General features: G+C 41.9%; 14 non-coding genes and 2 pseudogenes across 14 annotated transcripts; 6 read left to right on the forward strand and 10 right to left on the reverse strand.

The window, feature by feature from the left end:
- Positions 1–39,140: 39,140 nt before the first annotated feature.
- On the reverse strand, positions 39,141–39,282 carry LOC134988389 (U1 spliceosomal RNA; annotated as a pseudogene).
- Positions 39,283–39,434: 152 nt separating this feature from the next.
- LOC134988404 (U1 spliceosomal RNA) lies at positions 39,435–39,598 on the reverse strand. The gene has a single exon (XR_010193880.1). It is a non-coding gene; the product is annotated as a U1 spliceosomal RNA (small nuclear RNA).
- A 615-nt stretch (positions 39,599–40,213) lies between these two features.
- Positions 40,214–40,376, reverse strand: LOC134988386 (U1 spliceosomal RNA). The gene has a single exon (XR_010193868.1). It is a non-coding gene; the product is annotated as a U1 spliceosomal RNA (small nuclear RNA).
- Positions 40,377–40,528: 152 nt separating this feature from the next.
- Positions 40,529–40,692, reverse strand: LOC134988376 (U1 spliceosomal RNA). The gene has a single exon (XR_010193858.1). It is a non-coding gene; the product is annotated as a U1 spliceosomal RNA (small nuclear RNA).
- A 671-nt stretch (positions 40,693–41,363) lies between these two features.
- LOC134988394 (U1 spliceosomal RNA) lies at positions 41,364–41,526 on the reverse strand. The gene has a single exon (XR_010193872.1). It is a non-coding gene; the product is annotated as a U1 spliceosomal RNA (small nuclear RNA).
- A 152-nt stretch (positions 41,527–41,678) lies between these two features.
- On the reverse strand, positions 41,679–41,842 carry LOC134988372 (U1 spliceosomal RNA). Its single transcript, XR_010193853.1, has one exon. It is a non-coding gene; the product is annotated as a U1 spliceosomal RNA (small nuclear RNA).
- A 671-nt stretch (positions 41,843–42,513) lies between these two features.
- Positions 42,514–42,676, reverse strand: LOC134988382 (U1 spliceosomal RNA). The gene has a single exon (XR_010193863.1). It is a non-coding gene; the product is annotated as a U1 spliceosomal RNA (small nuclear RNA).
- Positions 42,677–42,829: 153 nt separating this feature from the next.
- LOC134988369 (U1 spliceosomal RNA) lies at positions 42,830–42,993 on the reverse strand. Its single transcript, XR_010193850.1, has one exon. It is a non-coding gene; the product is annotated as a U1 spliceosomal RNA (small nuclear RNA).
- A 671-nt stretch (positions 42,994–43,664) lies between these two features.
- Positions 43,665–43,827, reverse strand: LOC134988388 (U1 spliceosomal RNA). Its single transcript, XR_010193870.1, has one exon. It is a non-coding gene; the product is annotated as a U1 spliceosomal RNA (small nuclear RNA).
- Positions 43,828–43,971: 144 nt separating this feature from the next.
- Positions 43,972–44,087, forward strand: LOC134988400 (U5 spliceosomal RNA). The gene has a single exon (XR_010193877.1). It is a non-coding gene; the product is annotated as a U5 spliceosomal RNA (small nuclear RNA).
- A 270-nt stretch (positions 44,088–44,357) lies between these two features.
- LOC134988399 (U5 spliceosomal RNA) lies at positions 44,358–44,473 on the forward strand. The gene has a single exon (XR_010193876.1). It is a non-coding gene; the product is annotated as a U5 spliceosomal RNA (small nuclear RNA).
- Positions 44,474–44,759: 286 nt separating this feature from the next.
- LOC134988403 (U5 spliceosomal RNA) lies at positions 44,760–44,875 on the forward strand. Its single transcript, XR_010193879.1, has one exon. It is a non-coding gene; the product is annotated as a U5 spliceosomal RNA (small nuclear RNA).
- Positions 44,876–45,149: 274 nt separating this feature from the next.
- Positions 45,150–45,265, forward strand: LOC134988407 (U5 spliceosomal RNA). Its single transcript, XR_010193884.1, has one exon. It is a non-coding gene; the product is annotated as a U5 spliceosomal RNA (small nuclear RNA).
- Positions 45,266–45,540: 275 nt separating this feature from the next.
- Positions 45,541–45,656, forward strand: LOC134988410 (U5 spliceosomal RNA). Its single transcript, XR_010193887.1, has one exon. It is a non-coding gene; the product is annotated as a U5 spliceosomal RNA (small nuclear RNA).
- A 5,360-nt stretch (positions 45,657–51,016) lies between these two features.
- On the reverse strand, positions 51,017–51,090 carry TRNAN-AUU (transfer RNA asparagine (anticodon AUU)). The gene has a single exon. It is a non-coding gene; the product is annotated as a tRNA-Asn (tRNA).
- Positions 51,091–59,302: 8,212 nt separating this feature from the next.
- LOC134988398 (U1 spliceosomal RNA) lies at positions 59,303–59,481 on the forward strand (annotated as a pseudogene).
- The last annotated feature ends 4,476 nt before the right edge of the window (positions 59,482–63,957 follow it).

Below are 63,957 nucleotides of genomic sequence, written 5' to 3' on the forward strand. Positions count from 1 at the left end.
TTGGGAGAAAAATGCAAAGGTACAAGACAGCTTTTACTTGCCAATATCTCTCTTTTGCAAAGAGCTACGGATTAAAAAATTCAGGGCTATGTCGTGTCGATGATGGCCTAACAGGAGGCTTTAAAATTTTCTTTCTAGTGTCCTTCGTTTCGGAGAAAAATGCAAAGGTACAAGACAGCTTTTCCTTGCCAATATCTCTCTTTTGCAAAGAGCTACGCATTGGAAAATTCAGGGCTATGTCGTGTAGATGATGGCCTAACAGGAGGCTTTAAAATTTTCTTTCTAGTGTCCTTCGTTTGGGAGAAAAATGCAAAGGTACAAGACAGCTTTTCCTTGCCAATATCTCTCTTTTGCAAAGAGCTGCGCATTGGAAAATTCAGGGCTATGTCGTGTAGATGATGGCCTAACAGGAGGCTTTAAAATGTTCTTTCTAGTGTCCTTCGTTTGGGAGAAAAATGCAATGGTACAAGACAGCTTTTCCTTGCCAATATCTCTCTTTTGCAAAGAGCTGCGCATTGGAAAATTCAGCGCTATGTCGTGTAGATGATGGCCTAACAGGAGGCTTTAAAATTTTCTTTCTAGTGTCCTTCGTTTGGGAGAAAAATGCAATGGTACAAGACAGCTTTTCCTTGCCAATATCTCTCTTTTGCAAAGAGCTGCGCATTGGAAAATTCAGGGCTATGTCGTGTAGATTATGGCCTAACAGGAGGCTTTAAAATTTTCTTTCTAGTGACCTTCGTTTGGGAGAAAAATGCAAAGGTACAAGACAGCTTTTCCTTGCCAATATCTCTCTTTTGCAAAGAGCTGCGCATTGGAAAATTCAGGGCTATGTCGTGTAGATGATGGCCTAACAGGAGGCTTTAAAATTTTCATTCTAGTGTCTTTCGTTTGGGAGAAAAATGCAAAAGTACAATGCTGCTTTTCCTTGCCGATATCTCTCTTTTGCAAAGAGATAGGCATTGGAAAATGCAGGGCTATAACGTGTAGATGAAGCACTAACAGGAGGCTTTAAAATTTTCATTCTAGTGTCTTTCGTTTGGGAGAAAAATGCAAAGGTACAATACAGCTTTTCCTTGCCGATATCTCTCTTTTGCAAAGAGATAGGCATTGGAAAATTCAGGGCTATAACGTGTAGATGAAGCACTAACAGGAGGCTTTAAAATTTTCATTCTAGTGTCCTTCGTTTGGGAGAAAAATGCAAAGGTACAATACAGCTTTTCCTTGCCAATATATCTCTTTTGCAAAGAGATAGGCATTGGAAAATTCAGGGCTATAACGTGTAGATGAAGCACTAACAGGAGGCTTTAAAATTTTCATTCTAGTGTCTTTCGTTTGGGAGAAAAATGCAAAGGTACAATACAGCTTTTCCTTGCCAATATCTCTCTTTTGCAAAGAGCTACGGATTGGAAAATTCAGGGCTATGTCGTGTAGATGATGGCCTAACAGGAGGCTTTAAAATTTTCTTTCTAGTGTCCTTCGTTTGGGAGAAAAATGCAAAGGTACAAGACAGCTTTTCCTTGCCAATATCTCTCTTTTGCAAAGAGCTACGCATTGGAAAATTCAGGGCTATGTCGTGTAGATGATGGCCTAACAGGAGGCTTTAAAATTTTCTTTCTAGTGTCCTTCGTTTGGGAGAAAAATGCAATGGTACAAGACAGCTTTTCCTTGCCAATATCTCTCTTTTGCAAAGAGCTGCGCATTGGAAAATTCAGGGCTATGTCGTGTAGATGATGGCCTTACAGGAGGCTTTAAAATTTTCTTTCTAGTGTCCTTCGTTTGGGAGAAAAATGCAAAGGTACAAGACAGCTTTTCCTTGCCAATATCTCTCTTTTGCAAAGAGCTACGCATTGGAAAATTTAGGGCTATGTCGTGTAGATGATGGCCTAACAGGAGGCTTTAAAATTTTCTTTCTAGTGTCCTTCGTTTGGGAGAAAAATGCAAAGGTACAAGACAGCTTTTCCTTGCCAATATCTCTCTTTTGCAAAGAGCTACGCATTGGAAAATTCAGGGCTATGTCGTGTAGATGATGGCCTAACAGGAGGCTTTTAAATTTTCTTTCTAGTGTCCTTCGTTTGGGAGAAAAATGCAAAGGTACAAGACAGCTTTTCCTTGCCAATATCTCTATTTTGCAAAGAGCTACGCATTGGAAAATTCAGGGCTATGTCGTGTAGATGATGGCCTAACAGGAGGCTTTAAAATTTTCTTTCTAGTGACCTTCGTTTGGGAGAAAAATGCAAAGGTACAAGACAGCTTTTCCTTGCCAATATCTCTCTTTTGCAAAGAGCTGCGCATTGGAAAATTCAGGGCTATGTCGTGTAGATGATGGCCTAACAGGAGGCTTTAAAATGTTCTTTCTAGTGTCCTTCGTTTGGGAGAAAAATGCAATGGTACAAGACAGCTTTTCCTTGCCAATATCTCTCTTTTGCAAAGAGCTGCGCATTGGAAAATTCAGGGCTATGTCGTGTAGATGATGGCCTAACAGGAGGCTTTAAAATTTTCTTTCTAGTGTCCTTCGTTTGGGAGAAAAATGCAAAGGTACAAGACAGCTTTTCCTTGCCAATATCTCTCTTTTGCAAAGAGCTACGCATTGGAAAATTCAGGGCTATGTCGTGTAGATGATGGCCTAACAGGAGGCTTTAAAATTTTCTTTCTAGTGTCCTTCGTTTGGGAGAAAAATGCAATGGTACAAGACAGCTTTTCCTTGCCAATATATCTCTTTTGCAAAGAGCTGCGCATTGGAAAATTCAGGGCTATGTCGTGTAGATGATGGCCTAACAGGAGGCTTTAAAATTTTCTTTCTAGTGTCCTTCGTTTGGGAGAAAAATGCAAAGGTACAAGACAGCTTTTACTTGCCAATATCTCTCTTTTGCAAAGAGCTACGGATTGGAAAATTCAGGGCTATGTCGTGTAGATGATGGCCTAACAGGAGGCTTTAAAATTTTCTTTCTAGTGTCCTTCGTTTGGGAGAAAAATGCAATGGTACAAGACAGCTTTTCCTTGCCAATATCTCTCTTTTGCAAAGAGCTGCGCATTGGAAAATTCAGGGCTATGTCGTGTAGATGATGGCCTAACAGGAGGCTTTAAAATTTTCTTTCTAGTGTCCTTCGTTTGGGAGAAAAATGCAAAGGTACAAGACAGCTTTTCCTTGCCAATATCTCTCTTTTGCAAAGAGCTGTGCATTGGAAAATTCAGGGCTATGTCGTGTAGATGATGGCCTAACAGGAGGCTTTAAAATGTTCTTTCTAGTGTCCTTCGTTTGGGAGAAAAATGCAATGGTACAAGACAGCTTTTCCTTGCCAATATCTCTCTTTTGCAAAGAGCTGCGCATTGGAAAATTCAGGGCTATGTCGTGTAGATGATGGCCTAACAGGAGGCTTTAAAATTTTCTTTCTAGTGTCCTTCGTTTGGGAGAAAAATGCAAAGGTACAAGACAGCTTTTCCTTGCCAATATCTCTCTTTTGCAAAGAGCTACGCATTGGAAAATTCAGGGCTATGTCGTGTAGATGATGGCCTAACAGGAGGCTTTAAAATTTTCTTTCTAGTGTCCTTCGTTTGGGAGAAAAATGCAATGGTACAAGACAGCTTTTCCTTGCCAATATATCTCTTTTGCAAAGAGCTGCGCATTGGAAAATTCAGGGCTATGTCGTGTAGATGATGGCCTAACAGGAGGCTTTAAAATTTTCTTTCTAGTGTCCTTCGTTTGGGAGAAAAATGCAAAGGTACAAGACAGCTTTTACTTGCCAATATCTCTCTTTTGCAAAGAGCTACGGATTGGAAAATTCAGGGCTATGTCGTGTAGATGATGGCCTAACAGGAGGCTTTAAAATTTTCTTTCTAGTGTCCTTCGTTTGGGAGAAAAATGCAAAGGTACAAGACAGCTTTTCCTTGCCAATATCTCTCTTTTGCAAAGAGCTACGCATTGGAAAATTCAGGGCTATGTCGTGTAGATGATGGCCTAACAGGAGGCTTTAAAATTTTCTTTCTAGTGACCTTCGTTTGGGAGAAAAATGCAAAGGTACAAGACAGCTTTTCCTTGCCAATATCTCTCTTTTGCAAAGAGCTGCGCATTGGAAAATTCAGGGCTATGTCGTGTAGATGATGGCCTAACAGGAGGCTTTAAAATGTTCTTTCTAGTGTCCTTCGTTTGGGAGAAAAATGCAATGGTACAAGACAGCTTTTCCTTGCCAATATCTCTCTTTTGCAAAGAGCTGCGCATTGGAAAATTCAGGGCTATGTCGTGTAGATGATGGCCTAACAGGAGGCTTTAAAATTTTCTTTCTAGTGTCCTTCGTTTGGGAGAAAAATGCAAAGGTACAAGACAGCTTTTCCTTGCCAATATCTCTCTTTTGCAAAGAGCTACGCATTGGAAAATTCAGGGCTATGTCGTGTAGATGATGGCCTAACAGGAGGCTTTAAAATTTTCTTTCTAGTGTCCTTCGTTTGGGAGAAAAATGCAATGGTACAAGACAGCTTTTCCTTGCCAATATATCTCTTTTGCAAAGAGCTGCGCATTGGAAAATTCAGGGCTATGTCGTGTAGATGATGGCCTAACAGGAGGCTTTAAAATTTTCTTTCTAGTGTCCTTCGTTTGGGAGAAAAATGCAAAGGTACAAGACAGCTTTTACTTGCCAATATCTCTCTTTTGCAAAGAGCTACGGATTGGAAAATTCAGGGCTATGTCGTGTAGATGATGGCCTAACAGGAGGCTTTAAAATGTTCTTTCTAGTGTCCTTCGTTTGGGAGAAAAATGCAATGGTACAAGACAGCTTTTCCTTGCCAATATCTCTCTTTTGCAAAGAGCTGCGCATTGGAAAATTCAGGGCTATGTCGTGTAGATGATGGCCTAACAGGAGGCTTTAAAATTTTCTTTCTAGTGTCCTTCGTTTGGGAGAAAAATGCAAAGGTACAAGACAGCTTTTCCTTGCCAATATCTCTCTTTTGCAAAGAGCTACGCATTGGAAAATTCAGGGCTATGTCGTGTAGATGATGGCCTAACAGGAGGCTTTAAAATTTTCTTTCTAGTGTCCTTCGTTTGGGAGAAAAATGCAATGGTACAAGACAGCTTTTCCTTGCCAATATATCTCTTTTGCAAAGAGCTGCGCATTGGAAAATTCAGGGCTATGTCGTGTAGATGATGGCCTAACAGGAGGCTTTAAAATTTTCTTTCTAGTGTCCTTCGTTTGGGAGAAAAATGCAAAGGTACAAGACAGCTTTTACTTGCCAATATCTCTCTTTTGCAAAGAGCTACGGATTGGAAAATTCAGGGCTATGTCGTGTAGATGATGGCCTAACAGGAGGCTTTAAAATTTTCTTTCTAGTGTCCTTCGTTTGGGAGAAAAATGCAAAGGTACAAGACAGCTTTTCCTTGCCAATATCTCTCTTTTGCAAAGAGCTACGCATTGGAAAATTCAGGGCTATGTCGTGTAGATGATGGCCTAACAGGAGGCTTTAAAATTTTCTTTCTAGTGTCCTTCGTTTGGGAGAAAAATGCAATGGTACAAGACAGCTTTTCCTTGCCAATATCTCTCTTTTGCAAAGAGCTGCGCATTGGAAAATTCAGGGCTATGTCGTGTAGATGATGGCCTAACAGGAGGCTTTAAAATTTTCTTTCTAGTGTCCTTCGTTTGGGAGAAAAATGCAAAGGTACAAGACAGCTTTTCCTTGCCAATATCTCTCTTTTGCAAAGAGCTGTGCATTGGAAAATTCAGGGCTATGTCGTGTAGATGATGGCCTAACAGGAGGCTTTAAAATGTTCTTTCTAGTGTCCTTCGTTTGGGAGAAAAATGCAATGGTACAAGACAGCTTTTCCTTGCCAATATCTCTCTTTTGCAAAGAGCTGCGCATTGGAAAATTCAGGGCTATGTCGTGTAGATGATGGCCTAACAGGAGGCTTTAAAATTTTCTTTCTAGTGTCCTTCGTTTGGGAGAAAAATGCAAAGGTACAAGACAGCTTTTCCTTGCCAATATCTCTCTTTTGCAAAGAGCTACGCATTGGAAAATTCAGGGCTATGTCGTGTAGATGATGGCCTAACATGAGGCTTTAAAATTTTCTTTCTAGTGTCCTTCGTTTGGGAGAAAAATGCAATGGTACAAGACAGCTTTTCCTTGCCAATATCTCTCTTTTGCAAAGAGCTGCGCATTGGAAAATTCAGGGCTATGTCGTGTAGATGATGGCCTAACAGGAGGCTTTAAAATTTTCTTTCTAGTGTCCTTCGTTTGGGAGAAAAATGCAAAGGTACAAGACAGCTTTTCCTTGCCAATATCTCTCTTTTGCAAAGAGCTGCGCATTGGAAAATTCAGGGCTATGTCGTGTAGATGATGGCCTAACAGGAGGCTTTAAAATGTTCTTTCTAGTGTCCTTCGTTTGGGAGAAAACTGCAATGGTACAAGACAGCTTTTCCTTGCCAATATCTCTCTTTTGCAAAGAGCTGCGCATTGGAAAATTCAGGGCTATGTCGTGTAGATGATGGCCTAACAGGAGGCTTTAAAATTTTCTTTCTAGTGTCCTTCGTTTGGGAGAAAAATGCAAAGGTACAAGACAGCTTTTCCTTGCCAATATCTCTCTTTTGCAAAGAGCTACTCATTGGAAAATTCAGGGCTATGTCGTGTAGATGATGGCCTAACAGGAGGCTTTAAAATTTTCTTTCTAGTGACCTTCGTTTGGGAGAAAAATGCAAAGGTACAAGACAGCTTTTCCTTGCCAATATCTCTCTTTTGCAAAGAGCTGCGCATTGGAAAATTCAGGGCTATGTCGTGTAGATGATGGCCTAACAGGAGGCTTTAAAATTTTCATTCTAGTGTCTTTCGTTTGGGAGAAAAATGCAAAAGTACAATGCTGCTTTTCCTTGCCGATATCTCTCTTTTGCAAAGAGATAGGCATTGGAAAATGCAGGGCTATAACGTGTAGATGAAGCACTAACAGGAGGCTTTAAAATTTTCATTCTAGTGTCTTTCGTTTGGGAGAAAAATGCAAAGGTACAATACAGCTTTTCCTTGCCGATATCTCTCTTTTGCAAAGAGATAGGCATTGGAAAATTCAGGGCTATAACGTGTAGATGAAGCACTAACAGGAGGCTTTAAAATTTTCATTCTAGTGTCCTTCGTTTGGGAGAAAAATGCAAAGGTACAATACAGCTTTTCCTTGCCAATATATCTCTTTTGCAAAGAGATAGGCATTGGAAAATTCAGGGCTATAACGTGTAGATGAAGCACTAACAGGAGGCTTTAAAATTTTCATTCTAGTGTCTTTCGTTTGGGAGAAAAATGCAAAGGTACAATACAGCTTTTCCTTGCCAATATCTCTCTTTTGCAAAGAGCTACGGATTGGAAAATTCAGGGCTATGTCGTGTAGATGATGGCCTAACAGGAGGCTTTAACATTTTCTTTCTAGTGTCCTTCGTTTGGGAGAAAAATGCAAAGGTACAAGACAGCTTTTCCTTGCCAATATCTCTCTTTTGCAAAGAGCTACGCATTGGAAAATTCAGGGCTATGTCGTGTAGATGATGGCCTAACAGGAGGCTTTAAAATTTTCTTTCTAGTGTCCTTCGTTTGGGAGAAAAATGCAATGGTACAAGACAGCTTTTCCTTGCCAATATCTCTCTTTTGCAAAGAGCTGCGCATTGGAAAATTCAGGGCTATGTCGTGTAGATGATGGCCTTACAGGAGGCTTTAAAATTTTCTTTCTAGTGTCCTTCGTTTGGGAGAAAAATGCAAAGGTACAAGACAGCTTTTCCTTGCCAATATCTCTCTTTTGCAAAGAGCTACGCATTGGAAAATTTAGGGCTATGTCGTGTAGATGATGGCCTAACAGGAGGCTTTAAAATTTTCTTTCTAGTGTCCTTCGTTTGGGAGAAAAATGCAAAGGTACAAGACAGCTTTTCCTTGCCAATATCTCTCTTTTGCAAAGAGCTACGCATTGGAAAATTCAGGGCTATGTCGTGTAGATGATGGCCTAACAGGAGGCTTTTAAATTTTCTTTCTAGTGTCCTTCGTTTGGGAGAAAAATGCAAAGGTACAAGACAGCTTTTCCTTGCCAATATCTCTATTTTGCAAAGAGCTACGCATTGGAAAATTCAGGGCTATGTCGTGTAGATGATGGCCTAACAGGAGGCTTTAAAATTTTCTTTCTAGTGACCTTCGTTTGGGAGAAAAATGCAAAGGTACAAGACAGCTTTTCCTTGCCAATATCTCTCTTTTGCAAAGAGCTGCGCATTGGAAAATTCAGGGCTATGTCGTGTAGATGATGGCCTAACAGGAGGCTTTAAAATGTTCTTTCTAGTGTCCTTCGTTTGGGAGAAAAATGCAATGGTACAAGACAGCTTTTCCTTGCCAATATCTCTCTTTTGCAAAGAGCTGCGCATTGGAAAATTCAGGGCTATGTCGTGTAGATGATGGCCTAACAGGAGGCTTTAAAATTTTCTTTCTAGTGTCCTTCGTTTGGGAGAAAAATGCAAAGGTACAAGACAGCTTTTCCTTGCCAATATCTCTCTTTTGCAAAGAGCTACGCATTGGAAAATTCAGGGCTATGTCGTGTAGATGATGGCCTAACAGGAGGCTTTAAAATTTTCTTTCTAGTGTCCTTCGTTTGGGAGAAAAATGCAATGGTACAAGACAGCTTTTCCTTGCCAATATATCTCTTTTGCAAAGAGCTGCGCATTGGAAAATTCAGGGCTATGTCGTGTAGATGATGGCCTAACAGGAGGCTTTAAAATTTTCTTTCTAGTGTCCTTCGTTTGGGAGAAAAATGCAAAGGTACAAGACAGCTTTTCCTTGCCAATATCTCTCTTTTGCAAAGAGCTGTGCATTGGAAAATTCAGGGCTATGTCGTGTAGATGATGGCCTAACAGGAGGCTTTAAAATGTTCTTTCTAGTGTCCTTCGTTTGGGAGAAAAATGCAATGGTACAAGACAGCTTTTCCTTGCCAATATCTCTCTTTTGCAAAGAGCTGCGCATTGGAAAATTCAGGGCTATGTCGTGTAGATGATGGCCTAACAGGAGGCTTTAAAATTTTCTTTCTAGTGTCCTTCGTTTGGGAGAAAAATGCAAAGGTACAAGACAGCTTTTCCTTGCCAATATCTCTCTTTTGCAAAGAGCTACGCATTGGAAAATTCAGGGCTATGTCGTGTAGATGATGGCCTAACAGGAGGCTTTAAAATTTTCTTTCTAGTGTCCTTCGTTTGGGAGAAAAATGCAATGGTACAAGACAGCTTTTCCTTGCCAATATATCTCTTTTGCAAAGAGCTGCGCATTGGAAAATTCAGGGCTATGTCGTGTAGATGATGGCCTAACAGGAGGCTTTAAAATTTTCTTTCTAGTGTCCTTCGTTTGGGAGAAAAATGCAAAGGTACAAGACAGCTTTTACTTGCCAATATCTCTCTTTTGCAAAGAGCTACGGATTGGAAAATTCAGGGCTATGTCGTGTAGATGATGGCCTAACAGGAGGCTTTAAAATTTTCTTTCTAGTGTCCTTCGTTTGGGAGAAAAATGCAAAGGTACAAGACAGCTTTTCCTTGCCAATATCTCTCTTTTGCAAAGAGCTACGCATTGGAAAATTCAGGGCTATGTCGTGTAGATGATGGCCTAACAGGAGGCTTTAAAATTTTCTTTCTAGTGTCCTTCGTTTGGGAGAAAAATGCAATGGTACAAGACAGCTTTTCCTTGCCAATATCTCTCTTTTGCAAAGAGCTGCGCATTGGAAAATTCAGGGCTATGTCGTGTAGATGATGGCCTAACAGGAGGCTTTAAAATTTTCTTTCTAGTGTCCTTCGTTTGGGAGAAAAATGCAAAGGTACAAGACAGCTTTTCCTTGCCAATATCTCTCTTTTGCAAAGAGCTGTGCATTGGAAAATTCAGGGCTATGTCGTGTAGATGATGGCCTAACAGGAGGCTTTAAAATGTTCTTTCTAGTGTCCTTCGTTTGGGAGAAAAATGCAATGGTACAAGACAGCTTTTCCTTGCCAATATCTCTCTTTTGCAAAGAGCTGCGCATTGGAAAATTCAGGGCTATGTCGTGTAGATGATGGCCTAACAGGAGGCTTTAAAATTTTCTTTCTAGTGTCCTTCGTTTGGGAGAAAAATGCAAAGGTACAAGACAGCTTTTCCTTGCCAATATCTCTCTTTTGCAAAGAGCTACGCATTGGAAAATTCAGGGCTATGTCGTGTAGATGATGGCCTAACATGAGGCTTTAAAATTTTCTTTCTAGTGTCCTTCGTTTGGGAGAAAAATGCAATGGTACAAGACAGCTTTTCCTTGCCAATATCTCTCTTTTGCAAAGAGCTGCGCATTGGAAAATTCAGGGCTATGTCGTGTAGATGATGGCCTAACAGGAGGCTTTAAAATTTTCTTTCTAGTGTCCTTCGTTTGGGAGAAAAATGCAAAGGTACAAGACAGCTTTTCCTTGCCAATATCTCTCTTTTGCAAAGAGCTGCGCATTGGAAAATTCAGGGCTATGTCGTGTAGATGATGGCCTAACAGGAGGCTTTAAAATGTTCTTTCTAGTGTCCTTCGTTTGGGAGAAAACTGCAATGGTACAAGACAGCTTTTCCTTGCCAATATCTCTCTTTTGCAAAGAGCTGCGCATTGGAAAATTCAGGGCTATGTCGTGTAGATGATGGCCTAACAGGAGGCTTTAAAATTTTCTTTCTAGTGTCCTTCGTTTGGGAGAAAAATGCAAAGGTACAAGACAGCTTTTCCTTGCCAATATCTCTCTTTTGCAAAGAGCTACTCATTGGAAAATTCAGGGCTATGTCGTGTAGATGATGGCCTAACAGGAGGCTTTAAAATTTTCTTTCTAGTGACCTTCGTTTGGGAGAAAAATGCAAAGGTACAAGACAGCTTTTCCTTGCCAATATCTCTCTTTTGCAAAGAGCTGCGCATTGGAAAATTCAGGGCTATGTCGTGTAGATGATGGCCTAACAGGAGGCTTTAAAATTTTCTTTCTAGTGTCCTTCGTTTGGGAGAAAAATGCAATGGTACAAGACAGCTTTTCCTTGCCAATATCTCTCTTTTGCAAAGAGCTGCGCATTGGAAAATTCAGGGCTATGTCGTGTAGATGATGGCCTAACAGGAGGCTTTACAATTTTCTTTCTAGTGACCTTCGTTTGGGAGAAAAATGCAAAGGTACAAGACAGCTTTTCCTTGCCAATATCTCTCTTTTGCAAAGAGCTGCGCATTGGAAAATTCAGGGCTATGTCGTGTAGATGATGGCCTAACAGGAGGCTTTAAAATTTTCTTTCTAGTGTCCTTCGTTTGGGAGAAAAATGCAATGGTGCAAGATAGCTTTTCCTTGCCAATATCTCTCTTTTGCAAAGAGCTGCGCATTGGAAAATTCAGGGCTATGTCGTGTAGATGATGGCCTAACAGGAGGCTTTAAAATTTTCTTTCTAGTGTCCTTCGTTTGGGAGAAAAATGCAAAGGTACAAGACAGCTTTTCCTTGCCAATATCTCTCTTTTGCAAAGAGCTGTGCATTGGAAAATTCAGGGCTATGTCGTGTAGATGATGGCCTAACAGGAGGCTTTAAAATGTTCTTTCTAGTGTCCTTCGTTTGGGAGAAAAATGCAATGGTACAAGACAGCTTTTCCTTGCCAATATCTCTCTTTTGCAAAGAGCTGCGCATTGGAAAATTCAGGGCTATGTCGTGTAGATGATGGCCTAACAGGAGGCTTTAAAATTTTCTTTCTAGTGTCCTTCGTTTGGGAGAAAAATGCAAAGGTACAAGACAGCTTTTCCTTGCCAATATCTCTCTTTTGCAAAGAGCTACGCATTGGAAAATTCAGGGCTATGTCGTGTAGATGATGGCCTAACAGGAGGCTTTAAAATTTTCTTTCTAGTGTCCTTCGTTTGGGAGAAAAATGCAATGGTACAAGACAGCTTTTCCTTGCCAATATCTCTCTTTTGCAAAGAGCTGCGCATTGGAAAATTCAGGGCTATGTCGTGTAGATGATGGCCTAACAGGAGGCTTTAAAATTTTCTTTCTAGTGTCCTTCGTTTGGGAGAAAAATGCAAAGGTACAAGACAGCTTTTCCTTGCCAATATCTCTCTTTTGCAAAGAGCTGTGCATTGGAAAATTCAGGGCTATGTCGTGTAGATGATGGCCTAACAGGAGGCTTTAAAATGTTCTTTCTAGTGTCCTTCGTTTGGGAGAAAAATGCAATGGTACAAGACAGCTTTTCCTTGCCAATATCTCTCTTTTGCAAAGAGCTGCGCATTGGAAAATTCAGGGCTATGTCGTGTAGATGATGGCCTAACAGGAGGCTTTAAAATTTTCTTTCTAGTGTCCTTCGTTTGGGAGAAAAATGCAAAGGTACAAGACAGCTTTTCCTTGCCAATATCTCTCTTTTGCAAAGAGCTACGCATTGGAAAATTCAGGGCTATGTCGTGTAGATGATGGCCTAACATGAGGCTTTAAAATTTTCTTTCTAGTGTCCTTCGTTTGGGAGAAAAATGCAATGGTACAAGACAGCTTTTCCTTGCCAATATCTCTCTTTTGCAAAGAGCTGCGCATTGGAAAATTCAGGGCTATGTCGTGTAGATGATGGCCTAACAGGAGGCTTTAAAATTTTCTTTCTAGTGTCCTTCGTTTGGGAGAAAAATGCAAAGGTACAAGACAGCTTTTCCTTGCCAATATCTCTCTTTTGCAAAGAGCTGCGCATTGGAAAATTCAGGGCTATGTCGTGTAGATGATGGCCTAACAGGAGGCTTTAAAATGTTCTTTCTAGTGTCCTTCGTTTGGGAGAAAACTGCAATGGTACAAGACAGCTTTTCCTTGCCAATATCTCTCTTTTGCAAAGAGCTGCGCATTGGAAAATTCAGGGCTATGTCGTGTAGATGATGGCCTAACAGGAGGCTTTAAAATTTTCTTTCTAGTGTCCTTCGTTTGGGAGAAAAATGCAAAGGTACAAGACAGCTTTTCCTTGCCAATATCTCTCTTTTGCAAAGAGCTACTCATTGGAAAATTCAGGGCTATGTCGTGTAGATGATGGCCTAACAGGAGGCTTTAAAATTTTCTTTCTAGTGACCTTCGTTTGGGAGAAAAATGCAAAGGTACAAGACAGCTTTTCCTTGCCAATATCTCTCTTTTGCAAAGAGCTGCGCATTGGAAAATTCAGGGCTATGTCGTGTAGATGATGGCCTAACAGGAGGCTTTAAAATTTTCTTTCTAGTGTCCTTCGTTTGGGAGAAAAATGCAATGGTACAAGACAGCTTTTCCTTGCCAATATCTCTCTTTTGCAAAGAGCTGCGCATTGGAAAATTCAGGGCTATGTCGTGTAGATGATGGCCTAACAGGAGGCTTTACAATTTTCTTTCTAGTGACCTTCGTTTGGGAGAAAAATGCAAAGGTACAAGACAGCTTTTCCTTGCCAATATCTCTCTTTTGCAAAGAGCTGCGCATTGGAAAATTCAGGGCTATGTCGTGTAGATGATGGCCTAACAGGAGGCTTTAAAATTTTCTTTCTAGTGTCCTTCGTTTGGGAGAAAAATGCAATGGTGCAAGATAGCTTTTCCTTGCCAATATCTCTCTTTTGCAAAGAGCTGCGCATTGGAAAATTCAGGGCTATGTCGTGTAGATGATGGCCTAACAGGAGGCTTTAAAATTTTCTTTCTAGTGTCCTTCGTTTGGGAGAAAAATGCAAAGGTACAAGACAGCTTTTCCTTGCCAATATCTCTCTTTTGCAAAGAGCTGTGCATTGGAAAATTCAGGGCTATGTCGTGTAGATGATGGCCTAACAGGAGGCTTTAAAATGTTCTTTCTAGTGTCCTTCGTTTGGGAGAAAAATGCAATGGTACAAGACAGCTTTTCCTTGCCAATATCTCTCTTTTGCAAAGAGCTGCGCATTGGAAAATTCAGGGCTATGTCGTGTAGATGATGGCCTAACAGGAGGCTTTAAAATTTTCTTTCTAGTGTCCTTCGTTTGGGAGAAAAATGCAAAGGTACAAGACAGCTTTTCCTTGCCAATATCTCTCTTTTGCAAAGAGCTACGCATTGGAAAATTCAGGGCTATGTCGTGTAGATGATGGCCTAACAGGAGGCTTTAAAATTTTCTTTCTAGTGTCCTTCGTTTGGGAGAAAAATGCAATGGTACAAGACAGCTTTTCCTTGCCAATATCTCTCTTTTGCAAAGAGCTGCGCATTGGAAAATTCAGGGCTATGTCGTGTAGATGATGGCCTAACAGGAGGCTTTAAAATTTTCTTTCTAGTGTCCTTCGTTTGGGAGAAAAATGCAAAGGTACAAGACAGCTTTTCCTTGCCAATATCTCTCTTTTGCAAAGAGCTGCGCATTGGAAAATTCAGGGCTATGTCGTGTAGATGATGGCCTAACAGGAGGCTTTAAAATGTTCTTTCTAGTGTCCTTCGTTTGGAAGAAAACTGCAATGGTACAAGACAGCTTTTCCTTGCCAATATCTCTCTTTTGCAAAGAGCTGCGCATTGGAAAATTCAGGGCTATGTCGTGTAGATGATGGCCTAACAGGAGGCTTTAAAATTTTCTTTCTAGTGTCCTTCGTTTGGGAGAAAAATGCAAAGGTACAAGACAGCTTTTCCTTGCCAATATCTCTCTTTTGCAAAGAGCTACTCATTGGAAAATTCAGGGCTATGTCGTGTAGATGATGGCCTAACAGGAGGCTTTAAAATTTTCTTTCTAGTGACCTTCGTTTGGGAGAAAAATGCAAAGGTACAAGACAGCTTTTCCTTGCCAATATCTCTCTTTTGCAAAGAGCTGCGCATTGGAAAATTCAGGGCTATGTCGTGTAGATGATGGCCTAACAGGAGGCTTTAAAATTTTCTTTCTAGTGTCCTTCGTTTGGGAGAAAAATGCAATGGTACAAGACAGCTTTTCCTTGCCAATATCTCTCTTTTGCAAAGAGCTGCGCATTGGAAAATTCAGGGCTATGTCGTGTAGATGATGGCCTAACAGGAGGCTTTACAATTTTCTTTCTAGTGACCTTCGTTTGGGAGAAAAATGCAAAGGTACAAGACAGCTTTTCCTTGCCAATATCTCTCTTTTGCAAAGAGCTGCGCATTGGAAAATTCAGGGCTATGTCGTGTAGATGATGGCCTAACAGGAGGCTTTAAAATTTTCTTTCTAGTGTCCTTCGTTTGGGAGAAAAATGCAATGGTACAAGACAGCTTTTCCTTGCCAATATCTCTCTTTTGCAAAGAGCTGCGCATTGGAAAATTCAGGGCTATGTCGTGTAGATGATGGCCTAACAGGAGGCTTTAAAATGTTCTTTCTAGTGTCCTTCGTTTGGGAGAAAAATGCAATGGTACAAGACAGCTTTTCCTTGCCAATATCTCTCTTTTGCAAAGAGCTGCGCATTGGAAAATTCAGGGCTATGTCGTGTAGATGATGGCCTAACAGGAGGCTTTAAAATTTTCTTTCTAGTGTCCTTCGTTTGGGAGAAAAATGCAAAGGTACAAGACAGCTTTTCCTTGCCAATATCTCTCTTTTGCAAAGAGCTGCGCATTGGAAAATTCAGGGCTATGTCGTGTAGATGATGGCCTAACAGGAGGCTTTAAAATGTTCTTTCTAGTGACCTTCGTTTGGGAGAAAAATGCAAAGGTACAAGACAGCTTTTCCTTGCCAATATCTCTCTTTTGCAAAGAGCTGCGCATTGGAAAATTCAGGGCTATGTCGTGTAGATGATGGCCTAACAGGAGGCTTTAAAATTTTCATTCTAGTGTCTTTCGTTTGGGAGAAAAATGCAAAAGTACAATGCTGCTTTTCCTTGCCGATATCTCTCTTTTGCAAAGAGATTGGCATTGGAAAATGCAGGGCTATAACGTGTAGATGAAGCACTAACAGGAGGCTTAAAAATTTTCATTCTAGTGTCCTTCGTTTGGGAGAAAAATGCAAAGGTACAATACAGCTTTTAATTGCCAATATCTCTCTTTTGCAAAGAGATAGGCATTGGAAAATTCAGGGCTATAACGTGTAGATGAAGCACTAACAGGAGGCTTTAAAATTTTCATTCTAGTGTCTTTCGTTTGGGAGAAAAATGCAAAGGTACAATACAGCTTTTCCTTGCCAATATCTCTCTTTTGCAAAGAGCTAGGCATTGGAAAATTCAGGGCTATACCGTGTAGATGAAGCACTAACAGGAGGCTTTTAAATTTTCATTCTAGTGTCCTTCGTTTGGTAGAAAAATGCAAAGGTACAATACAGCTTTTCCTTGCCGATATCTCTCTTTTGCAAAGAGATAGGCATTGGAAAATTCAGGGCTATGTCGTGTAGATGATGGCCTAACAGGAGGCTTTAAAATGTTCTTTCTAGTGTCCTTCGTTTGGGAGAAAAATGCAATGGTACAAGACAGCTTTTCCTTGCCAATATCTCTCTTTTGCAAAGAGCTGCGCATTGGAAAATTCAGGGCTATGTCGTGTAGATGATGGCCTAACAGGAGGCTTTAAAATTTTCTTTCTAGTGTCCTTCGTTTGGGAGAAAAATGCAAAGGTACAAGACAGCTTTTCCTTGCCAATATCTCTCTTTTGCAAAGAGCTACTCATTGGAAAATTCAGGGCTATGTCGTGTAGATGATGGCCTAACAGGAGGCTTTAAAATTTTCTTTCTAGTGACCTTCGTTTGGGAGAAAAATGCAAAGGTACAAGACAGCTTTTCCTTGCCAATATCTCTCTTTTGCAAAGAGCTGCGCATTGGAAAATTCAGGGCTATGTCGTGTAGATGATGGCCTAACAGGAGGCTTTAAAATTTTCTTTCTAGTGTCCTTCGTTTGGGAGAAAAATGCAATGGTACAAGACAGCTTTTCCTTGCCAATATCTCTCTTTTGCAAAGAGCTGCGCATTGGAAAATTCAGGGCTATGTCGTGTAGATGATGGCCTAACAGGAGGCTTTACAATTTTCTTTCTAGTGACCTTCGTTTGGGAGAAAAATGCAAAGGTACAAGACAGCTTTTCCTTGCCAATATCTCTCTTTTGCAAAGAGCTGCGCATTGGAAAATTCAGGGCTATGTCGTGTAGATGATGGCCTAACAGGAGGCTTTAAAATTTTCTTTCTAGTGTCCTTCGTTTGGGAGAAAAATGCAATGGTGCAAGATAGCTTTTCCTTGCCAATATCTCTCTTTTGCAAAGAGCTGCGCATTGGAAAATTCAGGGCTATGTCGTGTAGATGATGGCCTAACAGGAGGCTTTAAAATTTTCTTTCTAGTGTCCTTCGTTTGGGAGAAAAATGCAAAGGTACAAGACAGCTTTTCCTTGCCAATATCTCTCTTTTGCAAAGAGCTGTGCATTGGAAAATTCAGGGCTATGTCGTGTAGATGATGGCCTAACAGGAGGCTTTAAAATGTTCTTTCTAGTGTCCTTCGTTTGGGAGAAAAATGCAATGGTACAAGACAGCTTTTCCTTGCCAATATCTCTCTTTTGCAAAGAGCTGCGCATTGGAAAATTCAGGGCTATGTCGTGTAGATGATGGCCTAACAGGAGGCTTTAAAATTTTCTTTCTAGTGTCCTTCGTTTGGGAGAAAAATGCAAAGGTACAAGACAGCTTTTCCTTGCCAATATCTCTCTTTTGCAAAGAGCTACGCATTGGAAAATTCAGGGCTATGTCGTGTAGATGATGGCCTAACAGGAGGCTTTAAAATTTTCTTTCTAGTGTCCTTCGTTTGGGAGAAAAATGCAATGGTACAAGACAGCTTTTCCTTGCCAATATCTCTCTTTTGCAAAGAGCTGCGCATTGGAAAATTCAGGGCTATGTCGTGTAGATGATGGCCTAACAGGAGGCTTTAAAATTTTCTTTCTAGTGTCCTTCGTTTGGGAGAAAAATGCAAAGGTACAAGACAGCTTTTCCTTGCCAATATCTCTCTTTTGCAAAGAGCTGCGCATTGGAAAATTCAGGGCTATGTCGTGTAGATGATGGCCTAACAGGAGGCTTTAAAATGTTCTTTCTAGTGTCCTTCGTTTGGAAGAAAACTGCAATGGTACAAGACAGCTTTTCCTTGCCAATATCTCTCTTTTGCAAAGAGCTGCGCATTGGAAAATTCAGGGCTATGTCGTGTAGATGATGGCCTAACAGGAGGCTTTAAAATTTTCTTTCTAGTGTCCTTCGTTTGGGAGAAAAATGCAAAGGTACAAGACAGCTTTTCCTTGCCAATATCTCTCTTTTGCAAAGAGCTACTCATTGGAAAATTCAGGGCTATGTCGTGTAGATGATGGCCTAACAGGAGGCTTTAAAATTTTCTTTCTAGTGACCTTCGTTTGGGAGAAAAATGCAAAGGTACAAGTCAGCTTTTCCTTGCCAATATCTCTCTTTTGCAAAGAGCTGCGCATTGGAAAATTCAGGGCTATGTCGTGTAGATGATGGCCTAACAGGAGGCTTTAAAATTTTCTTTCTAGTGTCCTTCGTTTGGGAGAAAAATGCAATGGTACAAGACAGCTTTTCCTTGCCAATATCTCTCTTTTGCAAAGAGCTGCGCATTGGAAAATTCAGGGCTATGTCGTGTAGATGATGGCCTAACAGGAGGCTTTACAATTTTCTTTCTAGTGACCTTCGTTTGGGAGAAAAATGCAAAGGTACAAGACAGCTTTTCCTTGCCAATATCTCTCTTTTGCAAAGAGCTGCGCATTGGAAAATTCAGGGCTATGTCGTGTAGATGATGGCCTAACAGGAGGCTTTAAAATTTTCTTTCTAGTGTCCTTCGTTTGGGAGAAAAATGCAATGGTACAAGACAGCTTTTCCTTGCCAATATCTCTCTTTTGCAAAGAGCTGCGCATTGGAAAATTCAGGGCTATGTCGTGTAGATGATGGCCTAACAGGAGGCTTTAAAATGTTCTTTCTAGTGTCCTTCGTTTGGGAGAAAAATGCAATGGTACAAGACAGCTTTTCCTTGCCAATATCTCTCTTTTGCAAAGAGCTGCGCATTGGAAAATTCAGGGCTATGTCGTGTAGATGATGGCCTAACAGGAGGCTTTAAAATTTTCTTTCTAGTGTCCTTCGTTTGGGAGAAAAATGCAAAGGTACAAGACAGCTTTTCCTTGCCAATATCTCTCTTTTGCAAAGAGCTGCGCATTGGAAAATTCAGGGCTATGTCGTGTAGATGATGGCCTAACAGGAGGCTTTAAAATGTTCTTTCTAGTGACCTTCGTTTGGGAGAAAAATGCAAAGGTACAAGACAGCTTTTCCTTGCCAATATCTCTCTTTTGCAAAGAGCTGCGCATTGGAAAATTCAGGGCTATGTCGTGTAGATGATGGCCTAACAGGAGGCTTTAAAATTTTCATTCTAGTGTCTTTCGTTTGGGAGAAAAATGCAAAAGTACAATGCTGCTTTTCCTTGCCGATATCTCTCTTTTGCAAAGAGATTGGCATTGGAAAATGCAGGGCTATAACGTGTAGATGAAGCACTAACAGGAGGCTTAAAAATTTTCATTCTAGTGTCCTTCGTTTGGGAGAAAAATGCAAAGGTACAATACAGCTTTTAATTGCCAATATCTCTCTTTTGCAAAGAGATAGGCATTGGAAAATTCAGGGCTATAACGTGTAGATGAAGCACTAACAGGAGGCTTTAAAATTTTCATTCTAGTGTCTTTCGTTTGGGAGAAAAATGCAAAGGTACAATACAGCTTTTCCTTGCCAATATCTCTCTTTTGCAAAGAGCTAGGCATTGGAAAATTCAGGGCTATACCGTGTAGATGAAGCACTAACAGGAGGCTTTTAAATTTTCATTCTAGTGTCCTTCGTTTGGTAGAAAAATGCAAAGGTACAATACAGCTTTTCCTTGCCGATATCTCTCTTTTGCAAAGAGATAGGCATTGGAAAATTCAGGGCTATGTCGTGTAGATGATGGCCTAACAGGAGGCTTTAAAATGTTCTTTCTAGTGTCCTTCGTTTGGGAGAAAAATGCAATGGTACAAGACAGCTTTTCCTTGCCAATATCTCTCTTTTGCAAAGAGCTGCGCATTGGAAAATTCAGGGCTATGTCGTGTAGATGATGGCCTAACAGGAGGCTTTAAAATTTTCTTTCTAGTGTCCTTCGTTTGGGAGAAAAATGCAAAGGTACAAGACAGCTTTTCCTTGCCAATATCTCTCTTTTGCAAAGAGCTACGCATTGGAAAATTCAGGGCTATGTCGTGTAGATGATGGCCTAACAGGAGGCTTTAAAATTTTCTTTCTAGTGTCCTTCGTTTGGGAGAAAAATGCAATGGTACAAGACAGCTTTTCCTTGCCAATATCTCTCTTTTGCAAAGAGCTGCGCATTGGAAAATTCAGGGCTATGTCGTGTAGATGATGGCCTAACAGGAGGCTTTACAATTTTCTTTCTAGTGACCTTCGTTTGGGAGAAAAATGCAAAGGTACAAGACAGCTTTTCCTTGCCAATATCTCTCTTTTGCAAAGAGCTGCGCATTGGAAAATTCAGGGCTATGTCGTGTAGATGATGGCCTAACAGGAGGCTTTAAAATTTTCTTTCTAGTGTCCTTCGTTTGGGAGAAAAATGCAATGGTACAAGACAGCTTTTCCTTGCCAATATCTCTCTTTTGCAAAGAGCTGCGCATTGGAAAATTCAGGGCTATGTCGTGTAGATGATGGCCTAACAGGAGGCTTTAAAATGTTCTTTCTAGTGTCCTTCGTTTGGGAGAAAAATGCAATGGTACAAGACAGCTTTTCCTTGCCAATATCTCTCTTTTGCAAAGAGCTGCGCATTGGAAAATTCAGGGCTATGTCGTGTAGATGATGGCCTAACAGGAGGCTTTAAAATTTTCTTTCTAGTGTCCTTCGTTTGGGAGAAAAATGCAAAGGTACAAGACAGCTTTTCCTTGCCAATATCTCTCTTTTGCAAAGAGCTGCGCATTGGAAAATTCAGGGCTATGTCGTGTAGATGATGGCCTAACAGGAGGCTTTAAAATGTTCTTTCTAGTGACCTTCGTTTGGGAGAAAAATGCAAAGGTACAAGACAGCTTTTCCTTGCCAATATCTCTCTTTTGCAAAGAGCTGCGCATTGGAAAATTCAGGGCTATGTCGTGTAGATGATGGCCTAACAGGAGGCTTTAAAATTTTCATTCTAGTGTCTTTCGTTTGGGAGAAAAATGCAAAAGTACAATGCTGCTTTTCCTTGCCGATATCTCTCTTTTGCAAAGAGATTGGCATTGGAAAATGCAGGGCTATAACGTGTAGATGAAGCACTAACAGGAGGCTTAAAAATTTTCATTCTAGTGTCCTTCGTTTGGGAGAAAAATGCAAAGGTACAATACAGCTTTTAATTGCCAATATCTCTCTTTTGCAAAGAGATAGGCATTGGAAAATTCAGGGCTATAACGTGTAGATGAAGCACTAACAGGAGGCTTTAAAATTTTCATTCTAGTGTCTTTCGTTTGGGAGAAAAATGCAAAGGTACAATACAGCTTTTCCTTGCCAATATCTCTCTTTTGCAAAGAGCTAGGCATTGGAAAATTCAGGGCTATACCGTGTAGATGAAGCACTAACAGGAGGCTTTTAAATTTTCATTCTAGTGTCCTTCGTTTGGTAGAAAAATGCAAAGGTACAATACAGCTTTTCCTTGCCGATATCTCTCTTTTGCAAAGAGATAGGCATTGGAAAATTCAGGGCTATGTCGTGTAGATGATGGCCTAACAGGAGGCTTTAAAATGTTCTTTCTAGTGTCCTTCGTTTGGGAGAAAAATGCAATGGTACAAGACAGCTTTTCCTTGCCAATATCTCTCTTTTGCAAAGAGCTGCGCATTGGAAAATTCAGGGCTATGTCGTGTAGATGATGGCCTAACAGGAGGCTTTAAAATTTTCTTTCTAGTGTCCTTCGTTTGGGAGAAAAATGCAAAGGTACAAGACAGCTTTTCCTTGCCAATATCTCTCTTTTGCAAAGAGCTACGCATTGGAAAATTCAGGGCTATGTCGTGTAGATGATGGCCTAACAGGAGGCTTTAAAATTTTCTTTCTAGTGTCCTTCGTTTGGGAGAAAAATGCAATGGTACAAGACAGCTTTTCCTTGCCAATATCTCTCTTTTGCAAAGAGCTGCGCATTGGAAAATTCAGGGCTATGTCGTGTAGATGATGGCCTAACAGGAGGCTTTAAAATTTTCTTTCTAGTGTCCTTCGTTTGGGAGAAAAATGCAAAGGTACAAGACAGCTTTTCCTTGCCAATATCTCTCTTTTGCAAAGAGCTGCGCATTGGAAAATTCAGGGCTATGTCGTGTAGATGATGGCCTAACAGGAGGCTTTAAAATGTTCTTTCTAGTGTCCTTCGTTTGGGAGAAAACTGCAATGGTACAAGACAGCTTTTCCTTGCCAATATCTCTCTTTTGCAAAGAGCTGCGCATTGGAAAATTCAGGGCTATGTCGTGTAGATGATGGCCTAACAGGAGGCTTTAAAATTTTCTTTCTAGTGTCCTTCGTTTGGGAGAAAAATGCAAAGGTACAAGACAGCTTTTCCTTGCCAATATCTCTCTTTTGCAAAGAGCTACTCATTGGAAAATTCAGGGCTATGTCGTGTAGATGATGGCCTAACAGGAGGCTTTAAAATTTTCTTTCTAGTGACCTTCGTTTGGGAGAAAAATGCAAAGGTACAAGACAGCTTTTCCTTGCCAATATCTCTCTTTTGCAAAGAGCTGCGCATTGGAAAATTCAGGGCTATGTCGTGTAGATGATGGCCTAACAGGAGGCTTTAAAATTTTCTTTCTAGTGTCCTTCGTTTGGGAGAAAAATGCAATGGTACAAGACAGCTTTTCCTTGCCAATATCTCTCTTTTGCAAAGAGCTGCGCATTGGAAAATTCAGGGCTATGTCGTGTAGATGATGGCCTAACAGGAGGCTTTACAATTTTCTTTCTAGTGACCTTCGTTTGGGAGAAAAATGCAAAGGTACAAGACAGCTTTTCCTTGCCAATATCTCTCTTTTGCAAAGAGCTGCGCATTGGAAAATTCAGGGCTATGTCGTGTAGATGATGGCCTAACAGGAGGCTTTAAAATTTTCTTTCTAGTGTCCTTCGTTTGGGAGAAAAATGCAATGGTACAAGACAGCTTTTCCTTGCCAATATCTCTCTTTTGCAAAGAGCTGCGCATTGGAAAATTCAGGGCTATGTCGTGTAGATGATGGCCTAACAGGAGGCTTTAAAATGTTCTTTCTAGTGTCCTTCGTTTGGGAGAAAAATGCAATGGTACAAGACAGCTTTTCCTTGCCAATATCTCTCTTTTGCAAAGAGCTGCGCATTGGAAAATTCAGGGCTATGTCGTGTAGATGATGGCCTAACAGGAGGCTTTAAAATTTTCTTTCTAGTGTCCTTCGTTTGGGAGAAAAATGCAAAGGTACAAGACAGCTTTTCCTTGCCAATATCTCTCTTTTGCAAAGAGCTGCGCATTGGAAAATTCAGGGCTATGTCGTGTAGATGATGGCCTAACAGGAGGCTTTAAAATGTTCTTTCTAGTGACCTTCGTTTGGGAGAAAAATGCAAAGGTACAAGACAGCTTTTCCTTGCCAATATCTCTCTTTTGCAAAGAGCTGCGCATTGGAAAATTCAGGGCTATGTCGTGTAGATGATGGCCTAACAGGAGGCTTTAAAATTTTCATTCTAGTGTCTTTCGTTTGGGAGAAAAATGCAAAAGTACAATGCTGCTTTTCCTTGCCGATATCTCTCTTTTGCAAAGAGATTGGCATTGGAAAATGCAGGGCTATAACGTGTAGATGAAGCACTAACAGGAGGCTTAAAAATTTTCATTCTAGTGTCCTTCGTTTGGGAGAAAAATGCAAAGGTACAATACAGCTTTTAATTGCCAATATCTCTCTTTTGCAAAGAGATAGGCATTGGAAAATTCAGGGCTATAACGTGTAGATGAAGCACTAACAGGAGGCTTTAAAATTTTCATTCTAGTGTCTTTCGTTTGGGAGAAAAATGCAAAGGTACAATACAGCTTTTCCTTGCCAATATCTCTCTTTTGCAAAGAGCTAGGCATTGGAAAATTCAGGGCTATACCGTGTAGATGAAGCACTAACAGGAGGCTTTTAAATTTTCATTCTAGTGTCCTTCGTTTGGTAGAAAAATGCAAAGGTACAATACAGCTTTTCCTTGCCGATATCTCTCTTTTGCAAAGAGATAGGCATTGGAAAATTCAGGGCTATAACGTGTAGATGAAGCACTAACAGGAGGCTTTAAAATTTTCATTCTAGTGTCCTTCGTTTGGGAGAAAAATGCAAAGGTACAAGACAGCATTTCCTTGCCAATATCTCTCTTTTGCAAAGAGCTGCGCATTGGAAAATTCAGGGATATGTCGTGTAGATGATGGCCTAACAGGAGGCTTTAAAATTTTCTTTCTAGTGTCCTTCGTTTGGGAGAAAAATGCAAAGGTACAAGACAGCTTTTCCTTGCCAATATCTCTCTATTGCAAAGAGCTACGCATTGGAAAATTCAGGGCTATGTCGTGTAGATGATGGCCTAACAGGAGGCTTTAAAATTTTCTTTCTAGTGTCCTTCGTTTGGGAGAAAAATGCAAAGGTACAAGACAGCTTTTCCTTGCCAATATCTCTCTTTTGCAAAGAGCTGCGCATTGGAAAATTCAGGGCTATGTCGTGTAGATGATGGCCTAACAGGAGGCTTTAAAATTTTCTTTCTAGTGTCCTTCGTTTGGGAGAAAAATGCAAAGGTACAAGACAGCTTTTCCTTGCCAATATCTCTATTTTGCAAAGAGCTACGCATTGGAAAATTCAGGGCTATGTCATGTAGATGATGGCCTAACAGGAGGCTTTAAAATTTTCTTTCTAGTGACCTTCGTTTGGGAGAAAAATGCAAAGGTACAAGACAGCTTTTCCTTGCCAATATCTCTCTTTTGCAAAAGAGCTGCGCATTCGAAAATTCAGGGCTATGTCGTGTAGATGATGGCCTAACAGGAGGCTTTAAAATGTTCTTTCTAGTGTCCTTCGTTTGGGAGAAAAATGCAATGGTACAAGACAGCTTTTCCTTGCCAATATCTCTCTTTTGCAGAGAGCTGCGCATTGGAAAATTCAGGGCTATGTCGTGTAGATGATGGCCTAACAGGAGGCTTTAAAATTTTCTTTCTAGTGTCCTTCGTTTGGGAGAAAAATGCAAAGGTACAAGACAGCTTTTCCTTGCCAATATCTCTCTTTTGCAAAGAGCTACGCATTGGAAAATTCAGGGCTATGTCGTGTAGATGATGGCCTAACAGGTGGCTTTAAAATTTTCTTTCTAGTGTCCTTCGTTTGGGAGAAAAATGCAAAGGTACAAGACAGCTTTTCCTTGCCAATATCTCTCTTTTGCAAAGAGCTACGCATTGGAAAATTCAGGGCTATGTCGTGTAGATGATGGCCTAACAGGAGGCTTTAAAATTTTCTTTCTAGTGTCCTTCGTTTGGGAGAAAAATGCAAAGGTACAAGACAGCTTTTCCTTGCCAATATCTCTCTTTTGCAAAGAGCTGCGCATTGGAAAATTCAGGGCTATGTCGTGTAGATGATGGCCTAACAGGAGGCTTTAAAATGTTCTTTCTAGTGTCCTTCGTTTGGGAGAAAAATGCAATGGTACAAGACAGCTTTTCCTTGCCAATATCTCTCTTTTGCAAAGAGCTGCGCATTGGAAAATTCAGGACTATGTCGTGTAGATGATGGCCTAACAGGAGGCTTTAAAATTTTCTTTCTAGTGTCCTTCGTTTGGGAGAAAAATGCAAAGGTACAAGACAGCTTTTCCTTGCCAATATCTCTATTTTGCAAAGAGCTACTCATTGGAAAATTCAGGGCTATGTCGTGTAGATGATGGCCTAACAGGAGGCTTTAAAATTTTCTTTCTAGTGACCTTCGTTTGGGAGAAAAATGCAAAGGTACAAGACAGCTTTTCCTTGCCAATATCTCTCTTTTGCAAAGAGCTGCGCATTCGAAAATTCAGGGCTATGTCCTGTAGATGATGGCCTAACAGGAGGCTTTAAAATGTTCTTTCTAGTGTCCTTCGTTTGGGAGAAAAATGCAATGGTACAAGACAGCTTTTCCTTGCCAATATCTCTCTTTTGCAAAGAGCTGCGCATTGGAAAATTCAGGGCTATGTCGTGTAGATGATGGCCTAACAGGTGGCTTTAAAATTTTCTTTCTAGTGTCCTTCGTTTGGGAGAAAAATGCAATGGTACAAGACAGCTTTTCCTTGCCAATATATCTCTTTTGCAAAGAGCTGCGCATTGGAAAATTCAGGGCTATGTCGTGTAGATGATGGCCTAACAGGAGGCTTTAAAATGTTCTTTCTAGTGTCCTTCGTTTGGGAGAAAACTGCAATGGTACAAGACAGCTTTTCCTTGCCAATATCTCTCTTTTGCAAAGAGCTGCGCATTGGAAAATTCAGGGCTATGTCGTGTAGATGATGGCCTAACAGGAGGCTTTAAAATTTTCATTCTAGTGTCCTTCGTTTGGGAGAAAAATGCAAAGGTACAATACAGCTTTTCCTTGCCAATATCTCTCTTTTGCAAAGAGCTAGGCATTGGAAAATTCAGGGCTATACCGTGTAGATGAAGCACTAAACAGGAGGCTTTTAAATTTTCATTCTAGTGTCCTTCGTTTGGGAGAAAAATGCAAAGGTACAATACAGCTTTTCCTTGCCGATATCTCTCTTTTGCAAAGAGATAGGCATTGGAAAATTCAGGGCTATAACGTGTAGATGAAGCACTAACAGGAGGCTTTAAAATTTTAATTCTAGTTTCTTTCGTTTGGGAGAAAAATGCAAAGGTACAATACAGTTTTTCCTTGCCGATATCTCTCTTTTGCAAAGAGATAGGCATTGGAAAATTCAGGGCTATAACGTGTAGATGAAGCACTAACAGGAGGCTTTAAAATTTTCATTCTAGTGTCTTTCGTTTGGGAGAAAACTGCAAAGGTACAATACAGCTTTTCCTTGCCGATATCTCTCTTTTGCAAAGAGATAGGCATTGGAAAATTCAGGGCTATAACGTGTAGATGAAGCACTAATAGGAGGCTTTAAAATTTTCATTCTAGTGTCCTTCGTTTGGGAGAAAAATGCAAAGGTACAATACAGCTTTTCCTTGCCGATATCTCTCTTTTGCAAAGAGATAGGCATTGGAAAATTCAGGGCTATAACGTGTAGATGAAGCACTAACAGGAGGCTTTAAAATTTTCATTCTAGTGTATTTCGTTTGGGAGAAAAATGCAAAGGTACAATACCGCTTTTCCTTGCCGATATCTCTCTTTTGCAAAGAGCTAGGCATTGGAAAATTCAGGGCTATAACGTGTAGATGTAGCACTAATAGGAGGCTTCAAAATTTTCAATCTAGTGTCCTTCGTTTGGGAGAAAAATGCAAAGGTACAATACAGCTTTTCGTTGCCAATATATTTCTTTTGCAAAGAGCTAGGCATTGGAAAATTCAGGGCTATAACGTGTAGATGAAGCACTAACAAGAGGCTTTAAAATTTTCATTCTAGTGTCTTTCGTTTGGGAGAAAAATGCAAAAGTACAATGCTGCTTTTCCTTGCCGATATCTCTCTTTTGCAAAGAGATAAGCATTGGAAAATTCAGGGCTATAACGTGTAGATGAAGCACTAACAGGAGGCTTTAAAATTTTCATTCTAGTGTCTTTCGTTTGGGAGAAAAATGCAAAGGTACAATACAGCTTTTCCTTGCCGATATCTCTCTTTTGCAAAGAGCTAGGCATTGGAAAATTCAGGGCTATAACGTGTAGATGAAGCACTAACAGGAGGCTTTAAAATTTTCATTCTAGTGTCTTTCGTTTGGGAGAAAAATGCAAAGGTACAATACAGTTTTTCCTTGCCGATATCTCTCTTTTGCAAAGAGATAGGCATTGGAAAATTCAGGGCTATAACGTGTAGATGAAGCACTAACAGGAGGCTTTAAAATTTTCATTCTAGTGTCTTTCGTTTGGGAGAAAACTGCAAAGGTACAATACAGCTTTTCCTTGCCGATATCTCTCTTTTGCAAAGAGATAGGCATTGGAAAATTCAGGGCTATAACGTGTAGATGAAGCACTAATAGGAGGCTTTAAAATTTTCATTCTAGTGTCCTTCGTTTGGGAGAAAAATGCAAAGGTACAATACAGCTTTTCCTTGCCGATATCTCTCTTTTGCAAAGAGATAGGCATTGGAAAATTCAGGGCTATAACGTGTAGATGAAGCACTAACAGGAGGCTTTAAAATTTTCATTCTAGTGTATTTCGTTTGGGAGAAAAATGCAAAGGTACAATACAGCTTTTCCTTGCCGATATCTCTCTTTTGCAAAGAGCTAGGCATTGGAAAATTCAGGGCTATAACGTGTAGATGAAGCACTAATAGGAGGCTTTAAAATTTTCAATCTAGTGTCCTTCGTTTGGGAGAAAAATGCAAAGGTACAATACAGCTTTTCCTTGCCAATATCTTTCTTTTGCAAAGAGCTAGGCATTGGAAAATTCAGGGCTATAACGTGTAAATGAAGCACTAACAGGAGGCTTTAAAATTTTCATTCTAGTGTCTTTCGTTTGGGAGAAAAATGCAAAAGTACAATGCTGCTTTTCCTTGCCGATATCTCTCTTTTGCAAAGAGATAAGCATTGGAAAATTCAGAGCTATAACGTGTAGATGAAGCACTAACAGGAGGCTTTAAAATTTTCATTCTAGTGTCTTTCGTTTGGGAGAAAAATGCAAAGGTACAATACAGCTTTTCCTTGCCGATATCTCTCTTTTGCAAAGAGCTAGGCATTGGAAAATTCAGGGCTATAACGTGTAGATGAAGCACTAACAGGAGGCTTTAAAATTTTCATTCTAGTGTCTTTCGTTTGGGAGAAAAATGCAAAGGTACAATACAGTTTTTCCTTGCCGATATCTCTCTTTTGCAAAGAGATAGGCATTGGAAAATTCAGGGCTATAACGTGTAGATGAAGCACTAACAGGAGGCTTTAAAATTTTCATTCTAGTGTCTTTCGTTTGGGAGAAAACTGCAAAGGTACAATACAGCTTTTCCTTGCCGATATCTCTCTTTTGCAAAGAGATAGGCATTGGAAAATTCAGGGCTATAACGTGTAGATGAAGCACTAATAGGAGGCTTTAAAATTTTCATTCTAGTGTCCTTCGTTTGGGAGAAAAATGCAAAGGTACAATACAGCTTTTCCTTGCCGATATCTCTCTTTTGCAAAGAGATAGGCATTGGAAAATTCAGGGCTATAACGTGTAGATGAAGCACTAACAGGAGGCTTTAAAATTTTCATTCTAGTGTATTTTGTTTGGGAGAAAAATGCAAAGGTACAATACCGCTTTTCCTTGCCGATATCTCTCTTTTGCAAAGAGCTAGGCATTGGAAAATTCAGGGCTATAACGTGTAGATGAAGCACTAATAGGAGGCTTTAAAATTTTCAATCTAGTGTCCTTCGTTTGGGAGAAAAATGCAAAGGTACAATACAGCTTTTCCTTGCCAATATCTTTCTTTTGCAAAGAGCTAGGCATTGGAAAATTCAGGGCTATAACGTGTAAATGAAGCACTAAAAGGAGGCTTTAAAATTTTCATTCTAGTGTCTTTCGTTTGGGAGAAAAATGCAAAAGTACAATGCTGCTTTTCCTTGCCGATATCTCTCTTTTGCAAAGAGATAAGCATTGGAAAATTCAGGGCTATAACGTGTAGATGAAGCACTAACAGGAGGCTTTAAAATTTTCATTCTAGTGTCTTTCGTTTGGGAGAAAAATGCAAAGGTACAATACAGCTTTTCCTTGCCAATATCTCCCTTTTGCAAAGAGCTAGGCATTGGAAAATGCAGGGCTATAACGTGTAGATGAAGCACTAACAGGAGGCTTTACAATTTTCATTCTAGTGTCTTTCGTTTGGGAGAAAAATGCAAAGGTACAATGCTGCTTTTCCTTGCCGATATCTCTCTTTTGCAAAGAGATAGGCATTGGAAAATGCAGGGCTATAACGTGTAGATGAAGCACTAACAGGAGGCTTTAAAATTTTCATTCTAGTGTCTTTCGTTTGGGAGAAAAATGCAAAGGTACAATACAGCATTTCCTTGCCGATATCTCTCTTTTGCAAAGAGATAGGCATTGGAAAATTCAGGGCTATAACGTGTAGATGAAGCACTAACAGGAGGCTTTAAAATTTTCATTCTAGTGTCCTTCGTTTGGGAGAAAACTGCAAAGGTACAATACAGCTTTTCCTTGCCGATATCTCTCTTTTGCAAAGAGATAGGCATTGGAAAATTCAGGGCTATAACGTGTAGATGAAGCACTAATAGGAGGCTTTAAAATTTTCATTCTAGTGTCCTTCGTTTGGGAGAAAAATGCAAAGGTACAATACAGCTTTTCCTTGCCGATATCTCTCTTTTGCAAAGAGATAGGCATTGGAAAATTCAGGGCTATAACGTGTAGATGAAGCACTAACAGGAGGCTTTAAAATTTTCATTCTAGTGTATTTCGTTTGGGAGAAAAATGCAAAGGTACAATACAGCATTTCCTTGCCGATATCTCTCTTTTGCAAAGAGATAGGCATTGGAAAATTCAGGGCTATAACGTGTAGATGAAGCACTAACAGGAGGCTTTAAAATTTTCATTCTAGTGTCCTTCGTTTGGGAGAAAACTGCAAAGGTACAATACAGCTTTTCCTTGCCGATATCTCTCTTTTGCAAAGAGATAGGCATTGGAAAATTCAGGGCTATAACGTGTAGATGAAGCACTAATAGGAGGCTTTAACATTTTCATTCTAGTGTCCTTCGTTTGGGAGAAAAATGCAAAGGTACAATACAGCTTTTCCTTGCCGATATCTCTCTTTTGCAAAGAGATAGGCATTGGAAAATTCAGGACTATAACGTGTAGATGAAGCACTAACAGGAGGCTTTAAAATTTTCATTCTAGTGTATTTCGTTTGGGAGAAAAATGCAAAGGTACAATACCGCTTTTCCTTGCCGATATCTCTCTTTTGCAAAGAGCTAGGCATTGAAAAATTCAGGGCTATAACGTGTAGATGAAGCACTAATAGGAGGCTTTAAAATTTTCAATCTAGTGTCCTTCGTTTGGGAGAAAAATGCAAAGGTACAATATAGCTTTTCCTTGCCAATATCTCTCTTTTGCAAAGAGCTAGGCATTGGAAAATTCAGGGCTATAACGTGTAGATGAAGCACTAACAGGAGGCTTTAAAATTTTCATTCTAGTGTCTTTCGTTTGGGAGAAAAATGCAAAAGTACAATGCTGCTTTTCCTTGCCGATATCTCTCTTTTGCAAAGAGATAAGCATTGGAAAATTCAGGGCTATAACGTGTAGATGAAGCACTAACAGGAGGCTTTTAAATTTTCATTCTAGTGTCTTTCGTTTGGGAGAAAAATGCAAAGGTACAATACAGCTTTTCCTTGCCAATATCTCTCTTTTGCAAAGAGCTAGGCATTGGAAAATGCAGGGCTATAACGTGTAGATGAAGCACTAACAGGAGGCTTTACAATTGTCATTCTAGTGTCTTTCGTTTGGGAGAAAAATGCAAAGGTACAATGCTACTTTTCCTTGCCGATATCTCTCTTTTGCAAAGAGATAGGCATTGGAAAATGCAGGGCTATAACGTGTAGATGAAGCACTAACAGGAGGCTTTAAAATTTTCATTCTAGTGTCTTTCGTTTGGGAGAAAAATGCAAAGGTACAATACAGTTTTTCCTTGCCGATATCTCTCTTTTGCAAAGAGATAGGCATTGGAAAATTCAGGGCTATAACGTGTAGATGAAGCACTAACAGGAGGCTTTAAAATTTTCATTCTAGTGTCCTTCGTTTGGGAGAAAAATGCAAAGGTACAATACAGCTTTTCCTTGCCAATATCTCTCTTTTGCAAAGAGCTAGGCATTGGAAAATTCAGGGCTATACCGTGTAGATGAAGCACTAACAGGAGGCTTTTAAATTTTCATTCTAGTGTCTTTCGTTTGGGAGAAAAATGCAAAGGTACAATACAGCTTTTCCTTGCCGATATCTCTCTTTTGCAAAGAGATAGGCATTGGAAAATTCTGGGCTATAACGTGTAGATGAAGCACTAACAGGAGGCTTTAAAATTTTCATTCTAGTGTCTTTCGTTTGGGAGAAAAATGCAAAGGTACAATACAGCTTTTCCTTGCCGATATCTCTCTTTTGCAAAGAGATAGGCATTGGAAAATTCTGGGCTATAACGTGTAGATGAAGCACTAACAGGAGGCTTTAAAATTTTCATTCTAGTGTCCTTCGTTTGGGAGAAAAATGCAAAGATACAATACAGCTTTTCCTTGCCGATATCTCTCTTTTGCAAAGAGATAGGCATTGGAAAATTCAGGGCTATAACGTGTAGATGAAGCACTAATAGGAGGCTTTAAAATTTTCTTTCTAGTGTCCTTCGTTTGGGAGAAAAATGCAAAGGTACAATAAAGCTTTTCCTTGCCGATATCTCTGTTTTGCAAAGAGATAGGCATTGGAAAATTCAGGGCTATAACGTGTAGATGAAGCACTAACAGGAGGCTTTAAAATTTTCATTCTAGTGTCTTTCGTTTGGGAGAAAAATGCAAAGGTACAATACAGCTTTTCCTTGCCGATATCTCTCTTTTGCAAAGAGCTAGGCTTTGGAAAATTCAGGGCTATAACGTGTAGATGAAGCACTAACAGTAGGCTTTAAAATTTTCATTCTAGTGTCTTTAGTTTGGGAGAAAAATGCAAAGGTACAATACAGCTTTTCCTTGCCAATATCTCTCTTTTGCAAAGAGCTAGGCATTGGAAAATTCAGGGCTATACCGTGTAGATGAAGCACTAACAGGAGGCTTTTAAATTTTCATTCTAGTGTCCTTCGTTTGGTAGAAAAATGCAAAGGTACAATACAGCTTTTCCTTGCCGATATCTCTCTTTTGCAAAGAGATAGGCATTGGAAAATTCAGGGCTATAACGTGTAGATGAAGCACTAACAGGAGGCTTTAAAATTTTCATTCTAGTGTCTTTCGTTTGGGAGAAAAATGCAAAGGTACAATACAGCTTTTCCTTGCCGATATCTCTCTTTTGCAAAGAGATAGGCATTGGAAAATTCAGGGCTATAACGTGTAGATGAAGCACTAATAGGAGGCTTTAAAATTTTCATTCTAGTGTCCTTCGTTTGGGAGAAAAATGCAAAGGTACAATACAGCTTTTCCTTGCCGATATCTCTCTTTTGCAAAGAGATAGGCATTGGAAAATTCAGGGCTATAACGTGTAGATGAAGCACTAATAGGAGGCTTTAAAATTTTCATTCTAGTGTCCTTCGTTTGGGAGAAAAATGCAAAGGTACAATAAAGCTTTTCCTTGCCGATATCTCTCTTTTGCAAAGAGATAGGCATTGGAAAATTCAGGGCTATAACGTGTAGATGAAGCACTAACAGGAGGCTTTAAAATTTTCATTCTAGTGTCCTTCGTTTGGGAGAAAAATGCAAAGGTACAATACAGCTTTTCCTTGCCAATATCTCTCTTTTGCAAAGAGCTAGGCATTGGAAAATTCAGGGCTATACCGTGTAGATGAAGCACTAAACAGGAGGCTTTTAAATTTTCATTCTAGTGTCCTTCGTTTGGGAGAAAAATGCAAAGGTACAATACAGCTTTTCCTTGCCGATATCTCTCTTTTGCAAAGAGATAGGCATTGGAAAATTCAGGGCTATAACGTGTAGATGAAGCACTAATAGGAGGCTTTAACATTTTCATTCTAGTGTCCTTCGTTTGGGAGAAAAACGCAAAGGTACAATAAAGCTTTTCCTTGCCGATATCTCTCTTTTGCAAAGAGATAGGCATTGGAAAATTCAGGGCTATAACGTGTAGATGAAGCACTAACAGGAGGCTTTAAAATTTTCATTCTAGTGTCTTTCGTTTGGGAGAAAAATGCAAAGGTACAATACAGCTTTTCCTTGCCGATATCTCTCTTTTGCAAAGAGCTAGGCATTGGAAAATTCAGGGCTATAACGTGTAGATGAAGCACTAACAGTAGGCTTTAACATTTTCATTCTAGTGTCTTTAGTTTGGGAGAAAAATGCAAAGGTACAATACAGCTTTTCCTTGCCAATATCTCTCTTTTGCAAAGAGCTAGGCATTGGAAAATTCAGGGCTATAACGTGTAGATGAAGCACTAACAGGAGGCTTTAAAATTTTCATTCTAGTGTCTTTCGTTTGGGAGAAAAATGCAAAGGTACAATACAGTTTTTCCTTGCCGATATCTCTCTTTTGCAAAGAGATAGGCATTGGAAAATTCAGGGCTATAACGTGTAGATGAAGCACTAACAGGAGGCTTTAAATTTTTCATTCTAGTGTCCTTCGTTTGGGAGAAAAATGCAAAGGTACAATACAGCTTTTCCTTGCCAATATCTCTCTTTTGCAAAGAGCTAGGCATTGGAAAATTCAGGGCTATACCGTGTAGATGAAGCACTAAACAGGAGGCTTTTAAATTTTCATTCTAGTGTCCTTCGTTTGGGAGAAAAATGCAAAGGTACAATACAGCTTTTCCTTGCCGATATCTCTCTTTTACAAAGAGATAGGCATTGGAAAATTCAGGGCTATAACGTGTAGATGAAGCACTAACAGGAGGCTTTAAAATTTTCATTCTAGTGTCTTTCGTTTGGGAGAAAAATGCAAAGGTACAATACAGTTTTTCCTTGCCGATATCTCTCTTTTGCAAAGAGATAGGCATTGGAAAATTCAGGGCTATAACGTGTAGATGAAGCACTAACAGGAGGCTTTAAAATTTTCATTCTAGTGTCTTTCGTTTGGGAGAAAAATGCAAAGGTACAATACAGCTTTTCCTTGCCAATATCTCTCTTTTGCAAAGAGCTAGGCATTGGAAAATTCAGGGCTATAACGTGTAGATGAAGCACTAACAGGAGGCTTTAAAATTTTCATTCTAGTGTCTTTCGTTTGGGAGAAAAATGCAAAAGTACAATGCAGCTTTTCCTTGCCGATATCTCTCTTTTGCAAAGAGATAGGCATTGGAAAATGCAGGACTATAACGTGTAGATGAAGCACTAACAGTAGGCTTTAAAATTTTCATTCTAGTGTCTTTCGTTTGGGAGAAAAATGCAAAGGTACAATACAGCATTTCCTTGCCGATATCTCTCTTTTGCAAAGAGCTAGGCATTGGAAAATTCAGGGCTATACCGTGTAGATGAAGCACTAACAGGAGGCTTTAAAATTTTCATTATAGTGTCCTTCGTTTGGGAGAAAAATGCAAAGGTACAATACAGCTTTTCCTTGCCAATATCTCTCTTTTGCAAAGAGCTAGGCATTGGAAAATTCAGGGCTATACCGTGTAGATGAAGCACTAACAGGAGGCTTTTAAATTTTCATTCTAGTGTCCTTCGTTTGGGAGAAAAATGCAAAGGTACAATACAGCTTTTCCTTGCCGATATCTCTTTTTTGCAAAGAGATAGGCATTGGAAAATTCAGGGCTATAACGTGTAGATGAAGCACTAACAGGAGGCTTTAAAATTTTCATTCTAGTTTCTTTCGTTTTAGAGAAAAATGCAAAGGTACAATAAAGCTTTTCCTTGCCGATATCTCTCTTTTGCAAAGAGATAGGCATTGGAAAATTCAGGGCTATAACGTGTAGATGAAGCACTAACAGGAGGCTTTAAAATTTTCATTCTAGTGTCTTTCGTTTGGGAGAAAAATGCAAAGGTACAATACAGCTTTTCCTTGCCGATATCTCTCTTTTGCAAAGAGCTAGGCATTGGAAAATTCAGGGCTATAACGTGTAGATGAAGCACTAATAGGAGGCTTTAAAATTTTCAATCTAGTGTCCTTCGTTTGGGAGAAAAATGCAAAGGTACAATACAGCTTTTCCTTGCCAATATCTCTCTTTTGCAAAGAGCTAGGGATTGGAAAATTCAGGGCTATAACGTGTAGATGAAGCACTAACAGGAGGCTTTAAAATTTTCATTCTAGTGTCTTTCGTTTGGGAGAAAAATGCAAAAGTACAATGCTGCTTTTCCTTGCCGATATCTCTCTTTTGCAAAGAGATAGGCATTGGAAAATTCAGGGCTATAACGTGTAGATGAAGCACTAACAGGAGGCTTTAAAATTTTCATTCTAGTGTCTTTCGTTTGGGAGAAAAATGCAAAGGTACAATACAGCTTTTCCTTGCCAATATCTCTCTTTTGCAAAGAGCTAGGCATTGGAAAATGCAGGGCTATAACGTGTAGATGAAGCACTAACAGGAGGCTTTACAATTTTCATTCTAGTGTCTTTCGTTTGGGAGAAAAATGCACAGGTACAATGCAGCTTTTCCTTGCCGATATCTCTCTTTTGCAAAGAGATAGGCATTGGAAAATGCAGGGCTATATCGTGTAGATGAAGCACTAACAGGAGGCTTTAAAATTTTCATTCTAGTGTCTTTCGTTTGGGAGAAAAATGCAAAGGTACAATACAGCATTTCCTTGCCGATATCTCTCTTTTGCAAAGAGATAGGCATTGGAAAATTCAGGGCTATAACGTGTAGATGAAGCACTAACAGGAGGCTTTAAAATTTTCATTCTAGTGTCTTTCGTTTGGGAGAAAAATGCAAAGGTACAATACAGCTTTTCCTTGCCGATATCTCTCTTTTGCAAAGAGATAGGCATTGGAAAATTCAGGGCTAAAACGTGTATATGAAGCACTAATAGGAGGCTTTAAAATTTTCATTCTAGTGTCCTTCGTTTGGGAGAAAAATGCAAAGGTACAATACAGCTTTTCCTTGCCGATATCTCTCTTTTGCAAAGAGATAGGCATTGGAAAATTCAGGGCTATAACGTGTAGATGAAGCACTAACAGGAGGCTTTAAAATTTTCATTCTAGTGTCTTTCGTTTGGGAGAAAAATGCAAAGGTACAATACAGCTTTTCCTTGCCGATATCTCTCTTTTGCAAAGAGCTAGGCATTGGAAAATTCAGGGCTATAACGTGTAGATGAAGCACTAACAGTAGGCTTTAAAATTTTCATTCTAGTGTCTTTCGTTTGGGAGAAAAATGCAAAGGTACAATACAGCTTTTCCTTGCCAATATCTCTCTTTTGCAAAGAGCTAGGCATTGGAAAATTCAGGGCTATAACGTGTAGATGAAGCACTAACAGGAGGTTTTAAAATTTTCATTCTAGTGTCTTTCGTTTGGGAGAAAAATGCAAAGGTACAATACAGTTTTTCCTTGCCGATATCTCTCTTTTGCAAAGAGATAGGCATTGGAAAATTCAGGGCTATAACGTGTAGATGAAGCACTAACAGGAGGCTTTAAAATTTTCATTCTAGTGTCCTTCGTTTGGGAGAAAAATGCAAAGGTACAATACAGCTTTTCCTTGCCAATATCTCTCTTTTGCAAAGAGCTAGGCATTGGAAAATGCAGGGCTATAACGTGTAGATGAAGCACTAACAGGAGGCTTTACAATTTTCATTCTAGTGTCTTTCGTTTGGGAGAAAAATGCAAAGGTACAATGCAGCTTTTCCTTGCCGATATCTCTCTTTTGCAAAGAGATAGGCATTGGAAAATGCAGGGCTATAACGTGTAGATGAAGCACTAACAGGAGGCTTTAAAATTTTCATTCTAGTGTCTTTCGTTTGGGAGAAAAATGCAAAGGTACAATACAGCATTTCCTTGCCGATATCTCTCTTTTGCAAAGAGATAGGCATTGGAAAATGCAGGGCTATAACGTGTAGATGAAGCACTAACAGGAGGCTTTAAAATTTTCATTCTAGTGTCTTTCGTTTGGGAGAAAAATGCAAAGGTACAATACAGCTTTTCCTTGCCGATATCTCTCTTTTGCAAAGAGATAGGCATTGGAAAATTCAGGGCTATAACGTGTAGATGAAGCACTAACAGGAGGCTTTAAAATTTTCATTCTAATGTCCTTCGTTTGGGAGAAAAATGCAAAGGTACAATACAGCTTTTCCTTGCCGATATCTCTCTTTTGCAAAGAGATAGGCATTGGAAAATTCAGGGCTATAACGTGTAGATGAAGCACTAATAGGAGGCTTTAAAATTGTCATCCTAGTGTCCTTCGTTTGGGAGAAAAATGCAAAGGTACAATACAGCTTTTCCTTGCCGATATCTCTCTTTTGCAAAGAGATAGGCATTGGAAAATTCAGGGCTATAACGTGTAGATGAAGCACTAACAGGAGGCTTTAAAATTTTCATTCTAGTGTCTTTCGTTTGGGAGAAAAATGCAAAGGTACAATACAGCTTTTCCTTGCCGATATCTCTCTTTTGCAAAGAGCTAGGCATTGGAAAATTCAGGGCTATAACGTGTAGATGAAGCACTAACAGTAGGCTTTAAAATTTTCATTCTAGTGTCTTTCGTTTGGGAGAAAAATGCAAAGGTACAATACAGCTTTTCCTTGCCAATATCTCTCTTTTGCAAAGAGCTAGGCATTGGAAAATTCAGGGCTATAACGTGTAGATGAAGCATATCCTACCATCTTTTACTTGTACAACTACTGGAGCTACGTTTGCCATTAATCCAGTGTCCTGTCCATCTTTTGTCCAAAGTGACTCTGGTATCTGAGATGTCATTTCTTCTACTTGGGATGGAGTCCTATTTGTCATAATGGTATGTGACATTAATTTTGATGGGGAATCTAACATGTCTCGCACTTCCTGAGCGTGATTCTCAGGTATGTCCAAGAATACACCTTCAGGAGTACAATAAATGACGCACCCCATTTTACACAGTAAGTCTCTACCCAGGAGATTGGTCGGTGCCGATGCAGCCAGCAAAAAGGAATGCTTGGTATGTAACGGCCCTATTGTAATCTCTGCTGGTTTGCTAACAGGGTAATGCTGGACTACTCCTGTTACTCCTATGGCTGGAATTGTCCTACCAGTGGTTCTCATGCCCACTGTCGAATTTATCACTGATTTGGCCGCCCCTGTGTCTACAAGAAAGTTTAATGATTTACCAGCTACATTGATTGCAATTTTGGGTTCACTCCCAAGGCTTGCAATCAATTTTACTGGCTGCAGATTACAGGTATGGCCACACCCCTGAAGTATTCAAGATGATTTCTTGCAGCAGCTGGGCACTGTAACAGCTCCAGAGCTGCTCTGTAAGGCAAGTAAAAGGGTGTGGGCCCTGCAGCACTACCTGTAGTTCGCATTGTGCGTTGGAAGGCACAAAGTAAGCAGACGGGAGAAGTCAGGATAGTGCGCAAGGGCATAGAAGGGAGCGGCTCAAGAAAAGAGAAGTGGAAACAGGCAGCAAACTAGGCTGGAGAGAGACCTGAGACAAAGAGATCTAAATTATACGAGAGCCGACCAGGGGAAACACAAATTATGCAGTCAAGTGTCCCACATTTGGGGAAATCGCAGGAGCAGCACACCCAGAGTGCAATGGGTGAGCCTTGCCCTGGGAGAAGCACCTTCATGATCATAGTATCTCACCTGGCAGGTAAGTAGGAGTTGGGCTAGAGCTGGGGAGGGTTGCTGCTCGGGTACCCCCCTGTCAAGTGAAGGAGATCCAACTGAGGCAGCACAAGGGAACTCTCGAAAGAAGAACAAGGCTAGAGGAAAATCTGAGACAAAGAAATCTGACTTTTACCAGAGCTGACCAGAGGAAAGCACAAACACAGTCCCCCACTACCACAAATAATGCAGTCGAGTTTCCCACATTTGGGGAAATCACAGGGGTCAGCATACCCAAAATGCAATGAATGAACCTCACCCTCGGAGAACAATCTTCATGACCATGGTATCTCCTATGCAAAATAAGTATGATTTGGGATAGGGCTGGGGAGGGCCGCTGCTCAGGCACATCTCTGTCAAGTAAAGGAGATTCAACAGAGGCAGCACAAGGGAACTCCCATCTGGGGACAACAACTGCAGGGAGAACACATATTTTCAGATGAACATGGGAGGGCAGAAGGCTGCCTAATACTGAAGCACCCCCAAACAACAAACCAAATGCAACAACTAGTACAAGCATTCCTGGGGGAAGTTCTGCAGAAGACGGATTTGCATACGGTGATGTCATCCAAGCAGTGGGCCAAAGTTTGCTGGAACCCTCATCTGCATATGAAAAGAGAAAAGGGGTATGCAGGGCATGGCGGCCTTTTGCGGCGCTTGGATGACCCTTAGTTCGCATTAAACACCCCCACCCTCCTTCGGTGTGGGGCTCATGTTGGCTATGCCCCAGCCCCTGAAGCATTCAAGCTGATTTCTTGCAGCAGCTGGGCACTGTAACAGCTCCAGAGCTGCTCTGTACGGCAAGTAAAAGGGTGTGGGCCCTGCAGCACTACCTGTAGTTTGCATTGTGCATTGGAAGGCACTTAAGAAAAGAGAAGTGGAAACAGACAGCAAACTAGGCTGGAGAGAGACCTGAGACAAAGAGATCTGAATTATACGAGAGCCGACCAGGGGAAACACAAATTATGCAGTCAAGTTTCCCACATTTGGGGAAATCGCAGGAGCAGCACACCCAGAGTGCAATGGGTGAGCCTTGCCCTGGGAGAAGCACCTACGTGATCATAGTTTCTCACCTGGCAGGTAAGTAGGAGTTGGGCTAGAGCTGGGGAGGGTCGCTGCTCGAGTACCCCCCTGTCAAGTGAAGGAGATCCAACTGAGGCAGCACAAGGGAATTCTCGAAAGAAGAACAAGGCTAGAGGAAGATCTGAGACAAAGAAATCTGACTTTTACCAGAGCTGACCAGAGGAAAACACAAACACAGTCCCCCACTACCACAAATAATGCTGTCGAGTTTCACACATTTGGGGAAATCACAGGGGTCAGCATACCCAGAATGCAATGAATGAACCTCACACTGGGAGAATAATCTTCATGACCATGGTATCTCCTATGCAAAATAAGTATGATTTGGGATAGGGCTGGGGAGGGCCGTTGCTCAGGCACATCTCTGTCAAGTAAAGGAGATTCAACTGAGGCAGCATAAGGGAACTCTCATCTGGGGACAACAACTGCAGGGAGAACACATATTTTCAGATGAACATGGGAGGGCAGAAGGCTGCCTAATACTGAAGCACCCCCAAACAACAAACCAAATGCAACAACTAGTGCAAGCATTCCTGGGGGAAGGCCTGCAGCAGATGGATTTGCATATGGTGATGTCATCCAAGCAGTGGGTCAAAGTTGGCTTCAACCCTCGTCTGCATATGAAAAGAGAAAAGGGGCGTGCAGGGCATGGCGGCCTTTTGCGGCCCTTGGATGACCCCTAGTTCGCATTAAACACCTCCACCCTCCTTCGGTGTGGGGCTCATGTTGGCTATGCCCCAGCCCCTGAAGCATTCAAGCTGATTTCTTGCAGTAGCTGGGCACTGTAACAGCTCCAGAGCTGCTCTGTACGGCAAGTAAAAGGGTGTGGGCCCTGCAGCACTACCTGTAGTTTGCATTGTGCATTGGAAGGCACAAAGTAAGCAGACGGGAGAAGTAAGGATAGTGCGCAAGGCCATAGAATGGAGCGGCTTAAGAAAAGAGAAGTGGAAACAGACAGCAAACTAGGCTGGAGAGAGACCTGAGACAAAGAGATCTGAATTATACGAGAGCCGACCAGGGGAAACACAAATTATGCAGTCAAGTTTCCCACATTTGGGGAAATCGCAGGGGCAGCACATCCAGAGTGCAATGGGTGAGCCTTGCCCTGGGAGAAGCACCTTCATGATTATAGTATCTCACCTGGCAGGTAAGTAGAAGTTGGGCTAGAGCTGGGGAGGGTCGCTGCTCGGGCACCCCCCTGTCAAGTGAAGGAGATCCAACTGAGGCAGCACAAGGGAACTCTCGAAAGAAGAACAAGGCTAGAGGAAGAACTGAAACAAAGAAATCTGACTTTTACCAGAGCTGACCAGAGGAAAGCACAAACACAGTCCCCCACTACCACAAATAATGCAGTTGAGTTTCCCACATTTGGGGAAATCACAGGGGTCAGCATACCCAGAATGCAATGAATGAAACTCACCCTGGGAGAACAATCTTCAACACCATGGTCTCTCCTATGCAAAATAAGTATGATTTGGGATAGGGCTGGGGAGGGCCGCTGCTCAGGCACATCTCTGTCAAGTAAAGGAGATTCAACTGAGGCAGCACAAGGGAACTCTCATCTGGGGACAACAACTGCAGGGAGAACACATATTTTCAGATGAACATGGGAGGGCAGAAGGCTGCCTAATACTGAAGCACCCCCAAACAACAAACCAAATGCAACAACTAGTGCAAGCATTCCTGGGGGAAGGCCTGCAGCAGATGGATTTGCATATGGTGATGCCATCCAAGCAGTGGGTCAAAGTTGGCTTCAACCCTCGTCTGCATATGAAAAGAGAAAAGGGGCGTGCAGGGCATGGCGGCCTTTTGCGGCGCTTGGATGACCCCTAGTTCGCATTACACACCTCCACCCTCCTTCGGTGTGGGGCTCATGTTGGCTATGCCCCAGCCCCTGAAGCATTCAAGCTGATTTCTTGCAGCAGCTGGGCACTGTAACTGCTCCAGAGCTGCTCTGTAAGGCAAGTAAAAGGGTGTGGGCCCTGCAGCACTACCTGTAGTTTGCATTGTGCGTTGGAAGGCACGAAGTAAGCAGACGGGAGAAGTCAGGATAGTGCGCAAGGGCATAGAAGGGAGCGGCTCAAGAAAAGAGAAGTGGAAACAGACAGCAAACTAGGCTGGAGAGAGACCTGAGACAAAGAGATCTGAATTATACGAGAGCCGACCAAGGGAAACACAAATTATGCAGTCAAGTTTCCCACATTTGGGGAAATCGCAGGGGCAGCACAACCAGAGTGCAATGGGTGAGCCTTGCCCTGGGAGAAGCACCTTCATGATCATAGTATCTCACCTGGCAGGTAAGTATGAGTTGGGCTAGAGCTGGGGAGGGTCGCTGCTCGGGCACCCCCCCTGTTAAGTGAAAGAGATCCAACTGAGGCAGCACAAGGGAACTCTCGAAAGAAGAACAAGGCTAGAGGAAGATCTGAGATAAAGAAATCTGATTTTTACCAGAGCTGACCAGAGGAAAGCACAAACACAGTCCCCCACTACCACAAATAATGCAGTCGAGTTTCCCACATTTGGGGAAATCACAGGGGTCAGCATACCCAGAATGCAATGAATGAACCTCACCCTGGGAGAACAATCTTCATGACCATGGTATCGCCTATGCAAAATAAGTATGATTTGGGACAGGGCAGGGGAGGGCCGCTGCTCAGGCACATCTCTGTCAAGTAAAGGAGATTCAACTGAGGCAGCACAAGGGAACTCTCATCTGGGGACAACAACTGCAGGGAGAACACATATTTTCAGATGAACATGGGAGGGCAGAAGGCTGCCTAATACTGAAGCACCCCCAAACAACAAACCAAATGCAACAACTAGTGCAAGCATTCCTGGGGGAAGGCCTGCAGCAGATGGATTTGCATATGGTGATGTCATCCAAACAGTGGGTCAAAAATGGCTTCAACCCTCGTCTGCATATGAAAAGAGACAAGGGGCGTGCAGGGCATGGCGGCCTTTTGCGGCGCTTGGATGACCCCTAGTTCGCATTACACACCTCCACCCTCCTTCGGTGTGGGGCTCATGTTGGCTATTCCCCAGCCCCTGAAGCATTCAAGCTGATTTCTTGCAGCAGCTGGGCACTGTAACTGCTCCAGAGACGCTCTGTAAGGCAAGTAAAAGGGTGTGGGTCCTGCAGCACTACCTGTAGTTTGCATTGTGCGTTGGAAGGCACGAAGTAAGCAGACGGGAGAAGTCAGGATAGTGCGCAAGGGCATAGAAGGGAGCGGCTCAAGAAAAGAGAAGTGGAAACAGACAGCAAACTAGGCTGGAGAGAGACCTGAGACAAAGAGATCTGAATTATACAAGAGCCGACCAGGGGAAACACAAATTATGCAGTCAAGTTTCCCACATTTGGGGAAATCGCAGAAGCAGCACACCCAGAGTGCAATGGGTGAGCCTTGCCCTGGGAGAAGCACCTTCATGATCATAGTATCTCACCTGGCAGGTAAGTAGGAGTTGGGCTAGAGCTGGGGAGGGTCGCTGCTCGAGCATCCCCCTGTCAAGTAAAGGAGATACAACTGAGGCAGCACAAGGGAACTCTCATCTGGGGACAACAACTGCAGGGAGAACACATATTTTCAGATAAAAATCTTGGTCATGCTCTGGTTTCTCTTCAGAACGAACAAATCTTTCGCCTTTTACTAAAGATTTCCGTGGAGAGGAGCAAAACCGAGTTTTATTTCAATTTTTGCATGCCCCATCTTTTTGGGGTTTCTTTTATCGGTTTAAAGATAGAATGAGTGTGCTTTAATGTAAGCTCATTTGCATAGAAATGACAGTAAATGTTTGTTTCTTTTCAAACAGTACTTTCTTGAGCATGCTACTTGCTTGAAAGATCTGGGAGCACATGGAATACAGTACAAACCATGCTTATAGCAAGGAGAAGACAGGTGAGAAATCTGCTTTCTTTCAAATTGGGCGCTCACTTTGATCTGAATGAGGACTGCTGGCACGGCACTCAGGCGACAGGTGGAATCTTGGTCATGCTCTGGTTTCTCTTCAGAACGAACAAATCTTTCGCCTTTTACTAAAGATTTCCGTGGAGAGGAGCAAAACTGAGTTTTATCTCAATTTTTGCATGCCCCATATTATTGGGGTTTCTTTTATCGGATTAAAGACAGAACGAGTGTGCTTTCTTGTTAGCTTTAATGTAAGTTTATTTGCATAACAATGACAATAAATGTCTGTTTCTTTTCAAGCAGAACTTTCTTGACCATACTAATTGCTTGAAAGATCTGGGAGCACGTGGAAAAGAGTACAAACCATGCTTATAGCAAGGGGAAGCCTGGTGAGAAATCTGCTTTCTTTCTTTCAAATTGGGTGCTCACTTTGAGCTGAATGAGGACTGCTGGCATGGCACTCAGGCGACAGGTGGAATCTTGGTCATGCTCTGGTTTCTCTTCAGAACGAACAAATCTTTCGCCTTTTACTAAAGATTTCCGTGGAGAGGAGCAAAACTGAGTTTTATCTCAATTTTTGCATGCCCCGTCTTATTGGGGTTTCTTTTATCAGTTTAAAGATAGAACGAGTGTGCTTTAATGTAAGCTCATTTGCATAGAAATGACAGTAAATGTTAGTTTCTTTTCAAACAGAACTTTCTTGACTATACTAATTGCTTGAAAGATCTGGGAGCACATGGAAAAGAGTACAAACCATGTTTATAGCAAGGGGAAGCCTGGTGAGAAATCTGCTTTCTTTCTTTCAAATTGGGTGCTCACTTTGAGCTGAATGAGGACTGCTGGCATGGCACTCAGGCGACAGGTAGAATCTTGGTCATGCTGTGGTTTCTCTTCAGAACGAACAAATCTTTCGCCTTTTACTAAAGATTTCCGTGGAGAGGAACAAAACGGAGTTTTATCTCAATTTTTGCATGCCCCATCTTATTGGGGTTTTATTTTATCGGTTTAAAGATAGAACGAGTGTGCTTTAATGTAAGCTCATTTGCATAGAAATGACAGTAAATGTTTGTTTCTTTTCAAACAGAACTTTCTTGACCACACTAATTGTTTGAAAGATCTGGGAGCACATGGAAAAGAGTACAAACGATGTTTATAGCAAGGGGAAGCCTGGTGAGAAATCTGCTTTCTTTCATTCAAATTGGGTGCTTACTTTGAGCTGAATGAGAACTGCTGGCATGGCACTCAGGCGACAGGTGGAATCTTGGTCATGCTCTGGTTTCTCTTCAGAACTAACAAATATTTCGCCTTTTATTAAAGATTTCCGTGGAGAGGAGCAAAACTGAGTTTTATCTCAATTTTTGCATGCCCCATATTATTGGGGTTTCTTTTATCAGTTTAAAGACAGAACGAGTGTGCTTTCTTGTTAGCTTTAATGTAAGTTTATTTGCATAACAATGACAGTAAATGTTTGTTTCTTTTCAAACAGAACTTTCTTGACCATGCTACTTGCTTGAAAGATCTGGGAGCACATGGAAAACAGTACAAACCATGCAGTATCACAAGAGCCTTTATTTGATCTTTCATGAAGATAGAGCAGAATTGAGGACACGTCAACAATTTCTGCCAAAGGTGGTTCATCTTTCCACATGGTGCCTTTGGCCACTGACACCTTCGTTGAGTCAAAGTCTCTGGCTGTGGTCAGAACTTTGAAAATTTATGTCACCAGAACGGTACAGATTAGGAAAACAGAGGCTCTGTTTGTCCTGTATGCTCCCAACAGGATTGGGTGTCCTGCTTCCATGCAGACCATTATGCGCTGGATCTGTGGTAAGATTCAGCATGCTCATTCCACGGCAGGATTGCCGTTACTGAATTAGGTGAAGACCCATTCTACTAGAAAGGTGGGTTCATCCTGGGCAGCTGGTCGGGGAGTCTCGGCATTGCAACTTTGCCGAGCAGCTATTTAGTAAACACTTTTGCTAAGTTTTACAAGTTTGATACCTTGGCTGATGATAACCTCAAGTTGGGTCATTCGGTGCTGCAGAGTCGTTCGCACTCTCCCACCCGTTCAAGAGCTTTGGTATAACCCCATGGTTCTTAATGTGACCCCAGCATCCTCTAGGTCATATGAGAAAATAGGATTTTAATACCTACCGGTAAATCCTTTTCTCTTAGTACGTAGAGGATGCTGGGCACCCGTCCCAGTCCATACTGTGTCTGCAGTAATTACTTGTGGTTATACACATGTTGTGTTACGGTTCTGCTCAGCTTTTTGCTGCAATTGTTCATGCCGTTGGCTTGTGTTCTGTTGAATGCCACGTTCTGCGGCATGCTTAAGGTGTGAGCTGGTAAGATGCTCACCTTAGTTTAACAATAAATCCTTTCCTCGAAATGTCCGTCTCCCTGGGCACAGTTCCTATAACTGGAGTCTGGAGGAGGGGCATAGAGGGAGGAGCCAGTTCACACCCTTTGAAAGTCTTAAAGTGCCCATGTCTCTTGCGGATCCCGTCTATACCCCATGGTTCTTAATGTGACCCCAGCATCCTCTACGGACTAAGAGAAAAGGATGCCCTTGTGTACTATCCTGACTTCTCCTCCCGTCTGCTTACTTTGTGCCTTCCAACGCACAATGCGAACTACATGTGGTGCTGCAGGGCCCACACCCTTTTACTTGCCTTACAGAGCAGCTCTGGAGCTGTTACAGTGCCCAGCTGCTGCAAGAAATCAGCATGAATGCTTCAGGGGATGGGGCATGGCCAACATGAGCCCCACACCAAAGGAGGGTGGGGGTGTTTAATGCGAACTAGGGGTCATCCAAGCACTGCAAAAGGCCGCCATGCCCTGCATGCCCCTTTTCTCTTTTTATATGCAGATGAGTGTTCCAGCCAACTTTGGCCCACTGCTTGGATGACATCACCGTATGCAAATCCGTCTGCTGCAGACCTTCCCCCAGGAATGCTTGTACTAGTTGTTGGATATGGTTTGATATTTGATGGTGCTTCAGTATTAGGCAGCCTTCCGCCCTCCCATGTTCATCTGAAAAGATGTGGTCTCCCTGCAGTTGTTGTCCCCAGACGAGAGTTCCCTTGTGCTTCCTCAGTTGAATCTCCTTAACTTGACGGGGGAGGGGCTGCCCGAGCTGCCACCCTCCCCAGCCCTATCCCAATTCATACTTATTTTACATATTAGATATCTTGATCATGAAGATTGTTCTCACAGGGTGAGGTTCATCCATTATATTTTAAAATAGGAAGGTACAAATTACATATTTGAATTGCATCTATGTGCTGGATTCAAATGCCCCCCCCCCCTTCCTTTCTCAATTGTGCCCGTCAGCAGCTATTCTAAGGTTGCTGCCAATGGGTGTGACACATTAATTTCTTCTGTGGGGTACACTGGACTCCACAAGGATTCACATTGGGGTGTAGAGTAGGATCTTGATCTGAGGCACCAACCGGCTCAAAGCTTTTGACTGTTCCCAAGATGCTCAGCGCATCCTCCTCTATAACCCCGCTTCCATGAACAGGGAGCTCAGTTTGTAGTTGGTGCCTTCAGTAGCAGGCCACTTAACAGGGGCCTGCCTCAGGCAGCCTATTCTTAGCTATTAATTTTGACAAGAAAAGAAGAACTTGTTTTATGAGAATCTACAAGGGCTGCAGCAGGCTAGGTCTAATAGACATCTTTACTGCAGCTTCATCACTCCCAGCGGCGCTGTATACTCCCGTGCCCTGGTTGCTGGGTCACTGCAGCGGAGGCTCCGGTTTCTTCCTAAGGTCAGTCACACACACACCGCCCTTCCGGATCACGAGGCCGCTGATTAAGGGGAGCGTGGCCGTAGGGGGTGGGCCGTGTGCGCACTGGGGTGGACACTGATTACTGGGCAGCCGCTCCACTAGCCACCAGGTACAGTTAAGGAGCACAGGTCTGGGGGTTTTTCTCCTATATTAACCCAATTTTGTACTGCCCGCAGCGCATTGTGATAGGTAATAGGGCCTGATTCAGGTTGGATTGCAATCACAATAAGCGATCCAACTGCAAAAATTGCTAAGATCATACGCATGTGCCTGCATGCGATCGCCTCTGCCTGTCAATCGGGGCAGGGGGGGAGAGTGGGGTCAGCAACACTCCATTTCCAAGTCAGGGATGGAGCAGTGCGGGGGCAAGGCTTCAAAATGGGGTCTGCAATGGAGGAGACACAGGGGGCGTGGTCACAGCGGCTGTATGACATCACATTCAGCCGCTGTGATCACAAAAATGGTGGCGGCTTCCTGCGCGCACATACAGTCTGCACCAGCAGGAGGCTACACCATTGTTTATGATCACGCTGAACTGCAGTGCGACTGCAATTACAGCATGGTCAAGAAGGGAGGTGTCATACTGGGTGGCCATGCCCTGTCACTGTGCAGGAGCCAGCACCGCTTACACACTAGTCCCCGGGTGCAGCCCCCAACCCCCGGGACACCCGGAGCAATAAAATGTAGATTCAGGCCACCAGGCCACGCCCCTACCTATGAAATCATGCCTCCTTTTTACCATTGCGCTGCTTATTTGCACGTACTGCATTACAATCTCCCTCGCCACCTCTCTGGGTGTCACCAGTGATAGTGACACCTCTGCCATGCTTGTAGCAGCTGGTCCAAAGATCTATGCCTCAAGCCCTGAGTGTTTGGCCCTTGTGACTTGTTGATCATCATAGCGAAGCAGATGCTTACAGAAAACTGCAGGGGCTTAGATTGAAAATAAAAAAAATTGATGGGTATAAGGTAGAGAGGAGCGGGTTCGGTTCTCCGAGAACCGAATTCCCCACGAACTCCACGTGGTTTACACTGGTCTGAGGCAGGCTCGGTTGTTCCCGCCTGACTCGGAAAACCTGAACAAGGGAAAATGTCATCATCCCGCTGTCGGATTCTCGCGAGATTCGGATATTATAATTAGAGCTGCGCGTTGCCGCCATTTTTACTCGTGCATTGAAGAGAGAGCGGAGAGGACGTGGCTATGTTCTCTCAGTGGAAATCTCAATATCAGTGCTCAGTATCAGTGGTTACCTATTGCTGCTCAGTAATACTAGTAGTGTGTCTCTCTTGCTCAGTGTCAGTTCTCAGTAGTATCCTCATCAGTGCTCAGTATCACTGCTCATTGTCTTGTGCTGCATTGTGGTGCTCAGCATACTACAGTACATTACTAATAGTCCAGTGCTGCATCTTGCTGCTCAGTGTCAGTTCTAGTATCCTCATCAGTGCTCACTATCACTGCTCATTGCATTGTGGTGTTCTATATACTACAGTAATATAGTAACATATAGTAACATAGTTTTTGAGGTTGAATAGAGGCAAATTGCCCATCGTGTTCAACCTGTTTTAAGTTGTGATGATTCTACATACTTGCTGAATAATGTTTTATGACTAGTTAGCTACTAAAACTCATGTTACCCCCGGATTAACCATGTTGATATTTTAAGTATTATAACCTTGGATAGCTTTTTCATTCAGAAATGTATCCATTCCTTTTTTAAATCCAATTACAGAGTCCGCCATTACCACCTTCCCTGGCAGGGAATTCCACATCCTGATTGCCCTAACAGTGAAGAACCCTTTCCTCCATTGCGTTCTGAACTTTCCTCCAGTCGCAGCGAGTGACCACGTGTTCTTTTAATAAATAATTCCTCTGATAACTCTTTGTTATGTATCTTTACATATTTGAAGATATTAATAATATCTCCTCTTAGGCACCTCTTTTCTAGTGTATACATATTCAGCCTAGTAAGTCTTTCCTTATAGTCCAGTACTTTTAGGCCTTTAATCAATTTAGTCTTCAGGATCTCTCAGACTTCCATGAGCAGCAGAGTAGTGCAATGGAAGGATGCTGGGCCCATAACCCAGAGGTCGATTGATCGAAACTATCCTCTGCTATGTGCATTTTTTTTTTATAATTAAAGTAATCAAAAACTGGGATTGATATTTTGGCTCTTTTATTTTTACTTAAAGTACAATAACTTTTATCATTTTAATTTGTTTTAATAGTATATTGACAGCATTGTTTTCTTTAAAAAATCCACTTAATTTTCTTTACCCTATTACTGAAATGGTAATTGACAAAAACAAACTACATTGTCATCAGAAGAGCAATGCAAAATGTACAAGTGATATATTAAAATCATCTTCCATCTTGAATTTCAATGATGCATTCGGACAACAATTTTGTGAGAAACATCTTCACCCATAAAGAAAGATTTTCTTAATTCCTTACCTGTGTGCTGATTAGATATTACCTTGTTTTCACATTAAACAGACTTCCACATGAGAAAGCAGCAAGGATGCAGTAACGTTTATGTTTCCTGGTTTCCTGTATTATTTCAGTAGACATTGAAATGAGGATGCATCTTGCTGCCTTTCCAATGAAGCAAGTTTAATTCAGTAATAGGTGAAAAAACATTCCTACAAAGGTGTTAATCAGAGATTTGGCTTTGTGGACACTTTTCAGAGAGCAAATTTGTTAGCATAAAAATAAAGTCAGAAAATGAAGAGCTGTTTAATCACTCAATTGGACTTTTCTGCCAGCATAATTTTTTTTTCTCTGCAATCCACTGCTAAATTGTGCTTCCTAGCTGTTTTTTATAAAATCACTTAATTAAATCTAACTCTGATTACATCAGAGAAGGCCAGGTACCCTACACCATAAGAGGGGGTTTGAAATTTTGACTTGTCTACTTAAAGATCACCAAAATCTGATCACAAGGTTAATTACATCCCTGGGTGGAATTGAACCACCAACCTTTTGGTTAATAGCCAAACATGCTAACCGATTGCACCACAGAGACACCTCGTAAAAGTCCATTCTGACAAAGGCTAATAAGCATTCATCTAGAACGTTTCCTAGAAAAACTTTAAAAAGTCAATAATCTGGAGAGTTTTGGTAAGAAACACATTGCTACTTTCCCATGATGAGTGAGTGCTTCAGGATCTCTTGCACTTACATGAGCAGCAAAGTACTGCAACGGAAGCATGCTGGGCCCATAACCCAGAGGTAGGCAGATTGAAACTATCTTCTGCTATATGCATTGTTTTTTGTTAATTATAGTAATCCAAAACTGGGATTGATATTTTGGCTCTTTTATTTTTACTTAAAGTAAAATAACTTTTACCATTTTAATTTGTTTTAATAGTATATTGACAGTATTGTTTTCTATCAAAAATCCACTTAATTTTCTTTACCCTATTATTAAAATGGTAATTGACAAAAACAAACTACATTGTCACCAGAAGAGCAGTACAAAATGTACAAGTGATATATTAAAATCATCTTTCCAGCTTGAATTTCAATGATGCTTTGGTGCAACAATTTTGTGAGAAACATCTTCACCCATAAAGAAAGATTTTCTTAATTCCTTACCTGTGTGCTGATTAGATATCACCTTGTTTTCACATTAAACAGACTTCCCCATGAGGAAGCAGCAAGGATGCAGTGACGTTTATGTTTCCTGGTGTCAACCTGTATTATTTCAGTAGACATTGAAATGAGGATGCATCTTGCTGCCTTTCCAATGAAGCAAGTTTAATTCAGTAATAGGTGAAAAACCATTCCTACAAAGGTGTTAATCAGAGACTTGGCTTTGTGGACACTTTTCAGAGAGCAAATTTGTTAGCATAAACATAAAATCAGAAAATGAAGAGCTGTTTCGTCACTCAATTGGACTTTTCTGCCAGCATAATTTTTTTTCTCTGCAACCCACTGCTAAATTGTGCTTCCTAGCTGTTTTTTTTATAAAATCACTTAATTAAATCTAACTCTGATTACATCAGAGAAGGCCAGGTACCCTACACCATAAGAGGGGGTTTGAAATTTTGACTTGTCTACTTAAAGATCACCAAAATCTGATTACAAGGTCAATTACATCCCTGGGTGGGATTGAACCACCAACCTTTTGGTTAATAGCCAAACATGCTAACCGATTGCGCCACATAGACACCTTGCAAAAGTAAATACTGACAAAGGCTAATAAGCATTCATCTAGAACGTTTCCTAGAAAAACTTTAAAAAGTCAATAATCTGGAGAATTTTTGTAAGAAACACATTGGTACTTTCCCATGATGAGTGAGTGCTTCAGGATCTCTTTCACTTACATGGGCTATTAATCAAAAGGTTGGTGGTTCAATCCCACCCAGGGATGTAATTGACCTTGTGATCAGATTTTGGTGATCTTTAAGTAGACAAGTCAAAATTTCAAACCCCCTTTTATGGTGTAGGGTACCTGGCCTTCTCTGACGTAATCAGAGTTAGATTTAATTAAGTGATTTTATAAAAAACAGCTAGGAAGCACAATTTAGCAGTGGGTTGCAGAGAAAAAAATAACATTTTAAACCTACCGGTAAATTTTTTTCTCTCGTAGTCCGTAGAGGATGATGGGGACTCCGTAAGGACCATGGGGGATAGACGGGCTCCGCAGCAGACATGGGCACTTTAAGAAAGACTTTAGATCTGGGTGTGCACTGGCTCCTCCCTCTATGCCCCTCCTCCATACCTCAGTTAGAGAAACTGTGCCCAGAGGAGACGGACAGTACGAGGAAAGGATTTTTGTTAATCCAAGGTCAAGATTCATACCAGCCACACCAATCACACCGTATAACTTGTGATATACTACCCAGTTAACAGTATGAAAACAACATAGCATCAGTCCAAGACCGATGAAAACTAACATATAACCCTTATGTAAGCAATAACTATATACAAGTCTTGCAGAAGTAGTCCGCACTTGGGACGGGCACCCAGCATCCTCTACGGACTACGAGAAAAAGATTTACCGGTAGGTTTAAAATCTTATTTTCTCTTACGTCCTAGAGGATGCTTGGGATTCCGTAAGGACCATGGGGATTATACCAAAGCTCCCAAACGGGCTCCTGCGGATGACTCTGCAGCACCGATTGAGCAAACAGGAGGTCCTCCTCAGCCAGGGTATCAAACTTATAGAACTTTGCAAAGGTGTTTGAACCCGACCAAGTAGCAGCTCGGCACAGCTGTAGTGCCGAGACCCCTCGGGCAGCTGCCCAAGAAGAGCCCACCTTCCTAGTGGAATGGGCCTTGACTGAATTAAGCAACGGCAATCCCGCCATAGAATGCGCCTGCTGAATCGTGTTACAGATCCAGAGAGCAATAGTCTGCTTTGAAGCAGGGGTGCCAATCTTGTTGGCTGCATACAGGACAAACAGTGCTTCTGTTTTTCTGACTCTAGCCGTTCTGGCCACGTAAATTTTCAAAGCCCTGACCACATCAAGGGACTCGGAATCCTCCAAGTCACGCGTAGCCACAGGCACCACAATAGGTTGGTTCATATGAAAGGATGAGTCCACTTTTAGCAGGAATTGAGGACGGGTCTGCAATTCCGCTCTATCCATATGGAAAACCAGATAGGGGATTTTATGTGATAAAGCTGCTAATTCCGACACTCGCCTAGCGGAAGCCAAGGCTAATAACATGACCACCTTCCAAGTGAGATATTTAAACTCCACCATTTTAAGTGGTTCAAACCATAACCTTAACACCACGTTAAGGTCCCAAGGGACCACCGGAGGTACAAAAGGAGGCTGAATATGCAGTACTCCCTTCACAAAAGTTTGTACTTACTTCAGGAAGAGAGGCCAATTCCTTTTGAAAGAAAATGGATAAGGCCAAAATCTGAACCTTAATAGAGCCTAATTTTAGGCCCAAATTCACTCCAGTTTGTAGGAAGTGAAGGAAGTGGCCCAGGTGGAATTCTTCCGTATGAGCATTCCTGGCCTCACACCAAGAAACATATTTTCGCCATATACAGTGATAATGTTTAGATGTCACGTCCTTCCTAGCCTTTATTAGCGTAGGAATGACCTCATCTGGAATACCCATTTCCGCTAGGATCCGGCGTTCAACCGCCATGCCGTCAAACGCAGCTGCGGTAAGTCTTGGAACAGACAGGGCCCCTGTTGCAACAGGTCCTGTCTTAGAGGAAGTGGCCACGGATCTTCTGTGAGCATTTCCTGCAGATCTGGATACCAGGTCCTTCGCGGCCAATCTGGAACAATGAGAATTGTTCTTACTCCTCTTTTTCTTACTATTATCAACACCTTGGGTATGAGAGGTAGAGGAGGAAATACATAGACCGACCGGAACACCCACGGTGTCACTAGGGCGTCTACAGCTACTGCCTGAGGGTCTCTTGACCTGGTGCAATACCTCTGTAGCTTTTTGTTGAGGCGGGACGCCATCATGTCTATCTGGAACAGTCCCCACCGACTTGCAATCTGTGCGAAGACTTCCTGATGGAGTCCCCACTCTCCTGGATGTAGGTCGTGTCTGCTGAGGAAGTCTGCTTCCCAGTTGTCCACTCCCGGAATGAACACTGCTGACAGTGCGCTTACATGATTCTCCGCCCAGCGAAGAATTCTGGTTGCTTCCGCCATCGCCACTCTGCTCCTTGTGCCGCCTTGGCGGTTTACATGAACTACTGCGGTGACGTTGTCTGACTGGATCAGAACTGGTTGGTCGCGAAGTAAGGTCTCCGCTTGACATAGGGCGTTGTATATGGCCCTTAGCTCCAGGATGTTGATGTGAAGACAAGTCTCCTGACTTGACCAAAGACCTTGGAAATTTCTTCCCTGTGTGGCTGCTCCCCAACCTCGGAGGCTCGCGTTCGTGGTCACCAGGATCCAGTCCTGAATGCCGAACCTGCGGCCCTCTAGAAGGTGAGCACTCTGCAGCCACCACAGGAGAGATACCCTGGCCCTGGGGGACAGGGTGATCAACTGATGAATCTGTAGATGTGACCCAGACCATTTGTCCAGTAGGTCCCATTGCAAGATCCTCGCATGGAACCTGCCGAAGGGAATGGCCTCGTATGATGCCACCATCATTCCCAGGACTCGAGTGCAGTGATGCACTGACACCTGTTTTGGTTTCAATAGGTTCCTGACCAGAGTCATGAGTTCCTGGGCCTTTTCTATCGGAAGATAAACCCTTTTCTGGTCCGTATCCAGAATAATGCCCAAGCAAAGTCAGACGAGTCGTAGGAACCAACTGCGACTTCGGGATATTGAGAATCCAGCCGTGTTGCTGTAACACCTTCAGTGAAAGTTATACGCTGTTCAGCAACTGCTCTCTTGATCTCGCTTTTATGAGGAGATCGTTCAAGTACGGGATAATTGTGACACCTTGCTTTCGCAGGAGCACCATAATTTCCGTCATTACCTTGGTGAAAATTCTCGGAGAAAATTCTGGAGAGACCAAACGGCAACGTCTGAAATTGGTAATGACAATACTGTACCGCAAATCTTAGGTACGCCTGATGAGGTGGATAAATGAGTACATGAAGGTATGCATCCTTTATGTCCAGAGATATCATAAAATCCCCCCCTTCTAGGCTGGCGATGACCGCTCTTAGCGATTCCATCTTGAACTTGAACCTTTTCAAGTATAGGTTCAGGGATTTTAAATTTAATATGGGTCTGACCAAACCGTCCGGTTTTGGGACTACAAACAGGGTCGAATAATTTCCCTTTCCTTGTTGAAGCAGGGGAACCTTGACCACCACCTGTTGAAGATACAATTTGTGAATTGCATTTAACACTATCTCCCTTTCCTGGGGAGAAGATGGTAGGGCCGATTTGAAAAACCGGCGAGGAGGCACTTCTTCGAATTTCAGCTTGTAACCCTGAGAAACAATTTCTATTGCCTAGGTATCCACCTGCGAATGAACCCAGATGTGGCTGAAAACTCGAAGACGTGCCCCCAACTGGGCGGACTCCTTTAGCGGAGCCCCAGCGTCATGCGGTGGATTTTGTAGAGGCCAGGGAGGACTTCTGTTCCTGGGAACTAGCTGTGTTGTGCAGCTTCTTCCCTCTGCCCTTACCTCTGGCAAGAAAGGACGCACCTCGTACTTTCTTGTTTCTCTGTGATCGAAAGGACTGCATTTGATAATGTGGTGCTTTCTTAGGCTGTGAGGGAATATAAGGCAAAAAATTTGATTTACCAGCTGTAGCTGTGGAGACTAGGTCCGAGAGACCTTCCCCAAACAATTCCTCACCCCTGTAAGGTAAAACCTCCATATGCCTTTTTGAGTCGGCATCACCTGTCCATTGCCGGGTCCATAGGACTCGTCTAGCAGAAATCGACATAGCGTTTATTCTAGAACCCAGTAGACTAATGTCACTTTGAGCATCTCTCATATATAGGACAGCATCTTTTATATGCCCTATGGTCAATAACATAGCATCCTTATCTAGGGTCTCAATCTCTGCTGATAAGGTATCTGTCCATGCTGCCACTGCGCTACAACCCCGGCCGACGCAATCGCCGGTCTGAGTAAGGTACCAGAATGTGTGTAAATGGACTTTAGGGTAACCTCCTGCTTGCGGTCAGCAGGGTCCCTGATGGTAGCCGTATCCTGGGATGGCAGCGCTACCTTTTTGGATAAGCGTGTCAATGCTTTATCCACCCTAGGGGAGGATTCCCACCGTATCCTGTCCATTGGCGGGAAAGGATACTCCATAAGAATCCTTTTGGGAATCTGCAGCTTTTTGTCTGGAGATTCCCAAGCTTTTTCACATAATTCGTTCAACTCATGTGAGGGGGGAAAGGTTATCTCAGGTTTCTTTCCCTTATACATGTGTACCCTCGTGTCAGGGACAGGGGACTCTGTGATGTGCAAAACATCTTTTATTGCAATAATCATATATCGAATACATTTAGCCAATTTTGGCTGTAACTTTGCATCATCGTAGTCGACACTGGAGTCAGAATCCGTGTCGGTATCTGTGTCAACTATTTGGGATAGTGGGCGCTTTTGAGACCCCGAAGGTCCCTGCGACATAGGGACAGGCATGGGTTGACTCCCTGACTGTTCCCTAGCTTCAGCTTTGTCTAATCTCTTGTGTAATAAGTTTACATTAGCACTTAAAACATTCCACATATCCATCCAGTCAGGTGTCGGCGTTGTCGATGGAGACACCACATTAATTTGCTCCTGCTCCTCTCTAGGAGAGCCTTCTACCTCAGACATGTCGACACACGTGTACCGACACACCATACACTCAGGGAATCCTCTTATCTGAGGACAGTTCCCCAACAAGGCCCTTTGGAGAGACAGAGAGAGAGAGTATGCCAGCACACACCCCAGCGCTATATGACCCAGGAAAAAAACACAATAATTTTATGTTTACCCAGTAGCGCTGTATTTCCATATATATATGCGCCTAATTATGTGCCCCCCTCTTCTTTAAGACCCTCTTTCTACCGTGGTATAAGCAGGGGAGAGTCCGTGGAGCTTCCCCTCAGCGGTGCTGTGGAGAAAATGGCGCTGGTGAGTGCTGAGGGAGAAGCCCCACCCCCTCAGCGACGGGCTTCTGTCCCGCTCAAATATAGTAAAAAAATGGCGGGGGCTCTTATATATATATACAGTGCCTAGCTGCATATATATTTATTTTGCCAAAGAGAGGTCTATATTGCTGCCCAGGGCGTCCCCCCTGCGCCCTTCACCCTTACACTGACTGCCGTGTGTGAGGTGTATGGGAGCAATGGAGCACAGCTTTACTGCTGTGCGTTACCTCAGTGAAGATCATGAAGTCTTCCGCCGCCTCTGAAGTCTTCTTTTCTTCTCATACTCACCCGGCTTCTATCTTCCGGCTCTGCGAGGGGGACGGCGGCGCGGCTCTGGGACGGACGGCGAGGGTGAGACCTGCGTACCGATCCCTCTGGAGCTAATGCTGTACAGTAGCCTAAGAAGCAGAGCCTATCAACTCACAGAAGTATGTGTGCATCTCTCCCCTCCGCCCCTCGATGCAGGGAGTCTGTTGCCAGCAGGCTCCCTGAAAATAAAAAAATCTAACAAATATACTTTCTGTCAGGAAACTCAGGAGAGCTCCCTGAAAAGCACCCAGTCTCCTCTGGGCACAGTAGTAAACTGAGGTCTGGAGGAGGGGCATAGAGGGAGGAGCCAGTGCACACCCAGATCTAAAGTCTTTCTTAAAGTGCCCATGTCTCCTGCGGAGCCCGTCTATCCCCCATGGTCCTTACGGAGTCCCCAGCATCCTCTAGGACGTAAGAGAAAAATTATGCTGGCAGAAAAATCCAATTGAGTGATTAAACAGCTCCAGAGCTGCTCTGTAAGGCAAGTAAAAGGGTGTGGGCCCTGCAGCACTACCTGTAGTTTGCATTGTGCATTGGAAGCCTAGTTTGCTGTCTGTTTCCACTTCTTTTTTCTTGAGCCCCTCCCGTCTATACCCTTGTGCACTATCCTGACTTCTCCTCCCGTCTGCTTACTTTGTGCCTTCCAATGCACAATGCAAACTACAAGTAGTGCTGCAGGGCCCACACCCTTTTACTTGCCTTACAGAGCAGCTCTTGAGCTGTTACAGTGCCCAGCTGCTGCAAGAAATCAGCGTGAATGCTTCAGGGGCTGGGGCATGGCCAACATGAGCCCCACACTGAAGGAGGGTGGGGGTGTTTAATGCGAACTAGGGGTCTCGCACAATGCGAACTACAGGTAGTGCTGCAGGGCCCACACCCTTTTACTTGCCTTACAGAGCAGCTCTGGAGCTGTTACAGTGCCCAGCTGCTGCAAGAAATCAGCTTGAATGCTTCAGGGGCTGGGGCATAGCCAACATGAGCCCCACACTGACGGAGGGTGGAGGTGTTTAATGCGAACTAGGGGTCATCCAAGTGCCGCAAAAGGCCGCCATGCCCTGCACGCATCTTTTCTCTTTTCATATGCAGACGAGGGTTGAAGCCAACTTTGACCCTCTGCTTGGATGACATCGCCATATGCAAATCCATCTGCTGCAGGCCTTCCCCCAGGAATGCTTGCACTAGTTGTTGCATTTGGTTTGTTGTTTGGGGGTGCTTCAGTATTAGGCAGCCTTCTGCCCTCCCATGTTCATCTGAAAATATGTGTTCTCCCTGCAGTTGTTGTCCCCAGATAAGAGTTCCCTTGTGCTGCCTCAGTTGAATCTCCTTTACTTGACAGAGATGTGCCTGAGCAGCGGCCCTCCCCAGCCCTATCCCAAATCATACTTATTTTGCATAGGAGATACCATGGTCATGAAGACTGTTCTCCCAGGGTGCGGTTCATTCATTGCATTCTGGGTATGCTGACCCCTGTGATTTCCCCAAATGTGGGAAACTCGACTGCATTATTTAATGCGAACTAGGGGTCATCCAAGCACCGCAAAAGGCCGCCATGCCCTGCATACCCCTTTTCTCTTTTCATAAGCAGACGAGGTTTGAAGCCAACTTTGACCCACTGCTTGGATGACATCACTTGCTGCCTTTCCAATGAAGCAAGTTTAATTTAATAATAGGTGAAAAACCATCCCTACAAAGGTGTTAATCAGATACTTGGCTTTGTGGACACTTTTCAGAGCACAAATTTGTTAGCATAAAAATAAAGCCAGAAAATGAAGAGCTGTTTAATCACTCAATTGGATTTTTCTGCCAGCATATTTCTTTTTCTCTGCAACCCACTGCTAAATTGTGCTTCGTGGCAGTTTTTTTTATAAAATCACTTAATCAAATCTAACTCTGATTACATCAGAGAAGGCCAGGTACCCTACACCATAAGATGTGGTTTGAAATTTTTACTTGTCTACTTAAAGATCACCAAAATCTGATAACAAGGTCAATTACGTCCCTAGGTGGGATTGAACCACCAACCTTTTGGTTAACAACTGAACACGCTAACTATTTGCGCCTCAGAGACACTTTGCGAAAGTACATACTGACAAAGGCTAATAAGCATTCATCTAGAACGTTTCCTAGAAAAACTTTAAAAAGTCAATAATCTGGAGAGTTTTTGTAAGATGTTCCTTCCATCAACCAATGAAGAAACACATTGGTACTTTCCCATGATGAGTGAGTACTTCAGGATCTCTTGCACTTACATGTGCAGCAGAGGACTACAATGGAAGCATGCTGGGCCTATAACCCAGAGGTAGGCAGATTGCAACTGTCCTCTGCTATATGCATTTTTTTTGTTAATTAAAGTAATCCAAAACTGGGATTGATATTTTGGCTCTTTTATTTTTACTTAAAGTACAATAACTTTTACTGTTTTAATTTGTTTTAATAGTATATTGACAGTATTGTTTTCTTTCAAAAATCCACTTAATTTTCTTTACCCTATTATTAAAATGGTAAGTGACAAAAACAAACTACATTGTCACCAGAAGAGCAATACAAAATGTACAAGTGATATATTAAAATCATCTTTTCAGCTTGAATTTCAATGATGCATTGAGGTAACGATTTTGTGAGAAACATCTTCACCCTTAAATAAAGATTTTCTTAATTCCCTACCTGTGTGCTAATTAGATATCACCTTGTTTTCACATTTAACAGACTTCCACATGAGAAAGCAGCAAAGATGCAGTGGCGTTAATGTTTCCTGGTGTCAACCTGTATTATTTCAGTAGACATTGAAATGAGGATGCATCTTGCTGCCTTTCCAATGAAGCAAGTTTAATTTAGTAATAGGTTAAAAACCATCCCTACAAAGGTGTTAATCAGAGACTTGGCTTCGTGGACACTTTTCAGAGAACAAATTTGTTAGCATAAAAATAAAGCCAGAAAATGAAGAGCTGTTTAATCACTCAATTGGATTTTTCTGCCAGCATTTTTCTTTTTCTCTGCAACCCACTGCTAAATTGTGCTTCCTAGCTGTTTTTTTTATAAAATCACTTAATCAAATCTAACTCTGATTACATCAGAGAAGGCCATGTATCCTACACCATAAGATGGGGTTTGAAATTTTGACTTGTCTACTTAAAGATCACCAAAATCTGATAACAAGGTCAATTACGTCCCTGGGTGGGATTGAACCACCAACCTTTTGGTTAATAGCCTTATACACTAACTGATTGCGCCACAGCGACACTTTTCAAAAGTACATACTGACAAAGGCTAATAAGCATTCATCTAGAATGTTTCCTAGTAACATTTTAAAAAGTCAATAATGTGGAGAGTTTTTGTAAGATGTTTCTTCCATCAACCAATGAAGAAACACATTGGTACTTTCCCATGATGAGTGAGTGCTTCAGGATCTCTTGCACTTACATGTGCAGCAGAGTACTGTAATGGAAGCATGCTGGGTCCATAACCCAGAGGTAGGCAGATTGAAACTATCCTCTGCTATATGCATTGTTTTTTGTTAATTAAAGTAATCCAAAACTGGGATTGATATTTTTGCTCTTTTATTTTTACTTAAAGTACAATAACTTTTACCATTTTAATTTGTTTTAATAGTATATTGACAGTATTGTTTTCTTTCAAAAATCCACTTAATTTTCTTTACCCTATTATTAAAATGGTAATTGACAAAAACAAACTACATTGTCACCAGAAGAGCAGTACAAAATGTACAAGTGATATATTAAAATCATCTTTCCAGCTTGAATTTCAATGATGCCTTGGTGCAACAATTTTGTGAGAAACATCTTCACCCATAAAGAAAGATTTTCTTAATTCCTTACCTGTGTGATGATTAGATATCACCTTGTTTTCACATTAAACAGACTTCCCCATGAGGAAGCAGCAAGGATGCAGTGACGTTTATGTTTCCTGGTGTCAACCTGTATTATTTCAGTAGACATTGAAATGAGGATGCATCTTGCTGCCTTTCCAATGAAGCAAGTTTAATTTAATAATAGGTGAAAAACCATCCCTACAAAGCTGTTAATCAGATACTTGGCTTTGTGGACACTTTTCAGAGCACAAATTTGTTAGCATAAAAATAAAGCCAGAAAATGAAGAGCTGTTTAATCACTCAATTGGATTTTTCTGCCAGCATATTTCTTTTTCTCTGCAACCCACTGCTAAATTGTGCTTCGTGGCTGTTTTTTTTATAAAATCACTTAATCAAATCTAACTCTGATTACATCAGAGAAGGCCAGGTACCCTACACCATAAGATGTGGTTTGAAATCTTTACTTGTCTACTTAAAGATCACCAAAATCTGATAACAAGGTCAATTACGTCCCTAGGTGGGATTGAACCACCAACCTTTTGGTTAACAACTGAACACGCTAACTATTTGCGCCTCAGAGACACTTTGCGAAAGTACATACTGACAAAGGCTAATAAGCATTCATCTAGAACGTTTCCTAGAAAAACTTTAAAAAGTCAATAATCTGGAGAGTTTTTGTAAGATGTTCCTTCCATCAACCAATGAAGAAACACATTGGTACTTTCCCATGATGAGTGAGTGCTTCAGGATCTCTTGCACTTACATGTGCAGCAGAGGACTACAATGGAAGCATGCTGGGCCTATAACCCAGAGGTAGGCAGATTGCAACTGTCCTCTGCTATATGCATTTTTTTTGTTAATTAAAGTAATCCAAAACTGGGATTGATATTTTGGCTCTTTTATTTTTACTTAAAGTACAATAACTTTTACTGTTTTAATTTGTTTTAATAGTATATTGACAGTATTGTTTTCTTTCAAAAATCCACTTAATTTTCTTTACCCTATTATTAAAATGGTAATTGACAAAAACAAACTACATTGTCACCAGAAGAGCAATACAAAGGGGTATATGCAATAGCGGGCGAATCGCGTCATTAGATCCGCCTCTGTATGATTCGCCCGCTATCGCCAGCCGCAGCCCTGTCGCCGGGACCCTGGATTCGCAATATGCAATGAAAAAATGATTCGCCCCTCCTGCAGGCGGATTCCGGCCAATCGGCGATCAGTGGGCGTACTGAATTCGCCTTCCCGCCCAAAGCAGCACTATATTAGGGCTTGTTTGTTGCATGTGCTCTGCAGCCATTTTGTGAACCTGCAGAGAGGTGTGAGGAGGTGCAGAGCTAGCAATTTGGTTGTTTGCTGTGGATATCTTTGGACACCCCAGCAGGCTTTATTCCAGGACAGTCAGGAGGATTCCTGTTACCCCGGAGCAGAGCCATTTTAGGAGCTTTTACTACAGTTGTAGGTAAGTACCACATGTGTGTCTGGTGTTGCATGTATGTGTTTGTGTAGTGGGGGTTGCCATGAGGTGTACATGGGGTGTTTGTGCATGTGTGCATGTGTGCAGGTATGTGTATAGCCCCTTGCTTGTGTTGCTGCATTTTTGGGGGGAGACTTGTGTTTTGGGGTAGTTTTTCACGTTTTTTTTTTCTTTAATTGACTTTTTTGGGTCTTCTATTAGCATTGGTGTACCCCCTGAGTGTGTTGGGATGCTTTCTGGCCATTTTGGGGTGATTTGGAGCAAGTTTAGTCGACAGCCAGGTTGACATGTGCTGCTGATTGTTTTTCAAACATGTGTTTTCCTGCCTAATTTTGATGTGGGGTGCCTCCTGAGTGTGCAGGGATGCTTTCTGGTCATTTTGGGGTGATTTGGAGCAAGTTGAGTCGACAGCCAGGTTGACATGTGATGCTGATTGTTTTTCAAACATGTGTTTTCCCGCCTAATTTTGCTGTGGGGTGCCTCCTGAGTGTGCAGGGATGCTTTCTGGCCATTTTGGGGTGATTTGGAGCAAGTTGAGTCGACAGCCAGGTTGACATGTGCTGCTGATTGTTTTTCAAACATGTGTTTTCCCGCCTAATTTTGCTGTGGGGTGCCTCCTGAGTGTGCAGGGATGCTTTCTGGCCATTTTGGGGTGATTTGGAGCAAGTTGAGTCGACAGCCAGGTTGACATGTGCTGCTGATTGTTTTTCAAACATGTGTTTTCC

Source organism: Pseudophryne corroboree, unplaced genomic scaffold (genome assembly GCF_028390025.1).
Source record: "Pseudophryne corroboree isolate aPseCor3 unplaced genomic scaffold, aPseCor3.hap2 scaffold_1058, whole genome shotgun sequence".
In the NCBI taxonomy this organism is placed as follows: Eukaryota; Metazoa; Chordata; class Amphibia; order Anura; family Myobatrachidae; genus Pseudophryne; species Pseudophryne corroboree.